Source organism: Petaurus breviceps, unplaced genomic scaffold, assembly GCF_028583685.1.
Source record: "Petaurus breviceps papuanus isolate PSGF00001 unplaced genomic scaffold, PetGlider_PUasm1.0 90825, whole genome shotgun sequence".
Lineage (NCBI taxonomy): Eukaryota > Metazoa > Chordata > Mammalia > Diprotodontia > Petauridae > Petaurus > Petaurus breviceps.
In genome coordinates, this window is record NW_027187353.1 from 15,897,472 (window position 1) to 15,966,964 (window position 69,493).

The window sequence follows — 69,493 nt, forward strand, 5'->3', positions numbered from 1 at the left end:
TTCCTTCCTTCCTTCCTTCCTTCCTTCCTTCCTTCCTTCCTTCCTTCTTTCCTTCCTTCTTTCCTTCCTCCTGTCCTTTCCTTTCTCTTTCCTTTTATTTACTATAATCATCATGGATATTATTTTCCTCATCTGTTTGTTTATTCTTCATCAGGTTCTTGGACAAGTATTCACAGAATTTTCCTTCTAACCTCCCAGTTTTCTTGGGCTGTGAAAAATCTCACCCCCACTTTTTGGTGACTTTGCCACTCCAGAATTCAATTTGGTATGTTATTTTAAAATTGTTTGGAGGGGAAAGTAGAAGTGTTCATCTAGAATGGCCCCTTTAACCTTTTATTTTTCTTTTTGGAGGGCTGTTGGAGTTAAGTGACTTGCCCAAGGTCACAGGCTAGTTTTTGTGTTAAGTGTCTGAGGCTGGATTTGAATTCAGGTCCTCCTGATTCCAGGGCTGGTGCTCTATTCACTGCACCACCTAGCTGCCCCTCTGACCCCTTCACTCTTCCTCACCTTTGTAACATACCTCATATTCACTGTCTTCTCTCCTCTGACACTGCCAACATTCTAAAGCAGGTCTTCAGCACTTCATACATGGAAAATGTTATCCAGGTTGCTGTTGGGTCTGCTTTCTCTTTCTCCCCACTCCAACCTTTCCTCCACTCAGTCACTAAAGTGATTTCCTATAATGCTGGTGTGATCAAGTCACATACACACACACACACACACACACCATTCAGTAAAATCCAATGGTTTCCTGCAGCCTCTAGGATCAAATATAGAATCCTCTGGTGTTCAAAGTCCATCATAACCTAGGTCCCTCCTGACTTTCTAGTCTTCTTATACCTTACTCCCTAATATCTATTCTTTGATCCAGTGACACTGGGCTCCTGACTGTTCCACAAATATAACTCTCCATCACTTAACTCCAGGCATTTTCCCTGGCTGTCCCTTAGTGCTGGAATGCTCTCCTTCCTCATCTCCACCAATTGGATTGGGTTTTGGTTTCTTGCTTCCTTCAGGCCCTAACTCAAATTCCATCTTTTACAGGAAGCTATCTCAAACTTCTCTTAATTCTAATGCCTTTCCTCTGATAATTTCTCCTATTCACCTTATATATAGATCGTGTGTGTGTATAGGTGTGTGTATATGTATGTGTGTGCATGTGTGAATGTGTGCATATACATGTGTTCGTGAGTGTGTGTGTATGTGCATGCATGGGTGTGTGTGTGTGTGTGCAAGCACATAGTCTTTTCCAGTGAAGGCAGGCATTGCCTTTTAACTCTCTTATATCTTCAGCATTTAGTACAGTGCCTGGAACATAGTAGGTGCTTAAGACATATTTATTGACTTATTAACTATGTATATAGAGGAGAGTGAAAAGTGAGAAAACTGGCAATGTAGTAAGGGGTTAGGTAGTGATGGACCTGAAAAGTCAGAGCATTTTATGTTTGATCCTGGGAGTAATAGGAAATAACTGGGCTTTCTTTTATCTCAGTCAGATTTATGATTAGGGAAATCTATTTGGCAGCAGAGTTTGTTAACATGGATTGAAGTGGGGAGAAAGGTAAGTCAGGAAGACCAATGACAAGGCTACTACATGAGGTCAGACATGAGCTGAGGAAGGCCTGAATGAGAGTTGTAGCTGTGAGTGGAGAAAAAGAGACATATATAATTGAGGTCATGAAGGTAGAAACAATATGACTCAGCAAGAGATTGGCAGTTGGGGATAGGGGAGAGAAGTTGAGGATGACACTGAGATTGTAAGCCTGGGTAACTAGGAGGATGGGTGGTCCCTAAATATTAATAGGGAAGTTCAGAAGAAGGGGAAGTTGAGGAGAAAAATATTTCTGATTTGAAGATGTTGAGTTTGAGATGTCTATGGAACATCCAGGTTGAAATATGTGTGATAGGTAGTTGGTAGTGTGAAATTGTCCACAAACAAATCCACAGACACACTGAAATCAATCCCTAGACCTTTCTCATTTGTTCTTAGACCTCAGGTTAAGAAACCATAGTATGAAAAGAGAATATAAGAGGGTTTGAAACAGTTTAGAGGGCACCCATGGTTGATAGGGATGTTCTGGATGAAGATCCAACAAAGTAAATTGAGGAGTCAGGCAGATGGGAGAAGAAGGGGGACCTAGTAGAGTGGACACAGCTGGCCTTGGAGTCATCAGGTTGCAGGATTTATGATCCAACTATGTGACCCTGAGCAAGTCACTTAACCTCTAAGCATCTTAAGCAACATTGTCTAAAACTATAAGATAAAGAGAAGATGTAAATGTTTAGGAAAATTTTGGTAGCTTTTCATTGGTCTCCACATATTTTTTAGCCTTTTGGAGGGCAATTGGGGTTAAGTAACTTGTCCAAGGTTACACGGCTAGTGTGTGTGTGTGTGTGTGTGTTAAGTGTCTGATGCCAGAACCGAACTCAGGTCCTCCTGACTCTGGGGCCAGTGCTTTATTCACTGTGCCACCTAACCTCCCCTTCCACACTTTTTAAAGAGCTAAAATTTCACTCTCATCTTCTTTTCTTATGTGATTTTGAATATTTAGATAATTGATCTTTGATATTTGTACTGACTGGTGTAACATTCTAAGTTATTTACATTGGGGAGGGGAGACATATTTCTATTAAGTTTGCTCAGCTATTTTGTGCATATTGCACTTTGCTGAACAAAATGGGGTCTTTGCAAGGGGATTGGATTGGTGAATTGTACATTAAGGAAGGTAGATCTTGAAAAAAAATTTTCAGTTACCAAAGCATTAGTAATCTTCTGGCCATCACGTGAAGATGGTCACAGCTGTAGAGAGAGATTGCTTATTAGGAAGTGCCAATACCAGGGTCCTCTGAGTGACTTGGCACAGGCAGGGAATCTAGTCAACTCCAGTGAAGAAAGTTACCATATGTGCTGGTGGGCAGGCATCTTCCACCATCCAAACCCCTCTGTGCTTCAGCACAATTCTGGGAGGACCAGCTCCAGGCAGGCAGGCATCCTCCAGATGCAAAACCTTCCAGTGCTTCAAATGCCACCCCCATGAAGAGCTTCAGTGTTGCTGACCCCAGCTCATCGACAGGTAAGATGCCAGACCCCTACAGCCTCCAGCTGCCAGGACCTGAGGCCTCAGCACACAAAGCCAGTGACCATGTCCCTAGTCCCCAGCACAAGAATCTTGGCCCAGTGATCCCTGTGCTTCAGGAGGAGAACTCAATTTTAAAAGACAAGAAATAGGGAAAAAAACCATGAGCAAAAAGCAAAAACAGATAATGACTATAGATGTTTACTGTGGGTACATGGAAGATCAAAACACAAATTCAGAAAAAGGCAAAATTTTCAATATACCCACATCTGAAACCCCAAAGGTTAATATGAAATTATCTTAAACCCAAAAATTCTTCTTGGAAGAGCTAGAGAAGGATTGTTATAATTAAATAGGAGAGGTAGAAGAAAAATTGGGAAAAGAAATGAGAGGTGTGCAAACCACATCTGGAAAAAAAAGGATAAAAATTAGATGGTAGAAAACAAGTCCTTAAAAATACAGCTGGACAAATGGAAAAAAGAATACTGAAGAGAACAGCTCCCTAAAAAGTAAAACTGGCCAAATGAAAAGGAGGCACAAAAATTCACCAAAGAGAAGACCTCTTTAAAAAGTAAAATGGGTCAAATGGAAAAAGAGGTAGAAAATCTAATTGAATAAAACAATTCATTAAAAATTAGAACTGAGGTGGAAGAAACAAGATGGCAGCATAAAAGCAGCAAAAGTCCATGAGCTCTCCCCATAATCACCTCATATACCTCTAAAATGATCCTACACAAACTTTAGAGCTTCAGAACCCACAAAGTGACAAAGAGAAGCAAACCTCCTAGTGAAAGTAGCCTGGCAGGCCTACAAGAAGGGTCCATCGCAGCATGCTGGCATCTGGACCCAGCCCCACATGACCCTGCAGTTTTAGCCTCAGTACAGCCCCAAGCAAAAGCATCTGGAGCAGACTTTGGGAGAGTGGATCGCCAGGAGCTGTGGTGGTTTCCAGAATTATAAACCCATAAATGCCAAAGACAAAGTAAAAGGTTATTGTGCAATTCTTTTGGAACTGGGTGGGGGGGTGGGGGAAATGGAGCGTGGTCAAGCCCCTGCCTCCTGGGACAGTTTTAAAATCAAATTTTTTTAAAAATTATTATTATTATTTACATGCAAGTGGGAAATAAGATATACAGGTACTGGGGAATGGAGATCCATCTTGCCCTACTGTAGAGTCAGAGGAGGTATGGGGGAAGATGTTGGAGAGAGCAGATTGGGGGATGGGGTATTCATTGGGATCACTCTTTTGGGGTGGTGGGTAGGGGAAAGATGCGGAGAAAATATGTAACTCAAAATCTTGTGGAAATGAATGTTGTAACCTAAAAATAAATATTTTTTTAAAAATGTATTAACATATAATTGGGGAAAATAAAATATATCAAATTGGAAAACATTAAAAAAATTAGAACTGGGCAACTGGAAGTTAATGACTCCATGACACATCAAGAATAACTAAAAAAAATCAAGAGAACTAAAAGACAGAAAAAATATAAAATACCTCATTGTAAAAATTACCAACCTGGGAAATAGATCCAGGATTGTTAATTTAAAAAATATTGATCTACCTGAAAGGTATGAAAAAAAAACCAACCTGGCCAATATCTTTCAAGAAATCATCAAAGAAAACTATCCTGGGCACCTAGACCCAGAGGGTAAAATGGTCATTGAAAGAATCTATGAATCACCTCCTGAAAGAGATCCCAAATTGAAAATGCCATGGAATATTGCAGCCATATTCCAGAATTATCAGGTCAAGGAAAAAATACTACAAACAGCCAGAAAGAAATAATGTAAATATAATGGAACTAAATTAAGGATTATGCAGGACCCTGAAATTTCTACATTAAAGTAATGTAGGGCTTGGAATATGATATGCCATAAGCAAAGGAACCTGGTTTACAACCAAGGATCAACTACCCAGTGAAACTGAGCATAATCTTTCAAGGTAGGAGGTGGGTATTCAATAAAATATGGAACTTTTAAACCTTCCTAATGAAAAGACCAGAACTCAACAGAAATTTTGATATCCAAATATGACTCAAGAGATCCATAATAAAATGTAAACAAGAAAAATGGTATGCAATATGGACAAATTGTTTACATCACTACAAGGAAAAATGACGTAACTCTTGAGAACTGTATCTTTATTATGACATGTAGAAGGTGTATACATAGAGAACATAGGCATAAGTTGGCTTTGATGTGATGATAAAAAAAACTAGTTAAGTGGTGAAAGGGAATTGTTCTAGGAGAAGATGAAAGGAGGAGGTAGAAAATAATAAATTACATAACATGAAGGACAAAGACCTATTACATTGGAATGAAGAAATGGAGGGAGATGATTATTGTTCAAACCTTACTCTTATCAGATTGAGCCCAAAGAGTGAAGAACATAGTTATGTATAAAATTCTAGCTTACTCTATAGGAAGTAGGAAGGGAAAAGGAAAGAATAGGGGGAGATGGATAGAAAGGAGGGCAGATTGGTGAATGTGGTGGTAAAAAGCAAAAGTCCAGTGAAGAGAGAAAGGAGAAAGAAAAACACAAATGGTGGCGGGAAATGATGGAGAGATATAAACAGAAAATAGTCATAACTGTGAATGTGAATGGGATGAAATCTCCCGTAAAACTGAAATGGATAGCAGAGTAGATGAAAAACCATAATCCTATAATCTGCTGTCTATAAGAAAGACATTTGAAGTAGAATGATATGCACAGTGTAAATGTAAAAGATTGGAGCAGAATATATTATGATTCAGCTGAAGAAAAAAAAAGCAGAGGTAGAAATCCTGATCTCAGAGAGAGCAAAGGAAAAACAAAATAGATCTAATTAAAAGAGATAAGGAAGAAAGCTACATTTTGCTAAAAGGTACCAATGACAATGAAGTAATATGCCTACTAAACATATATGCACGAAGTGGTATAGCATCGAAATTCTTAGAGGAGAAGTTGAGGGTGTTACAGGAAAAAAGAAAACAAAACTATAGTGGTGGGGGACAACAACCTCTCCCTCTCAGGACTAGATAAATCTTTTTTTTGAGATTCTTGTCTTTTAAAAATTTTTTTAATTTATTTATTTGCTTTTAGTTTGCACCATTCATTTCCACAATCCCTTGAGATCCCAATGTTCTGCACCTCCATCACCTCTCCCTCGCCCCCAATGGTGGCATGCAATTCAATATAGGCTCTACAAATACCTTCACATTAATATTAGTCAAGTTGTTAAGAATTATAACCACTGAAGTGAACAATGAGACAGAATAAACAAAACAAAGCAAAAGAGAAAAAGAGAGCAAGTAGTTTACTTCCATCTGCATTCAGAGTCTGCAATTCTTTCTTTTCCAAATGCTTCATTAACTTCTGATTTGCATCATCCATTTATGCCAGATTTTGAGTTACAAATTTTATCCCCGTTTTCCCCCTACTCACTGCCCCAAAATAGTGGTCCCACAGGATATGCCCTCCTCCAATCTGCTCTCTCCCATAACTTCTCCCATACCCCCTATGACTTTTCCAGTAGGGCATGGAGGATCTCTATGCCCCAGCACCTGTATATCTTATTTCCCAATTACATGTAAAGTAGTATTAATAATAGTATATATATTTTAAACATTTGATTTTGAAATTTTGAATTCCAGATTCATTCTCTTCCTCCCTTATCACCCACCCTTACTGGGAAGATAAGCAATTCAGTATCAGTTGTACATGTGAAGCTATGCAAAACATTACTATAGTAGATATATTGCAAAAGACTGACTATATTTCCCTCCCTCCTATCCCACCTCCCACTTGATCTATTCTCTACTTTGATCCTGTCCCTTTTCAAAAGTGGGTGCTTCCAAATTCCCTTCCCCCAAGTCTTCCCTCCTTTCAATCATTCCTCCTCTGATCCCCTTCCCCCTAATCTCCTGTGGGATGAGATACCCTATTTACTGTGTATGTCATTCCCTCCCTGAGCCAAATTCAAGGAGAATGACGTTGACCCATTCCCTTTTGCCTTCTTGTTCTTCCCCTCCATAGTAACTATTTATCCTCGCCTCTTCTATATGAGAGAGTTTACCTCCTTCTGTCTCTCCCCATCTCCTCCCATTATATTCCTCTCTCATCTCTTAATTTCACCTTTAAAGTATCATCTTTTCCCATTAAATTGGTCCTGTGCCCTTTATCTATGTATACCTGTAAACATATATACATACATTCACATATGTATTCATACACTTATATACACTCCTATATAGACAAACACAAATCTATATCTATATCCATATCCATATCTATATCTATATATTCCCTTCAAATCTTTTCATAGTGAGAAAAGTTTCATCAGTTACAATTATCATTTTTTTTCATATAGGAATACAAACAGTTCAACTTTTACAAGTTTCTTTTGACTTCTTTTCCCTGTTTACCTTCTCATGCTTCTCTTGCTTCTTGTTTCTGATGTCAAATTTTCTATTTAACTCTGGTTTTTTTCATCAAGAATGCTTGAAAGTCTTCTATTCCACTGAATGACCATATCTTCTCCTGAAAAATGATACTCATTTTTGCTGGGTAGGTGATTTTTAAAATTTAATCCCAGCTCCTTTGACCTCCAGAACATCATATACCAAACCCTTTGATCCCTAAGTGTAGAAGCTGCCAGATCCTGTGTTATCCTGATTTTGTTTCTACAATATTCAAATTATTTCTTCCTGGCTGCTTGTATTATTCTCTCCTTGATCTGGGAATTTCACAACCTGGCTATAATATCTCTAGGAATTTTCTATTGGGGATCTTTTCCAGGAGGTTTTAGGTGGATTCTTTCAACCTCTATTTTGCCCTCTGCTTCTAAAACTTCAGGGCAGTTTTACTTGAGAATTTCTTGGAGGATGATTTCTAAGTTCTTTCTTTGATCATGGCTTTCAGGTAGTTCAATAATTTTTTAAATTATCTGTCCTGGATCTATTTTCCAGGTCAGTGGTTTTTCCAGTGAGATATTTCACATTGCCTTCTATTCTTTCATTTGTTTGGATCTGTTTAACTGCAACTTGATTTCTCATAATGTCACTAGCTTCCATTTGCTCCAATCTAATTCTTAAGGAATCATTCTCCTCAGTGAGTATGATAGGAATGGAATATAAAGATCCCCCTGTATTGGCTTGGTTTTTAAATTGATTGTGTTAAAACCCAGAGCTTGTTAATCCCACCTGTGGGATGGACTTGTTGACATGAAAAGAGAGTCCTGAACTGGGAAGAGCTGGTGATGTAGATTTGGAGAGACAGAGGAGAGAGGCAGAAGAACTTTTTGGAAGCAGCACTTGTGGAGGCAGAGAGAGACTGAGAGTATTGCTGAGGGCCACTTTGAATTGCCCTGGACTTTTGAGACATGCCCCCGGAGCTGCCAAGGACTCAGGAGACATTGCTGTTTTGCTGGTACTTTGTCTGCTTTGATGTTGTTTTGCCAGATTTGTCCACTGGTGAAAGACAGACCTATTGTTGAAGAAGTCCTGGAACCTGGCTGTTGGTTAAGTGCTACTGAGGCTGTCCTGCAGACAGAGAGTGAATACTGTCCACTGGTGAAGGACAGTGCTGTTGTTGCAGGGGTCTGGGAACCTTTCTATTGTTTCAGAGCTACTGAGACTCTTTTTCAATACAGGGGGATCTTTATATTCCATTACTATCACAGAGCTTTTGAGATTCTTTTTCCATCTGGCAAATTTGGCTTTTTAAGGCATTCTTCTCCTCATTACCTTTTTGAGCCTCTTTTGCCATTTGACTTAATCTATTTTTAAGGTGTTATTTTCTTCAGTCATGATGTTGACTCTCATTTCACAATTTTCTTGCATAGTTCTCATTTTTCTTCCCAATTTTTCCTCCACTTCTCTTATTTGCTTCTTAAGGCCCTCTATGGCCTGTAACCAGCTCACATTTTTCTTGGAACTTTGGGTGCAGGCGTTTGGGATCCACTTTCTTCCTCCTGTTCTATGCTTTGATCCTTTTTGTCACCAAAGTTTGAGTATAAAGTTAGGTTGCTCTGTTTATTTTACTTTCTTTGCCTGCTCATGTCGCCACTCAATCACTTGACACCTGGGCTTTTTGCCACAGTAGGTCTCTGCCACCAGACAGGGGAGCTTCATCCCAAATGCTGGGATTTTCTCAGCTGCCAAAGATATTAGTTGGGTGCCCTCTCTGAGTCCTCCATATGCTCTGGAAAGCTGGACGCACACCTCAGAACCTCCACCCTAGACTGCAATCCAGTTCCAAACAGGTTAAAGCAAGAGTTATTACCCCTCATACTGGTTGCTTGTTCCTCCTACACTCTTCAGGGCAGGGGCTGAAGCTGCCATGTGGCACTGGCTGCAGGGCCATGGTGCCTCAGTGGCTTCTTGTCCCAGGGCAAAGACCAACCATACTCCCTACTACTGGATCTCAAAAGCCATACTGATCTGACCTCTCACTTTGTCCTCAGCATCTATGTGTTGATAATTCTGAAAACTTCCACAGCTGCTGGTGATCTAGAGTCTCTCTAGGTGGTGGTTGGTCAGATATGCCCTGTGGCTAAAACTGCTGCCTCCCACAGGGCTCGGGTCAGCTGCCAGAGTGCTGTGCTGTCAGCTCCCTAATGGCCTGCTGGTCTGTCCTGAGTGGGAGGTTAGATTCTCTGTGTCATTTTGTGGGTTCTGTAGATCCAAAGTTTGTTCAGAATCTCCTTTTACATGTACTGGGGGAGGTGAAAGCTTGAGCCCTGCAGAAGTCCTTTTTGTACTCCACAATTTTGACTCTTCACAACAGGACTAGATAAACCAAACCAGAAAATAAACAAGAAAGAAGTAAAGGTGATAAATAGAATTTTAGAAAAGTTAGATATGGTTGAACTCTGGAGAAAATTGAAGGGGGATATAAAGGAATATACTTTTTCTTGGTGGTCCAGGGAACCTATACAAAAATTGACCTTGTACTGAATCATAAAACCTTGAATATTCACTGCAGAAAGACAGAAATATTCAGTGCAACCTTTTCACATCATGATGCAATAAAATTATACGTAATAAAGTACCATGGAAAGATGGACTAAAATTAATTATAACTAAATAATCTAATCCTAAAGAATGAGTGAGCCAAACAACAAATCATAGAAACAATCCATAACTTCATTCAAGAGAATGACAAAATTGAAACAACATACCAAAGCTTATGGGATGCAGGAAAAGGTGTTCTTAGTGGAAGGTTTATATCTCTTAATGGTTTTGTGAATAAAATAGAGGAAGAAGAGATCAACGATTTGGGTATGCAACTGAAAAAGTTTGAAAAAAAGAACAAATTGAAAATCCCCAATTAAATACAAAATTAGAAATACTGAAAACCAAAAGAGATATTAATAAGATTGAAATTAAGAAAGCTATTGATCCAAAAAAATAAAACTAAGAGTTGGTTTTATGAAAGAAAAACACAATAAAACTGGTAAAACTTTGGTCACTTGCATTTAAAAAAAGGAAAGAAGAAAACCAAAATACCAGTATCAAAAACTGAAAAGGGTGAATTCAATTCCAATGAAGAGTAAATTAAAAAAAATAATAATGAATTATTTTGCTGAATTGTATGCCCACAAATTTGATACTTTTTTTTTTTGCTTTTTGGAGGGCAATTGGGGTCAATTGACTTGCCCAAGGTCACATGGCTAGTTGTTTTTTGTATGTTAAGTGTCTGAGTTCAGATTTTAAGTCAGGTCCTCCTGGCTCCAGGGCTGGTACTCTATTCACTGCACCACCTAGCCACCCCAACATTTGAAAATCTTAGGGAAGAGGATGAATATTTACAAAAATATAATTTGCCCAGATTAACAGAAGAGGAAGTAAAATACTTAAATAATCCCGTATCAGAAAAAGAACCTGAACAAGTCATCAATGAATTCCCTAGGAACAATTTTCCATGGCCAGATAGATTTACAACCAAATTCTTTTAAAAATACAAATATGGTATGGATACCTAAGCCAGGAAGAGTTAAAACAGAGAAAGAAATCTATAGACCAATCTCCCTAATGAATATAGATGCAAAAATTTTAAATAAAATGTTTGGAAAGGGATTACAGGAACTTATCATAAGGATAATACACTATGACCTAGTAGGATTTATACCACGAAGTCAGGCCTAGATCAGTATTCAGAAAACCATCAGCATAACTGACCATATCAACAACAAAATAACAGAAAACATGCGATCATCTCAATAGATGCAGAGAAAGTTTTTGTCAAAATACATCTTATTAAAAATACTAGAGAAGATAAGAATAAATGGAGTCTTCCTTAAAATAATAGATAGCAACTCTCTAATACCATCAGTAAACATTTGATGTAATGAGGATAAGCTAGAAGCATTTCCTATTAGATCAGGGGTGAAATAAGGATGTCCATTATCACCACTCCTATTCGATATTGTAGTAGAAATGTTAGCTTTTGAAACAAGAATAGAAAAAGAAATTGAAGGAATTAGAATAGGCAAAGAAACAAAGCTATCACTCTTTGTGGATGATACGATGGTATACATAGAGGTTCTAGAGAATCAAGTAAACAGACACTTGGTGCAATAAACAAATTTAGCAAAGTTTCAGGACATAAGATAAACCCAAATAAGTCATGGGCATTTCTATATATTACTAAGTCCAAGAAGAGATAGAAAGAGAAATTCCATTTAAATTATAAATTGCTAAATATTTGGGTTTTCCTGCCAAGATAAACCCAGGAACTATATGAACAAAACTACAAAACACTTTTCATACAAATTAATTAAGATCTAAATAAATGGAAAAATATCAACTGCTCATGGGAAGGTCCAGCTAAAATAATAACAATCAAAATTCTACCTGAATGTATTTACCTATTCAGGGCCATAGAAACCAACTAACAAAAAATTATTTTAGAAAGCTAGAAAAAACAAAATTTAACTGGCAAAACAAAAAGTTTAGATTATCAAGGGAATTAATGAAAAAAAGTGCAAAGGAAGGTAGTCTAGCTGTACCAGATCTTAAATTTAATATAAAGTAGCAATCATTAAAACTACTTGGTACTGACTAAGAAATAGATTGGTCGATCAGTGTAATAGGTTAGGTACATAAGAAACAATAATAAATGACTATAGTAATCTAAAATTTGATTAACCCAAAGATCCCATCTTCTGGGATTAGAAATCCGTATGTGACAAAAAGCTTATGGGACAACTGAAAAATAGTGCAGCAGAAACTAGGCATACACCAACATATTACACCATATTCCAAGATAAAGTCAAAATGAGTACATGATTTAGACATGAAGGCTGATACTATAAAGAAACTAGGAGAATGAGGAATAGTTTATCTGTCAGATTTATGGAGAACAAAGGTATTTATGACCTAACAAGAGACAGAGAACATTACGAAATGCAAAATGCATAATTTTGATTACATTAAATTAAAAAGTTTTTGCACAAAATGAATGAAACCAAGATTAGAAAGGAAGCAGAAAAGTGGGAAAGAATTCTTACAACTAGTGTCTCTGATGAAGGCCTCACTTGTAAAATATATAGAGGACTGAGTCAATTTATAAGAATACAAGTCTTGGGCAGCTAGATGGAGCAGTTAGCAAAAAGTCAGCCCAGAGTCAGGAGGACCTGAGTTTGGTTCCAGCCTCAGACACTTAACACCCACAAAAAATAACTACCTGTGTAACCTTGGGCAAGTTACTTAACCCCAATTTCTCTGCAAAAAGCAAAAAAAAAGAATACAAGTCATTCCCCAGTTGATAAATTGTCAAAGTATATAAACAGGCCATTTTCAGAGGAAGAAATTAAAGCTATAGATAGCCATATGAAAAACTGCTCTAAAAGACTATTGATTAGAGAAATGAAAATTGAAACCACTCTAAGGTACCACATCACACCTATCAGATTGGTAACACACCAAAATAGTAAATTAATAAATGTTGGAGAAGATATGGGGAAATGGGAACATTAATGCATTGTTGGTGGAGTTGTGAACTGATTCAAATCTTCTGGAGGGAAATATGGAATTATACCCAAAGGAGTATAAAACTGTGCATGCCCTTTGACGCAGCAATTCCACTCATAGGTCTGTATACCAAAAGGATTATAAATATGGGAAACAGACTCACAGGTATAAAAATATTTGTAGCAGCTCTTTTTGTGGTTGCTAAGAATTGGAAATTGAGGGGATGTCCATCAATTGGGGAATGACTGAACATGTTGTGGTATTTGAATGAAATGGAATAATATTCTGCTATAAGAAATGATGATCAGATAGACTTCAGAAAAACCTGGAAAGACTTATATGAACTGATTCTGAGTGAAGCAAAGAGAAACAAGAGAACATTGTACACAGCAGCAGTCAAATTGTGTGATTACTCTCTTTCATATACTTGGGTCTTCTCAGTAAAGCAAGGATCTAAAACAACTCCAAAAAACTCATGATGCAAAATATTGTCCACATCCAGAGAAAGAACTCTGGAGGCTTCACACAGGGTTCTAGGATACTATTTGTTTTCTTTTTGTTGTTGAGTATTACTTTCTCATTGTTCTTTCAATTGATTTTAATTCTTCTTTACAACATGATTGAGGTGAAAATATTTTAATAAGAATGTATACACATAACCTATATCACCTTGCATGCCATTTTGGGGAGGGAGAGGAAATTTAAAACTCAAAAATTCATGGAAGTGAATGATGAAAATTAAAAACAAATGAATAATTTTAAAAATAAGTTTAGTCAACTTGTTCAGATTTAGCTCCTGAGCTCTAGATGAATTCTGATCTATTGTGCGACATTACCAACAAAATCACAGATCCTTGACAGATTAAGGTATTGTGTTGTGTTATAGCGTGGAGATGATCTTGGGTGGTTAGGGTCTAAACTCTAGAAAATTCTACAACACTAGAAAGTTGTAGGTTCATCAATGGGCAAGGATTTTGTCACCTGGTGACCATCCTAGCCAATAGCAGAGAAGTCCATCATTAGCGTGGCTGTCATGAGGAGATTGTGCTCCTTTGAATATAAACTCTGAAAATGGTCCACTAAAGCTAGAATGAGAGAATTGACTATATCCACTTACCTAAATTTCATAAATGGTGAATCAGTAAGGAATGCTGAGATCATATAGTCCAATCTATTCGATGTAGAGATGAACAATCTGACGTGAGAATAAACAGTGAAGTTTTTTGTCAAAAGCTACACGAGTTGTCAGCATTAGAAGCACAACTGATCCTAAGCCCTCTGCTCACAAAGCTAAGAATACTTCAGTATTAACATGCTGCTTCTGAAGTCATGAATCTACAATGTATGGAAGTGAAGGCACACATTTGCACATGAGGTGTTCTTAGTAACAGAGCCTTGTTTATTGTATCCCAAATTCACAAATGAGAACTATACAATTCAAAATAAGATCCTCCTTCTTCCTTCAGGATATTTGAAAAGTACAAACTAATATGGTTTGGGGGATATTATACATATCTTCCTCCATACCCTAAAACTATAATTGAGGATGTGGTTGGAGATATAGATGAGGGGGCTACAGATGGATATATATAATTCACCCTTTTTATCAAATGATGTACAAGGCACACTGCTAGCCTATCTTGTATCTGAACATTAAATGCCATTTTAATCAATTGGTGGCAATTTTTCTTTCCCTCAAGGGGATTCCATTAAAAATCATTTAAGTATTGAGTCTAGAAGGTGAAATAAGCTGGTTATTTTGCTAACTCAACTTTGTCGTCTTAACTTAGCGAGGAATAAAGCATAGTTGATAGTGTGGGGGAACATTGGAAAACGAAACCTGGGTGTTCTTCACGCTAATTTTATCTGGGTCTCCAACTGGCTTCAGGGTGAAATTCTGTAGAATGGTGGTAAAGAACAAAAACAACTCCATCCTTGCCAGGCCCTCTCCAAGGCAAGAACGTTTTCCTGTGAAGAAAAAAAAATCATGCCTAGAAATCTTCACAAAATGTCACAATGTCAGCCAAAGTGTAACAGCCTCATTGGATAAGGACAACAGTGAGGAAAAGAGAAAAGGACAAGTATGCAGATGGGTTAAAATTGTGAGAAATATTCTTGAGAGTTATAGCAGCCAGGATTGGTCACTAGGGGCAGGAAGGAATTCCGTCGTCATATCATTCTTCCCACAAGAAGCCCTTGTGCCGTGGATTTCGCAATGCAGACATAATTCCACTAAAATATGGGGCCTGGTAAGTCAGCCAAGAAGCACAGATCTTATCTTCAGTAGCTTGATAAGAAGACAGGCTATGGGATTACTAGAAAAGAAAATGTGTTGGAGCCCAGAGAGGGGCAGTGTGTCCTCAGAAGAACTACCAAGAGGAAGCACAGCTAGAGGAGGGTGGGAGGGACAAGAGGATTCTCCTTTCAGAGTGAGAGGTAGAGATGGGAAGGGTTTCATTTTACCAATGGAAAAAGGCATGAAGTGATCACTTTTCTTGAATTTCCCATCCTTATCCAGGAAGTGCTGTGGGTCAAACTGGTCAGAGTTGCGAAATTCTTTGCTGTCATATAAGACTGAGGAGAGTATGGGGTAGATTGTTGTGCCCTAGAGGAAAGAAATTCCAGGGGAAAGTCAGTTATCATCATGAATGTCCTTGGTATCCCAGGCCAAAGAATCTTCAGTGGCTCCCTATCATTTGTACTACAAAATGCATGTTCCTTTGGGTATAGTAAAGAATGGCATGTCAAGCCATTGAGAATCTATGCAGGTTCCAGTCTAGTTTTCTTGGCTGATACCCTTATTGCTGTCCCCATCTTGTTTGTCCTCCTCAGGATTCCAGCTAAACTGATACAACTGCTCTTCCCCATCCACAAGGCTCCCTCTCTGCTGTTTGTGCCTTTATAATGGTCATGCCTTATCCCTGGAAGGCACTTTTTCTTTGCCTACTTCAGTCTTTTAGAATCCTTAGTTTTCTTCAAGGCTTGGTGTGAGTAATCTCTCCTGTAGGGAGCTATGGATAAGGAACTGAGCTCTTTGTGCTCTCCCCCCTCATTCTTAGGTCTATGCTTCATGTCTATACTTGCTGCCCATGTGACTCTGGACAGGACTTGTGAAGTGTCAGTGCCCCAGGAAATGCTTATAGCCTTTAGGGGAAGACCAGATTTCCTTCTGAGGGAAATGATTGAGCAGGAAGCCACTTTGCCATTCAAATCTCAACTTGGGTCTCAAGGAAAGAAAAAATTTTGGGTGGACTTTTCTGGTTTCATATTGTGCTCTCTTCAGAAGGTGAAGTACTCAATGGTGAAATACCCTTCTATATTTTGACTTTTGTCAGCAGCACTTGGCCCAGAAAGTTCCCATGTGGTAGATTCTTGCTCAAGACTTGATGATTTGAATTAATCAATGTGCTCAATAAGGGAATATCTAATGTGAAATTAGTTGAATACTCCCTTTTTCTTTCTTTCTGGGAGAATAGTTTTGCTCGACCATTGCAAGGGAACTTTAGTCTGTTTCAATTTAATTCAATCAGTATGTATTTAGTACCCCCTGTCAAGCAATACTTTAAGGACTAAAGACCCAGGTTTCAAGAACATTCATTTTAAAGCAATCTGGGTTAAGTAACTTGCTCAAAGTTACATGGCCAGGTATTTCTGGGTGGGTGCTAAGTGTCTGAGCCTGGATTCGATCCCCAGGTCATTCTGACACTGGAGTCGGTGCTCTTACTCGCTGTGCTACCTGGCAGCTCCTGTAAATGACCTTGGGCAAATCATTTGACCAGAGACTCAGTATCTCCATTTGCATAATGGAACAGATAATAGTATTTAAACAAACCACTTCACTGTCTAGTAAAAGAAAAGGAAATAAAAAAATATTTCTGGAGCAATCTCCTTTTTTATTTTCATTGCATATTTTCTTTCTAAAATGTTATCATGGTGAATGAAAAACAGGAATAGTCAAGGTAAATATACAGTTTCCTATCATTCTTCATTCAAACCACATCCAAGTTAGCTCTATGTAACAAAATACTTACTTCTTAAGGAGAACTTCATGTGAGAAAATGAAAATGGAACTCAATTTTCTCATGTCTAAAATTTGTTCATTGGAAGAGATGATATTTAAGATTTTTTGGAACATTAGATCCCATGGTCCCATGACTACTGACCTTGGGGAGGACATATTGTTGGAAGTGGATGTCCGAGTTCACTGCATGGGGTAGGTTCAAAGGAAGGAGATCAATGAATCTTTGTACTTCATGCACCACAGCATCCATATAGGGCATATCTTGTCTGTCCTTTATGGAAGGAACTCGATTATGTCCAATCACACGATCAATTTCCTCATGAATTTTTGCTGCAGGGACAAAAAACAGAAATAACCACTGACCTTCCTAGTGTCTTGGGATAGTCCAACTGAGTCTGTGTAGAATATCTGCCTGATCATATGACCTAAGATATTCTCAAATAAGCTCAGTGTCCTCCTCTTCCTCTGTCAAGGATTCAAAAAAATGGGATAATTTTTAGTGGCTTAGTGGATAGGAGTCAGGAAGAATTATGTTTGCATTCCCCTCCAAACACTGTCTGTTTAGGAAAGGTATTAAACCTATCTGAGCCTCATTTGGCTTATTTGAAAAAATGGGGATCATAAATTATATCTCTTCTAAAGTTCGCTGCACCTCTAAACCTATTATCCTATTATTTGTAAAATGGAGATAATAACTGCTCTTCCCTTTAGTGCATATAAAATGAAATCATATATGTCAAGTGAGTTGCAGACCTTAAATCCTTTATTTTGATGCCCCCATTATTATCAAAGGAAGTAGATACCTTCATTTGAACTTGATTGTGCTGGTGATGTAATTGTCATTTTGAACTAAACTATTTGCCTGGTATGTATCTCTGCTCCTCTCTCAATATCCTAAATTACTGTGACACAGATTTTTGGCATTAGAATAGACCTATTTTCACCTAGGGCCATCCATATTTGAATTGGATTGCTGTTGTTAGTGGAATGAGCAAATGGTTAACTAGTCCTTGCTTCAGAACCTTCAGTAAGTAAGAACTCATGACCTCCAGGGGAACTGAATGGTCTTTGGGAGACTTTTAATACTTGGTAAGTCTTTTCCTTATATGAAGTCTTCATTTGTCAAATTTCAATTTTTTTCCCACAATTCCTAGTTCTCCCTCTTTGTGTCCAGCAGAACCAGTCCTGGCAGAATATGTCATTTGAGGAAAGGGTGTGTTTGACTTGAATATTTAAATTCTAATGACATAACTGAGAGGGTTCAGTTGCATATTTGTTAAAGTGAATTGAATTTCCCCTGATAGACCCTCACATAATTAAATAACTATCAGGTCTTACCAAAGTGTTTTATTTTCTAAAATAGGCCAGTTGGAGTCATACAAATCCTAAAGGTAGAAAGGTTGAGCCAGTTACTTAGCAAGTTTCAGTGGTTGGAAAGCAAGCCTGGTCTGTAAGCAAGGTGTTTCGTATGCTTTACCTTGGACCTCAGGATGTTTCAGAATGAGCAGCAGGCCATGTTTTAGAGTGCTGCTGGTTGTCTCTGTTCCTGCACCAAATAAGTCTCTTGCAGTTGCAATTAGATTCTCTAAGTCAAATTCAGAGTGGGGATTATCTTTTTCCTAAAGGAGAGGTACAAAAATGAAGTATAGAGACAGCAGGAAAAGTCATACGTAACCATCAGAAGTACACCATTTGTCCTGGGTGTTCTCCCCCACCTTCCTTTCCCTATCTCAAGAGAGTAGAAGCTTCTTAATGCCCCTAGGTTTCCATTGCTTAACCATAGCCTTGTCCTTCCTAGGCAACCTTCTTTCCCTCCAAACACTGTGTAGAGCACTTGATTTTGAACCAGGAAGACCTCAATTTATACTAACCTCAGCTAAGACATATGTATTTGTCCATAGGAGAATCAATTCCTTAGGGCCCCAGTTTCATTATATGTAATAGGAGAAAGCTGGATACCTTTCAGCTTTCTCTTTATTATCAAGGATGTGTATAGTATGGAGAAGACCTAATCAAGGATTTCACTTAAAACTTTAATGGCCTGGTAAGTCACCCCCTATACTATTTTTTCACCAGAGGAAAATGAGAGAAGGGGAAAGAGGAGAAGGGGGAGGGAAAAAAGGGGGAGGAAAAGGAGAATGAGAAGGTGGAGGAGGAAGAGGAAGAGGAGAGCAGGGAAAAAAGGAGAAAGGGGAAGAAGAGGAGGAGGAGGAGGAATTTCAGATTTTCAGAATGGACAATTGAGAAAATGTTCTGTTGTGGAGAATTTAAAATTTAACATTTTGTAGGGATGATGAACTTCATCCAGGCAAAGTGTGACTGATCAGAAATTGCCTTTGAAATATCTCTCTTAAGTGGTCATCCAGCCTGAGCTTTAAAGCTTCCAAGGATGGGGAATTTATTATTTAATGAGGAATTTCATTCCAGTCTTGGACATCATCCTCCTCATGTGGAAATGAAATATGCCTCTATGATTTCAAACTACTGTTATGAGTTCTGTCTTTTGGGAGCAGATACTCTTCCATTGGAGAGTAAGAAATTTGATGACTACTGAGGTCTTTTACAGCTCACAAAATCTGTGAAAATCTGCAGAATATGCAGGCTTGTAGGATTGAGAGCTTTGAAGAATGTTGGAGATTACATAACCCAAAACACACTTTTTATAGAAGAGAAAATTATGCCTAGAGAGATGAAGTGATTTTTTTAAGGTCATGGAGGGGATAGTGGAAAAGTGTGGATGGTTGAATGACACAAATGGGAAAAGGCCTAATACCTTGATACATGAAAGAGAAATTGAGCTGTTTGTGTTTTATTTTTTAAAAGATTGGGTAGAAGCTGATTTTCTACTCAGTTCAGCTGGCAGTGAAACTCATGGAGAGGGAAAAAGAGTAAATAATCTAGACCATCACATAAAACAATGAATATAGACTATATTATTAAGAAGTGATATTCTAAAATCTCTGATCAATGATAAAACTGTATAGCAAGTATTATAGGGCTCTCAGAAATAAAGACACAATACCCAAGAGGCAGCTAGGTAGCAAAGAGGATGGTGTGCTGGACTTAAAGTCAGGATTTGGACTAAGAGTCCATTTCCTCATCTCCAAAATGGACACAATAAAAGTACCTGTCGCTTGGGATTGTTATGAGGCACAAGTGAGATAATATTTGCAAAGTGATATGAAGTGGTTGAAGTATGATATAAACGCTTTAGATATGTTTATTAAAATGTTTCATTAATAGAAAAGAATTAAAAGAAGAGAAAGATGAAGAGTGGGCTGAAATAACAGGTCTCAAAAATTAAACAGTGAATTGACAATTTAGAACATAAGATGAATGACATGTCTAAAGGTGTATAGATATTTTAAAGGTGAAACTAACTGATTTATTACTAAAATAGAGATATTTTGACATGAAATTCAGAAACAAAAATATTGAAAACCTGGCTCTCTACAAGCCAAAGTGATCTGGAAATAGTATGTGAAATAATTTAGGGACCTTCTGTATCTTAAAATATAGAATTAATTTTAAATCCTGAAAATAACTTCAATAACAAAAGCGTGCAATTAAAAAAAACTAAAAACAAAATATATATGGATAGAATTCAAAGGCTGTCCAAAAGACAGAAGCATCACATTTAACACAACATAGTGATTAAACACTAGACAGTTAACACTAAACAAGTATTGTGGGCATTGAAAACAAAGCCTTTCACCTATTGAGTAAAAGATATTTGTATAGGTCAAGATGACTCCTACTCTCTGAGAAATCAAAGGAGATATTGAAAATCAATAGTAATAAAATCAAAGGAGGTTGGATTATAGACCTAAATAAGTAATTTTGCAAATACAAGCATAATCTTGCATAAAATAAAACTGACTTTCATCCCCAACATTGAAAGTTAACAATTTTGAAAGATTAATGAACACAGATCAATTCAATTCTCAATGATGAGTACAGAGGGCCAGTGATGAAGAAAGCTACTTACAGTCTCAGAGACATATGTTGCATTTGTATGTAAAATCAGATATTTTTCGATGTGATCATTATGGAATGTTATTTTTTGTTATTATGTTTATTTGTTGATAAGAAGTTGATCTTTTCTTCACTGGGTGCAAGGATACAAATTTTTGATAAAAAAAGATAACTTTATGGAAATAAAAGTGGATTTGAGACATTTGCTAAAAACAGTCTCAAATATCTGAGTCAGGTATTTGATATGAAAAAGTCCAAATCAGACAAGCATAAGGTAAATTAATGAGAAAAGTTTAAGCAATGCAATCAATACTATTATGCGGCTAGGTCAATTCAACGTTATTAAAAGAAATCTATTCCTTGAGGGCTACTGAAATAAAGGTCAAAAATATAGAAGCAAAAGTAACAAAGTGGCAATATATCTACGTAGGGAAGGGGTTAAAGAAGTCTTGGTATCAACCTGGAAGGAAGTTTCTAGTGAACATTTCAGTGATCTAGGTTTAGTTCTTTGCTGCTTAATATTTTTGTCAGTATTTAAAACATTCAATCAACAGATACATAAGATAGATCTGCATGTGCAAGACAGAGTGCTAATTAGTGGTGACATAAAAGCAAAGGATAAAGATAAGATAGTCTCCACTCTCTAGCATTATATTGAAAGAATGCAACTTACTTAAAGGTAAGTCCACTTGGGATCTGTGGAAAATACATAAACAAAGATTTTTGGATATGACATTAACAAAAAAAGAGGAATAAGGGAAAGTTACTTGAAGGTGGAAACTAAGTGTAAAAGGATATCAGGGCTGCAAAGAGTTGAGGGAAGTGAGTGAGAGCATTCCAAGAATGGGGACAATGCTATGTAAACTAAAAGAGGTAAAAGATGGGATCTTATGTACAACATCATAGGAGACCAGTTTGCCTGGGGTCATAGAAAGTATGATGGAGGAAATGCATAACCAGCCTACAAAGAGAGGCTAAAACCAGATTGTGAAGGATATTAAAAGCCTAACAGATGAATCTATGTTGTTGTGATTGATCCAGAAGGTCTTGCATATTGTGTATGTTAACTTTGCAAATTTGTAAAGAAGGATTGATAGTTTGGATGCTGGAAGATGTTAGGACGAATTTTCATTGTCCTGATGAATGATGATGTTAAACTGAATTAGGTTGGTTGTGGTGTGAATAGAGGAAAAAAGACATAAGGGGTACTGCTATGATAGGATTCTTAGGTGGAGAAGGCAGAGGGAGTGAAAGAAGACATTTACTTTCTACTCTTCCCCACTATACCCACTCTCCACATTGACATATGTTATTTGAGCATTTCAGAGCCAATGGGAAGAGGATTGCCTGTTCATTTCTCCCCAAATGATTGCTCCTTCTAGGGGAAGCTTTATCCATTGCATTAGACTGTGAGGGAATGAAGGAAATAAGCATTTAATAAATATCTACTATGTGCCAGGTCCTGTACTGAGTACCTTAAAAATATCATCTCATTTTGTCTTTACAATGTTCCTAGGAGGTAGATGCTATGATTATCTCTGTTTTATAATTGAAAATATAGAGGCAGACAGTTGTTAAGTGATTTGTCCCAGGGTAGACTGTCATTAAGTGTCTGAGGCCAGATTTGAACACAATTCTTTCTGATTCATTCACAGTACTCTATCCATACCACCACCAACCTTCTTCTATCAGTCTGAGTGCAACTGTGTGTAACTAGAAAAGAGTTAAGGACTAATTGGCATGTTGGAAGGATGTACTAATGGCAACTCTTTCACCATTAAAGTATCAGATACTATAAGTGCTTTATTTGTTTTCTAAATGGTTTTGTGGGTTTCTGGGAGACTTTTGTACCTTTTTCATTTTTCTGTGGAGCAAAATAAAGATCGTGATCTTCCTGTCACTAATTAATTTTGAGGGGTTTTATGGAAGCTAATTTTAACTGGCATTTAAATAACACTTTGAGGATTTTTTTTTCTCTTCAGTAATGTCTAATTACTCATGAACTCATTGTGTTTGTTAAGCAGTGGTAGTGGGGTGGGTGAGTTTTCCTTATACACTAGAAAGATTGTCAGGCAATCAAAGCATAACTGACTTGGCCATGGTCACATAACTAGGAAATATCTGAGGCTTGATATGAACTCAGGTCTTCCTGACTAAGTCCTATGTTCAATCCACCGAATCATTTGCTGCTTCTGCTTCAAAGCAAATAGCATGCATTACAAACATATAATTTTATCCTTGCTATCACTCAGGGACATAATTGATATTATCCCCATCTCACAGGTGAGGAAGCAGAGGCAGAGACTGGGGATATGATATGTACAGGATTTCGCAGCTAAGAAGTGTCAAAACTTGGCTTTGAACTGAGGTTTTCCTAACGGAGTCCAGCTCTACATCCCATTTGTCTTATTTTGAGTTTACTTTGTATGTATTTCTTATCCTATTATCTCCTCTATTTTATAATAAGCTCCTTGATAGCAGGAGGTTCTCTTTTGCCTCTTTTGTGTCTTCAGCACTTAATAAGGTACCTGGCACTAAGTAAGCACTTAGTATATATTTATTAATGGATTCCTATTATCATTCTCCAATGCAATATCCTCCTCCAAACAGGAAAGCCCACAGCAGCAGCTCATCACCCAGCCAAGGGGAACTCTTCCAATCTCATTACCCATAAAGAGTTCAGAGAAAAGACAGGGTTAGAGGAAAGCAGGACCCATTATGAGAAAGCCAATGTTATTCTTGGCGAAGTGTACACCTTGAGACTTTCTGATATTCCTTCCTGTGCTATGAAGAGAATCGGCTATAAGAATCCTTGGAATATCAGCCTTGCTGAATGAGCCAGGTGCTTCCCCCATGCATCCTACCTGCTGCATTTTGGAGAGGTAGCAGTCAATGTAGTCTTGAGGGTTGTTGGGATCCAGTAGCTTTTGATGCTCTTTCACTCTTTCCAAAATAAAAAGTTTTGCTTTCTCCTGATTTCTATAAAATGTCTTATGCGTTCCAGGGAGGTATACTCTGAATGCTGGTAAAAAGTTGTATATCTACACCCCCCCCACACAAATACATAGACATGTGAGTTTACTGTCAAAAAGAGACAACTTTATATCTCTACTTATAAACTATTATGCTCTATTCAAAGGCATTGCATTTCGTTTAAAGTTTAATTAATTATTTATTAACAGAGAGTGTTTTCCATTACATCTTTAGTATATATTGGGAAAAATGTGAAAAACAAAAATCTTGAACCACATATGCATAGTCACGCAAAAATAATCACCACTTTAGAAATACTAAGAAAAGTTTGTCACATTCTACATCTTGAGTTCACTTCCTCTCTGGTGAGGGGAGGGCAGCATGTTTCCTTGTGGTTACTCGGGAGTCATGGTGCGTCTTTACCTTGATCAGAGTACTTGATCCTTGCATGGTATTTTTCTTTTCATTGTTTTTGTTATTGTTCAAATGGATGCCATTGGCTTTACTTGGCATCCATTCATAAAGTCTTTCCAGGTCTTTTGGAAAGCTGTCCCTTTCATCTTTTCTCAAAACATAGTGGAATTCTACTGTATTCATATACCATTATTCAGCTATCCTGCAATTGATTAGCTGCCATTTAGTTTTCTGTACTTTGTAGTGCCCCAAACAAACCTCATTTCAGTTTTTTATATATAAGATTGAATTTTGTGCATTTTCTACTTTTTAATTTTTTTCCTTTTAAATTTTATTTTTAGTTTACAAGATTCAGTTCCACAAGTTTTTGAAATCCAAATTATCTCCACCCTCTCTCTCTTCCCTCCTCCCCACACCAAGATGGCATGTAATCTGACATAAATCTACATACACCATCACATTAAATATTTTTTCACAATAATCAAGTTATGAAAGAAAATTATGACCAATGGAATGAACCACAAGAAAGAAAAAGAATACAAAGCAAAACGAGAGAGAGAGCACAAATAGTTTGCTTCAGTCTGCATTCAAATTCCATAATTCTTTCTCTGAATGTGAATAACCTTTTCCATCATGAGTCCTTTGGAGTTGTCTTAGAACCTTGCATTGCTGAGAAGAACCATGTATATCAAAGTTAGCCATCACAGATAAAATTTGTCTATAATTGTGTACCATATAATCTGGGTTGTGCTGCCCTCATTCAGCATCAGTTCATATAAGTGTTTTGAAGTTTTTCTGAAGTCTGTCTGATCTTCATTTCTTATAGTCCACTATTTTCATATGCCACAACTTATTTAGTCATTCCCCAGTTGAAGGACATCCCCTTGATTTCAAGTTCTTTGCCACCACAAAAGAGCAACTACAAATATCTTTTGTACATACAGTTACTTTACCCATATGATCTCTTTGGTATACAACCCTAGAAGTGGTATTGTTGGGTCATATAGTATGCATATTTTTATAGCCCTTTGGACATAGCTCCAAAGTGCTCTCCAGAATGGTTGGGTCAGTTCGCAACTCCACCAACAATGCATTAGGGTTCCAATTTTCCTACATCTGGGATGGAGTCAAGATGGTGGAGTAGAAACAGGACTTCAATGGGACTCTGAATTCTACCTACCCCCAATTCATATAAAAGGGGCTCTGAACAAACTTTGGAGCTACAAAACCCACAAAATGACAAAAAGAAGCTAACCTCCTGCTGAGGACAGTACAGTGTTCTGGGAGCAGAGGTTGTAGCCCCAGTGCGGGCCTGACCAACCACCAGTTTGAGGGTCTCCAGATCACCAGCATCTGTGGTGGTTTCCAGAATTATCAACACATAGACACTAAAGATAAAGTGAGAGGTTTGTGCAGTGTAGATTTGGGGATACAGTAGTTGGGAGTGTGTTGGCCTCTTCCCCAAGGGCGAGAAGACAGTGAGGACCTGCGGCCATGTGGGTGTCCCCATGTGGCAGCTTCAGCTCCTGGTCTCCAGAGTGTAGGGCGACCAAGTGACCAGTCTGAGGGGTATTCACTCTTGCTTTAACCTGCTTGTATCTGGATTGTGGTCTAGGATGGAGGTCCTGGTGTGTGTGACATGCCAGAGCATGTGGAGGCTTCAGAGAGGGCACCACCTTTGGCTGCTGAGAAAAACCCATCATTTGGTACGAAGCTCCCCTGTCTGGTAGCAGAGTCCTACTGTGGCAAAATTAGTTGGCAAAGGAAGCAAACCAAGCAAAGCAATCCAAAATTAGACTCCATTTTGGGGACAAAAAGTATCAAAGCATGGAAGAGGAGGAAGACAGTGAAGTCAGAATTCCTGCAACAAAAGCTTCAAAGAAAAATATGAGCCAGTTAAAGGCCATAGAGGACCTTAAGAAGCAAATAAAAGAAGTGGAAGAAAAATCAGGAAGAGAAATGAGAATAAAGCAAAAAAAATTATGAAATGAGAGTCAACAGCTTGACTGAGGAAAATAACACCTTAAAAAATAGAGTAACTCAAATGGCAAAAGAGGTTCAAAAAGTCAATGAGGAGAAGAATGCCTTAAAAAGTCAAATTTGCCAGATGGAAAAAGAATCTCAAAAACTCACTGAAGAGAATCATTCCTTCAGAATTAGATTGGAGAAAATGGAAGCTAGTGACTTTATGAGAAATCAAGATGATGTTAAACAGATCCAGACAAATGAAAGAATAGAAGGCAATGTGAAATATCTTGTTAGAAAACACCACTGACCTGGAAAATAGATCCAGGAGAAATAATTTAAAAATTATTGGATTACCTGGAAGCCATGATCAAAGAAAGAACCTAGGAATCATCCTAAAAGAAATTCTCAAGGAAAACTGCTCTGATGTTTTAGAACTAGAGGGCAAAATAGAGGTTGAAAGAAGCCACCGATCACCTCCTGGAAAAGATTCCAATTTTCCTACATCTTCTCCAGCAGTATAATTTTCCTGTTTACTCATATAACTCAATCTAACAGGTGAGATGCAGCACGTAAGTGTTGTTTTGATAAGCCTTTCTCTAATCAATAGTGATTTATAGCATTTTTCATATGATTATTGATAACTTTAATTATTTCTCTGAAAACTTTCTGTTCCTGTCTTTTGATCATATATCAATTGGGGAATAAGTTGTTTTCTTATAAATCTGAGTCAGTTCTGTATATTTTAGAAATGATGTCTTTATCAGAGACACTGCTTATAAAAAAAAAAAACTTTCCCAGTTTTCTGCTTCCCTCATAATCTTGGGTACATTGGTTTTGTTTGCATAAAACCTTTTCAATGAATGTAACCAAATTTATCCATTTTGCATTTCATAATCCTCTCTATCTCCTGTTCTGTTGTAAATTCTTCCCTTCTCCAAAAATCTGAAAGATGAGCTATTCCTTGCTCTCCTAGACTGCTTATAGTATTAGCCTTTATATCTAAATCATGAACTCATTTAGCACAGTTTCTGCTATACTATTTTTCAGTTTTTCCAGCAGTTTTGTCAAGTATTGAGTTATTATCCCAGAAACTGGAATCTTTGGGTTTATCAAATAGTAGATTACTGTAGTCATTGACTACTGTATCTTGTGAACCTAACATTCCACTGATCCACCACTATATTTCTCAACCTTTACCAAGTAGTTTTGATAACTGCTACTTTAGAACACAGTTTAAAATCTGGTATGGGTAGGCCACCTTCTGTAGCATTTTTTTTTTAAATTAATTCCCTTGGTGCTTTGGAGCTTTGCTTCTTCCAGATGAATTTTGTTATTGTTTTTTTCTAACTCTATAAACCAAATTTTTAGTAATTTAATTGGTATGACACAAAAAAGGTAAGTCAATTTATGTAAAATTGCAATTTTTATATTTTCTTGGCCTAACCACAGGCAACTGGCATTTTCCCAATTATTTAGATCTGACTTTATTTGTGTGAAAAAATGTTTATATTTATGCTCATAAAGTTCCTGGTTTTGTTTTGGCAAGTAGTCTCCCAAATATTTTATAATGTGTACAGTAGCTTTAAATTAAATTTTTCTTTCTATTTGTAGCTGTTAGGCTTTGTTAGAAATATGTAGGAATGCCCATAACTTATGAGGGCTTGTTTTATATCCTGCAATTTCCTAAAGTTATCTATTATTTCAAATAGTTTTTTACTTGATTTTCTAGAATTCTCTAAGTATATCATCCTATCATCTGCAATAAGTGACAACTTATTCTTTTCTTTGACTATTCTAATTCCTTCAATTTCTTTTTCTTCTCTTCTTGCTAAAGCTAGCACTTATAGTATAAAACTGAATAGTGGGGTGACAGTGGAAATTCTTGTTTCACCCCCAATCTTTTTGGAAGTGCTTCTAGTTTATCTCCATGTCATATAATGCTTGTTGAAGATTTTAGATAGATGCATAGTTTCATTTTAAGGAAGACTTTGCTTATTCCTATGCTTTCTAATATTTTAATAAGAATGGATGTTGTATTTTTTCAAAAGCTTTTTCTGCATCTATTGAGATAATTACATGGTTTCTACTAGTTTTGTTGTTAATATGATCAATAATGCTGATATTTTTGCTAATACTGAACCACCCTTGCATTCGTGAAATAAATCCTACCTGATCAAAGTGTATTATTTTCATGATAAGTTGCTATGTTCATTGGAGAGATTGGTCTATAACTTTCTCTTTTTTGGCTCTTCCCAGCTTAGGTATCAGCACCATATTTGTACCTTAAAAAGAATTTGGCTATAAACCTATCTAACCCTGGAGATTTTTTCATATGGAGTGCATTGATGGCTTGTTCAATTTCTTTTTCTGAGATGGGGTTATTTAAGTATTTTATTCCTCTATTATTAATCTATGCAATTTATATCTTTGTAAATATTCATCCATTTCCCTGATTGTCAAAATTATGGTCATACAATTGGGCAAAATAGTTCCTAACTATTGTTTTAATTTCCTCTTTCTTGAAGGTTAATTCAGCCTTTTTATTTTTGAAACTGGTAATACATTTTTCCTCTTTCTTTTTTTCTTTTGATTAATTGACCAAAAGTTTATCAATTTCATTGTTTTTCTTCATAAAATCAGTTTTTATTTTTATTTATTACTTCAATAGTTTTCTTAATTTCAATTTTATTAACGTCTCATTTGCTTTACAATAATTCTAAATAGGTATTTAACTGAGGATTTTCAATTTGTTTTTTTTTCTGGGTTTTGCACGCCCAATTTATTAATCTCCTCTTTCTATATTTTATTCATATAAGCATTCATATATATTAAATTACCATTAGACCCACTTTCACTGACTATTAGTTTTGGCACATGTCTCATTATTGTCATTCTCTTGAATGAAGTTATTGTTTCTATGATTTGTTGATTGACCAACTCATTCTTTACTATTAGATTATTTAGTTTCAATTAATTTTATTCTATCCTTCCATGTCCTTTTATTGCATATAATTTTTAATATATCATGATTGGAAAATTATGCATTTACTATTTCTGCCTTTTTTCACTGAATTGTAAGGTTTTTATGCCATAGTATAAGGTCAATTCTTGTGTGCATGCCATGTACCACTGGGAAGAAGGTCTATATTCCTTTTTTCCCCATTCAGTTTTCTCTAGAAGTCTACCATATCTACTTTCTATAAAATTCTATTCAGCTCCTTAATGTCTCTCTTGTTTATTTTAAAGTCAGATTTATCAGGTTCAGAGAGGGGGAGATTGAGACCCATCACTAGAATAGTTTTGCTGTCTATTTCTCCCTGTAACTCACTTAACTTCACCTTTAAGAATTTGTATGCTATATCACTTGGTGCATATATGTTTTGTAATGATATTACTACATTGTCAATGGTGCTTTTTTTCAAGATATAATTTCCTTCCTTATCTCTTTTAATTAGATTTATTTTTGCTTTTACTTTGTCTGAGATTAGGATAGCTACCCCTGCTGTTTTTTACTTTTGCTGAAGCAGAATATATTCTACTCCAGCCTTTTACCTTTACCCTGAGTATCCCCAGGTTTCAAATGTATTTCTTGTAAACGACTTATAGTAGTATTTCGGTTTTTAATCTATTCTGCTCTCTGTCTCCATTTTATAAGAGTGGTCATCCCATTCACATTCACAGTTATGATTACTATCTGTATCTTTCTCTCCTTTCCATTCTCCTGTTTATGCTTCTCCCTTCCCCTCCTCAATAGAGTTTTGCTTTTGACCACTACCTCCCTCAATATTCATTCCCTATTACACCACCCCCTATTTCTTACCCTTTATGCTTACTACTGCTTCACTCCTTTCTAGCACCCCCCCCAACTTTTTAAGTTAGATTTCTATGCTTAATGGACTATGTTATTCCTTCCTTGAACCAAATTTGAGAAGAGTAAATCTCAAACAATGCTCTTTTCCCTCCTTTCTTTCCCTCTATCATAATAAGCTTTTGTGTCTCTTCATATTTAAATGAGTATGTTATTCCTTCCTTAAACCAAAACTGATGTGAGTAAAGCTCTTTTTCCCTTTACTATATATTTTTGTGTTTCTTCATGTGATGTTATTTACCCTTTTCTGCTTCCTCCTTTCCTATTCTCCCATTACAGTGTCTTTGCACCCTTTAAATAGTTTCTTTTTAATCATCACATCAGTTAATTTATACCAACACCAACTATCTATGCATATCTCTTTTAAATGCCATAATAAATGTACACTTCTCAAGATTAACAGGCATCATCCTCCCATATAGGGGTGTTAACAGTTTGCTCTTATTGAATAATATTTTTCCTGTATATCTTTTTATTTCTCTCTCAAATCTCTTATTTGAAGATCAAATTTTCCATTGAGCTTTGGCCTTTTCATCAGAAAGGTATGGAAGTCCTTTGTTTCATTGAATATCCATCTCTTTGCCTGAAAGATTTGGCTAAATTTTGCTGGATGGTAGATCCTTGATTGTAGTTCAAATTCCTTTCCTTACAATATATCATATTCCAATCCCTCTGATATTTTAACATAGAAGCTGCAAGGTCCTGACTATAGTTCCATGATATTTGAATTATTTATTCTTGGCTGCTTGGAATATTTTCTCCTTGACCTTATAATTATTTAATTTATTTCCTTGGCTCTCTTTCTAGGAGCTAGGAGCAATTTTCCTTGATGATTTCTTGGAAGATATTGTCCAAGCTCTTTTTTCATCATGGTTTTCTGGTAGAGCAATAATTCTTAGGTTATCTTTCTTTGATTTCTTTTCCAGGTCAGTTGTTTTTCCAATGATGTATTTTAAATTATCTTGTCTTTTTTTTCATTCCTTAGATTTTGACTGGTTCTTGATACCTCATAGAGTCATTAGTTTCACTTTGTCTAATTCTAATTTTTAATGCACTGTTCTCTTCAGTTAAGTTTTGTACCTCCTTTTCCATTTGACCAAACATACTTTTTAAGGAGTTGTTCTCTTCAGTAGATTTTTTCCCATTTTTCCAATTGTATTTTTAAAATAATTGGTCAGTTTTTCTCCTACATCTCTAATTTGGCTTTTAAAATACTTCTTGAACTCTTGCAAGAATTCTTGATACCAGTTCATATTCCCTTTTAAGGTTTCAGATGAGGTATACTGTCAATGCTGTCCTCTTCTGAATATGTATTTTGTTCTTCTTGGCCTCCATAGTAGGATTCTATGGTCTTTATTTTACCTATTTGCTTTTTTGCCCATTTTGATTGCTTATTTCCTGGCTTTTCGAGTTTATCTCTGCTTCTGAAGCACAGGGGGCTCTGACCCACATTTCTTGTGCCACAAGCTGGGGCCTGATTACTGACTTTGAGTGTTGGGGCCTCTGGTTCTATCAGTTAAAGGGTATTTAATGCTATAGATCACCTGGTGCTGATTTGGAATTGTTTGGTATTTTCTGAGGCCAAGGCCATGTCTTTCTATATTTTCCTGGTGTTACACTGAAGCACACAATGTGAGTTGGGGGGGAGAGAGGTGGTCTAGTCACTTCAGCTCTCCACCTCCACAGCCCTGGACTAGATCTCATATAGGTTCAGCCACTGGTGGACAACACTATGCTGGTGCCTGTTGTTTCCCTGGTATGCCTGGGGTCCTGGGGTTGGTGCTTGCTGGCTCCACCCCTTTGGCTTCAGGATCTCTCACTAGTTGGCTGAGGTGGGGCTTGTTGAGACACCTCTCATCTGTCACTGGTCCCTTTCAGTCACAGAAAGAGGCCTCCTTCCTATTAAACTCCACAACCTTCTGCCAGTTCCAATACTTCAGGATTCTTCCTGGGGCAATATTATCTTCATTTTTCAAGGTCAACAAGGGGTAGGGGACTAGAGCACTTATGGCTAACTCTGCCATCTTGGCTTATTGAAGTTCAAGTGGTGACTTTCAAACATCTAGTCTGTGAAGTAGTTGCTGGCACTGCCACTGGCCCTGCACTTGTCTATCTCCTAGCCTCAATAGATCTTTGGACTGCACTGAGATGTATGGGAATCACCACTGCATGGGGGTGATTCAGTTCTCCAGGATTTGTGGCCACCCTGCTATGGTACATTCTATGGTGGTGCTGGCATTTATGGTTATCAGGAAAAATGGAAGGGGTGGTTAGTGAAGAGCAAGATTCTCTCTGGCTGCTACAAAACTGAAGATAGAAACTATGGCCATCATTTCATGAATTCATCACCACTCCTTCTCCTTCCCAAGAGTGAGAAGGCTTGGGCTCACCAAAATTAGGAATAGTACTTAGAGATGTTAAAGATTCATGTTTCTTGCTAAATTAGTTCAGATCTATTTTGTGAATAAGAGGTTGGCTATTCTTCAGCAGAGAATGATCAAGTGGAAAAATGATTAAATTCAGAGTACATAGAGCTGGGTCTGTATGCATGCCTTGTGACCTCAGGTAAATCATGTCACTTCTCTGTACCTCAGTTTACTCCTCTCTGCAGTTATAATAAAAATAATAGGAATAATACATAGCATTCATGCAAAATTGTAAATGTGCCCAAAGTGCTTTAAATATATTAGTTCATTTGAGTCACACAACAACTTTGGTAGGTAGGTCCCTTTATTATCCCCATTTTACAGAAAAGGTAGCTGAGGATGAGAGAAGTTAAATGACTCTCCAAGCAACATACAACTGTTAAGTGTCTGAGGGAGGATTCAGATTCATTTTTCCTCCCTCCACGTCTAGCCCTCTATTCATTAAATTCCTTTGTTTCCATAAATTCTAGGATTTTGTGACGTCTCAGAAAAGAAGTCAAAACTCCTGGGCACTTAGGAGTACTGAGCTCCTCTGAACAATACCCAGGAGTTTCAAAAGTCCTCAACAATCAAAGTCTAAATTGGTAAATATCTCAAAACTAATTTATCAAAATAATACTACCCACTAAAGGGAACAAAATGCAGGATGTTATGTTCTTGTGCAAAAGAAACTGCTCTTTGAGCTAAGGGAAATCTACTTACCTTGGAAAAGGCAAGATATTGAAAAAAAACCAAGATAAAGACACATCAAGGCATCCAATCAATTAATTCATTTAACATTAAGTCAATAGAATCCATCTAGCATTTATTCAGTATTCACTAGGAATCAAGTTTTGTGCTAGGCTGTGGTGATATAGACAACAATGAAGTAGTCTTCATCCTCAAAAGTCTTTCATTTTATGAGAGTAGTGTTTAGTTAGAGTATATATCCTTTACTGTAAGTGGAACAGAATATGGTAAAGGAAAAGAAAACTTTTTTTGGCTATATGAGGATGCTTAGTTAAACTATCACTGAATGAAGGCTTTTATACGCTACGTCCATCCATTGTAGATGTTACACCATGGAAGTCCCAGAATCAGTGTAGTGTGTTGGCTTAAGTGTCTTGCTGACTGAGCTTTGGCCAACTTTCCTCCCTAATCACTTCAGAATGGTCTAGTGTACTCTTTATTGATAACTATTGCACTTGGCCACATTTATGAACACTATGCTACTGGAGATATCCCAGGAACCAGTCAGACATTTCTTCCAATAACTCAAATATTTGCATGATCTAGAACTAGTTTAGAGGCCTAGTGGGAGCAGAATATCTACCTGTATCTTATTTGACAACCCAATATATTCCATTATGTTATTGTCCTTGAATGCATGGTATGTAAATATATGTTTGTACTCATCTGTGTTGGAGAACTTGCTAACAGATGAGTACATTGATCCTGTTGCTAAAACTCAGCAAACAAGAACAGAATAAGAAAATAGATGTGGCTTTACCTGTAGCCATGGTGAATTAAGCAGCTTAAAGTTTTCATTTAACAAGTTCATCAGATGTAGAAATTGCTCATCCTTGTACTTGAATCGTTCACGGAAAAGAATAGAGCAGATCACATTGCATGGAGCACAGCCAAGGATAAAAGTGGGATCAGTGGGCTGACCTAATGTAGAGAAAAGTTGCCAAAAAGGAAACAATTTAAAAAGAAATATTTTCAATCATGTAGGAACACGGCATCTACCTGCCAATACCTGAATATGGTGGTGTTTAATTCCTTTAAGGATAGTTGCTGTTGTTCTCTTGTACAATTTTCTTTCACCTTTATATGGAAACTAGATAAGTTTATAATACTTGGATATAAAAAGAAAGAAGAGACTTCTCTGGCTAAGTGGAGGGAGTATCCTGGTCAGTGCACCAAAGTAGAGACTTTTAGAATGACACCAAAATCAAATAGTATTTAGGATAGGGGATGGGTGAGCAACTGGACCTCACATACCCAGGAAGAAAGAATTGAAACCAACCCTTTGTTTTCCTGAGCTCCTCCACCAGGTATTTGGCTTCCTCTTGAACTCTCTCTTCAATGCTTCTCTTCCCCATCCCAAAATTCCTTAGGGTCATGAGGGAAAACCTACGGATTTGTTTCCATCTCTCTCCACGACTGAAAACAACTCCTAGACAAAAGAGAACAATAGCACATTGGTTATTCTAACACTGGAGATGGTGGAGGGTACAGTGAGCATGGTGGCCATTGTTTTTTTAATTTCCTTTTATTTTTAATCATTTAGTTTATTTTAAGTTTTCAACATTCACTTCCATAAGATTTTGAGTTCAAAATTTTCTCCTACCCTGCGGAGGCCAGGTGGCTCAGTAAGAGTGCCAGCCCCAGAGTTGGGAGACCTGGGATTGGTTATGGCCTCAGATACTTTACACCCACACAAAATAATTGGCCATGTAACCTTCAGCAAGTTAACCCCAATTGCTTAAAATTTTTTTTCCCACTCCATGCCTCCCCTTCTTCAAGACAGTGTGCTATCTGCAATAAGCTCTACAAATACATGCTCATGAAACCTATTTTCACATTAGTCATGCTGTAAAGAAGAATTAGAACCAATGGGAGGAATCATGGGAAAGAAGAAACAGCAACAACAAGAAAAACAGAACAAATTTTACACTTCAATCTGTATTAAGACTCCATAGTTCTTTTTCTAGAGGTAGATAGTATCTTCCATCATGAGTTTTTTATAACTGTCTTGATTCACTGTATGGCTGAGAAGAACCATATCTTTTAAAATTGATCACCACACAATGTTTCTATTGCTGTGTACAATGTTCTCCTGATTCTGCTTTCCTCACCCAGTATCATTTCGTGTAAGTCTTTTCTGATTTTTCTGAAGTCTATCTGCTCATAATTTCTTATAGCACAATAGATTCCATTTCATTCATATACAGCAGCTTGTTCAGTCATTCCCCAATTGATGGACATCCCCTCAATTTCCAATTCTTGGCCACCACAAAAAAAGTATTGCTGCAAATATTTTTGTACCTGTGAGTCCTTTTCCCATTTTTTATGATCTCTTTGGGATACAGACCTAGAAGTGGTATTGCTGAGTCAAAGAGTATACACAGTTTTATAGCTCTTTCTGTATTGTTCCAAATTACTCTCCAGAATGACTGGATCCTTTTGTAACTCCACCAACAATATATTAATGTTCCAATTTGCCCACATGTTCTCCAAGGTCTATCAGTTTCCTGTATTGTCAGTGAATCTGGTAGCTTTGATGTGGTACCTCAGAGTTGCTTTGATTTACATTTAGCTAATCAATAGTGATTTACAGCAGTTTTCATATGACTAGGAACAATTTTAATTCTTCGTCTGAAAACTACCTCTTCATATGATTTGACCATTTATCAATTGGGGAATGGGTTATTTTCTTTTAAATTTGACTCATTTCTCTAAACATTTTAGAAATGAGGCCTTTATTAGAGACACTGGCTATAAAAATTGTTGCCCAGCTTTCTGCTTTTCTTCTAATCTTGGTTGCATTGCCTTTGTTTGGGCAAAATCTTTTCAAATGAATATAATCAAAATCATCCTCTTTGTATTTCATAATGTTCTTTATATCTTGTTTGGACATAAATTCTTTTGTTCTCCATAAATCTGAAAGGAAAATTATTCCTTGTTCTCCTAGTTATCGGATAATATCAACCTTCATGTTTAAAGCACGTACCCATTTTGACTTTATTTTGGTATACAGTGTAAGATGTTAGTCTCTGCCTAGTTTCTGTTACACTATTTTCCAGTTTTCCAATATTTTTTGTCAAAAAGTATTTATTCCAGAATCTGGAGTTTTGATATTTATCAAACAGTAAATTACTACAGTCATTGACTATGATGTTTTGAGTACCTACATATTTCAGTGATCCACCACTGTCTTTCTTAGCCAGAACCAAGCAGTTTTGATGATTTTTGCTTTATAATACAATGAAAGATCTGGTAAACTAGGCCACCTTCCCTTGCATTTCTTTTCATTAATTTCCTTTATAGTTTGAACAATTCTTCTTCCGGATAAATTGGTAGTAATTTTTCAAGCTCTATAAAATAATTTTTTTGGTTATTTGATTGGTATGGCAATGAATAAGTAAATTAATTTAGGTAGAATTAGTTTTGTTACTATGTTAGCTTAGCCTACCAATAAGCAACTGATGTTTTTTTCCAATTATATAGATCTGACATCATTTCTGTGAAAACTGTTTTGCAATTGTGTTCATATAGTTCCCAGGTTTGTCTTTACAGGGAGTCTCCCTAACATTTTATGATGTCTACATTAACTTTTAATGGAATTTCTCTTTCTACCCCTTTCTGTTAGGTTTTGTTAGTAATGTATAGAAATGCCCATAAATTGTGTGGGTTAATTTTATACCCTCCAACTTTGCTAAATTTGTTTATTTCAAGTAGTTCATTGCTTGATTTTCTATAATTCTCTAAGTATACCATCATATCATTTGCAAAGAGTGTTTCTCTTTGTTTTTTCTTTGCCTATTCTAATTCCTCCAATTTTTTTCTTGTTTTATTGCTGAAGCTAAGATTTCTAGTAGAATTGAAGAAGAGTGGTGATAATGCACAATTTGTTTCTCCCTAGATCTTATTGGAAATGCTCTTGCTTGTCCCCATTACGTATAATGCTTGCTGATGGTATTAGATAGATGCTGTCTATCATTTTAAGGAAGACTTCATTTATTGTTATGCTCTCTAGTGTTTTTAATAGGAATGAGTGTTGCATTTTTTTAAAAGCTTTTTCTGAAACTATTGAGATATTCATATGATTTCTGCTAGTTTTGTTGTTGATATGATCAATTGTGCTGACAGTTTTCCTAATACTAAACCAGACCTGCCTTTCTGGTATAAATCTTTTTTTTAAAAGCAATCGGGGTTAAGTAACTTGCTCAGGGTTACATGGCCAGTTATTACTTCTGGGTGTGGTGCTGAGTATCTGAGCCCAGATTTGATCCAGGTCATCCCGACACTGGAGCCAGTGCTCTTACTCGCTGAGCCACCTGGCCGCCCCTAAGCAATTGGGGTTAAGTAACTTGCTCAAGGTTATACAGCCAGGTGTTTCTGGGTGGGTGCTAAGTGTCTGAGCCCGGAATTCGATCTCCAGGTCTTCTCAACACTGGAGCTGGTGCTCTTACTCGCTGTGCTATCTGGCCGCCCCTCTGTTATAAATGTTACCAGGTCATAGTATACTATCCTTGTGAGAAGTTGGTATAATCTTTTTCCTGCTGTTTTATTTAAAATGTCTTTATCTATATTCATTAGAGAGATTGGTCTATACTTTTCTTTCTCTGCTTTTACTCTTACCAGTTTAGTCATCAACTCCATATTTGTTTTGTTAAAAGAATTTGGAATTAATTCTTCTTTGCCTTTTTTTTTCCAAATAGTTTATATAGTCTTGAAATTAATAGTTATTTAAATGTTTGATAGAATTCACTTGTAAATACATCTGGCCCTGGAGAATTTTCCTCACGGAGTTCATTGGTGGCTTGTTCAATTACTTCTTCTGAAATGGGGTTATTTAAATATTTTATTTTCTCTTCTATTAACCTGGGCAATTTATATTTTACAAAAATATTTATCAATTTCACTGAAATTGTGAAATTTGTCAGTGTGCAGATGGGCAAAATAGCTCCTAGTTATTATATTATATTCTTTTTCCTTGGTAGTGACTCTATCCTTTTCATTTTTGATACTAGCAATTTGGTTTTCTTCTTTCTTTTATTAAATCAAATTAACCAAAGGCTTTCTATTTTGCTTATAAAATCTATTCTTATTTTTATATGTTAGTTTAATAGTTTTCTTGATTTCAATTTTTTAATCTCTCTTTTTTCAGAATTTTTTAATTTGGTAATTAATTAAAGATTTTTAATTTGTTCTTTTTCTAACTTTTTTATTTGCATGCCCAATTCTTTGATCTCTTTTTCCTCTATTTCATTTATGAAAGCATAGAGAATATGAAACTTCCCTTAAGAACAACTTTTACTGAATCCCATAAGTTTTGGTGTGCTGTCTCATTATTGTGATTCTCTTGGATGATGTTATTCACTTCTTTGTTTCATTGTATGACCTACTCATTCTTTCGGATTAGATTATTCAGTTTTCAATTAATTTTTAGTCTACTTTCTCTTTTTCTTTGCTTTATGGAGGGCAGTTGTGGTTAAGTGACTCATCCAAGGTCACACAGCTAGTTTTGCGTTAAGTGTATGAGGTCAGATTTGAACTCAGGTCCTCTTGACCCCAGGGTCATTGCTCTATTCACTGCGTGACCTAGCCACCCCTTAGTCTACCTTTCTATGGCCCTTTATGACATATAATTTTTATTGCATCGTGATTTAAAAATGTTGAAATTAATATTTTTGCTTTTCTAAATTGTATTTTGAGACTTTTATGAAAAAATAAATGGTCAATTTTTGTGCCGTTCCCATTTCTTATTGAGAAAAAGATATATTCCTTTATGTCCCCATTTAATTTTCTCCATAGGTCTACCATATCTAATTTTGAAAAAATTCTCTTCACCTCTTGAATTTCTTTCTTATTTATTTTGTAACTAGATTCATCTAGTTCTGAGAAGGGGAATTTGAGGTCCTCCGCTAGTATAATTTTACTCTCTATTTCTCTGTGTAACTCTCTTAATTTCTCCTCTAAGAATTTTGATACTATACCACTTGGTGCACCTATACTTAGCACTGACTTACTCCACTGTCTATGGTACCTTTTAGTAGGATGCTGTTTCATTCTTTTTTTTTTCAAATGCTTAATTAACTTCTGGTTTACATCATTTATTTCCAACCAATTTTGAGTAACAAAATTTTTGCGCATTTTCCCCTCTCCACTGTCCCTCCTATGCCACATCCCACTTGTTCCATTCCCTACTTTGATCCCTCCTCCAGCCTGACTTCCCTTCAATCATCCCCCCTCATCCCCTTCCCCCCTACTCTCTTGTAGGGAGAGATACCCTATTTAATGTGTATGTCATTCCACCCGTGAGCCAAATTCAATGAGAATAAGGTTTTGCCTTTTTGCCTTCCTGTTCTTCCCCTCCATTGTAACCATTTTCCCTTGCCTCTTTTATATAAGATAGTTTACCCCATTCTGTCACTCCCCATCTGCTTTTGTTATACTCCTCTCTCACCTCTTAATTTCGCCCTTAAAGTATCATCTCTTCCTATTAAATTGGTCCTGTGCACTCTATCTATGTATACCTGTAAACATATATACACACATTCACATAAGTATTCATATGACTATGAACCCTCCTATATAGACATATATATTTCTATTCCCTTCAACTATTTTCATACTGAGAAAAAGTTTCATCAGTTAAAATTATCATTTTTTCATATAGGAATGTAAATAGTTCAACTTTGATAAATTCATTATGATTTCTTTTTCCTGTTTACTTTCTCAAGCTTCTCTTGCTCCTTGTATCTGAATGTCGAATTGTCTATTCAACAGTGGTTTTTTCATCAAGAATGCTTGAAAGTCCTTTATTCCACTGAATGACCATATGATACTCAGTTTTCCTCAGTAGGTGATTCTTAGTTTTAATCCCAGCTCCTTTGCCCTCCAGAATATCATATTACAAACCCTTCAACCCCTTAATGTAGAACCTGCCAGATCTTGGGTTATCCTGATTGTGTTTCCACAATATTCAAATTGTTTCTTCCTGGCTGCTTGTAATATTCTCTCTTTAATCTGGGAATTCCAGAAACTGGCTAAAATATTCCTAGGAGTTTTCTTTTTGGGATCATTTTCAGGAGGTGATCGGTGGATTCTTTCAACTTCTATTTTGTCCTGTGGTTCTAAAACGTTAGGGCAGTTTTACTTGCGAATTTCTTGGAGGATGATTTCTAGGCTCTTTTTACATCATTTATTTATGCCACATTTTGAGTTGCAAATTTTCTCCCACCGCCCCAAAATAGCACTCCCACAGGATATCCCCTCCTCCAACCTGCTCTCTACCATAATTTCTTCCATACACCTTTTGACTTTTCCAGTGGATCTCTATGCCTCAGTGCCTGTACATATTATTTCCCAATGACATATAAGATAGTATTAATAATAGTATATATACTTATATATGTATATATATACACACACACATATACATATACATATATATTTGAATATTTGATTTTAAAACTTTCAATTCCAGATTCATTCCCTTCCTTGTCACCCACCCTTACTGGGAAGATAAGCAGTTCAGTATAGGTTGTACATGTGTGGCTAATGCAAAACAATAACAGAGTAGATATATTGTAAAAGACTGACTACATTTCACTTCCTCCTATCCCACCTCCCACTTGTTCTATTCTCTACTTTTATCCCATCCCTTTTCAAAAGTGGGTGCTTCCAACTTCCCTCCCCGCCAGCCTGCTCTCCCTTCCATCATCCCACCTCTCATCCCTTCCCCCGCCCACTATCCTGGAGGGTGAGATACCCTATTTCGTGTGTATTTCACTCCCTCCTCAAGCCAAATTCAATGGGAATAAGGTTGAACCATTCCCTTTTGCCTTCCTATTCGTCCCCTCTATTGTAACAAATTCCCTTTCCTCTTCTGTATGAGATAGTTTACCCCAGTCTGTCTCTCCCCATCTCCTCTCATTATATTCCTCTCACATGTTAATTTCACCTTATAGTATCATCCCTTCCTATTAAATTGGTCCTGTGCCCTCTGTCTATGTACACCTGTGAACATATACACACATATTCACATATGTATTCATATGCCCATATGCCTCATATATAGACATATTATATAAATATATATATTTCTAATCCCTTCAACTACTGAGAAAAGTTTCATAAGTTACAATTATTGTTTTTCCATGTAGGAATGTAAATAGTTCAACTTTGATAAGTTCCTTATGATTTCTTTTCCCTGTTTACCTTCTCATGCTTCTCTTGCTTCTTGTATCTGAATGTCAAATTTTCTATTCAATTCTGTTTTTTCCAGCAAGAATGCTTGAAAGTCCTCTATTCCACTGAATGACCATATTTTCCCCTGAAACATGATACTCAGTTTTTCTGGGTAGGTGATTCTTGGTTTTAATCCCAACTCCTTTGACCTCTGGAATATCATATTCCAAGCCCTTCGATTCCTCAGTGTATTAGCTGCCAGATCCTGGGTTATTCTGATTGTGTTTCCACAATATACAAATGGTTTCGTCCTGGCTGCTTGTAATATTCTCTCCTTAATCTGGGAATTCCAGAACCTGGCTATAATATTCCTAGGAATTTTCTTTTTGGGATCTTTTTCAGGAGGTGATCGGTGGATTCTTTCAACCTCTATTTTGCCCTCTGGTACTAAAACATCAGGACAGTTTTTTTTGAGAACTTCCTCGAAGATGATTTCTAGGTTCTTACTTTGGTCATGGCTTTCAGGTGGTCCAATTTTTAAATTATCTCTCCTGGATCTATTTTCCAGTTCAGTGGTTTTTCCCATAAGATATTTCAGATTGCCTTCTATTCTTTCATTTGTTTGGATCAGTTTAACAGCATCTTGATTTCTCATAAAGTCATTAGCTTCCATTTGCTCCAATCTAATTCTGAAGGAATGATTCTCCTCATTGAGCTTTTGAGATTCTTTTTCCATCTGGGAAATTCAACTTTTTAAGGCATTCTTCTCCTCATTGACTTTTTGAGCCTCTTTTGCCATTTGAGTCAGTCTGTTTTTTAAGGTATTATTTTCCTCAGTCAGGCTGTTGACTCTCATTTCATAATTTTCTTCCATGGTATTCATTTTTCTTCCCAATTTTTCCTCCACTTCTCTTATCTTCTTCTTAAGGTCCTCTATGGCCTGTAACCAGCTTGTATTTTCCTTTGAAGCTTTTGGGGCAGGAGTTCTGACTTCACTGTTTCCTCCTGTTCCATGCTTTGCTCCTTTTTGTCCCCAAAATAGGAGTGTAATGTAGGAATCTTCTGTCTGCTATGTTTCCTTTGCCTGCTCATTTTGCCACTCAATTACTTGACTTTTGGGCTTTTTGCCATAGTAGGACTCTGCCACCAGACAGGGGAGGTTTTCTCCCAAATGCTGGGGTTTTCTCTGCTGCCAGAGGTATTAGATGGGTGCCCTCTCTGAGGTCTCCACATGTTCTGGCAAGCTGGACACACACCCCAGGACCTCCACCCTAGATTGCAATCCAGATCCAAGCAGGGTAAAGCAAGAGCGATTACCCGTCAGACTGGTGCTTTGGTGCTACACTCTGCAGGCCAGGAACTGAAGCTGCTACGTGGCACTGGCTGGCTGTGCCTGCATCTCAGGAGCTTTTTGCCCTGAGGGTAAGAGCCATGTACTCCCACTTACTGGTCCTAAAGTACAGACTGCACAGACCTCTCACTTTGTCCTTCGCATCTATGTGTTCATAAATGTGGAAACTGCCACCGCTGCTGCTGATCTGGAGTCCCTCTGGCTGGTGGCTGGTCAGGCCCGCCCTGGGGCTAAAGCCTCTGCGTGGGGCTTGGTTCTCAGCTCCCAGAGTGCTGCACTGGCCGATTCCTGTTGGCCTGACGAGCTGTCTTCAGCGGGAGGTTAGCTTCTCTCTGTCATTTTGTGGGTTCTGCAGCTCCAAAGTTTGTACAGAGTCCCCTCTTTACATGGATTGGGGAAGGTGGAAGCTGGAGCCACGAGAAGGTCATACTTCTACTTTGCCATCTTGGCTGCACCCTCCCCCCCCCCCCATTCTAATTTTTAATGATTTTTTTTCCTCAGTTAGTTTTTCTACCTACTTTTCCATTTGGCCAATTTTACTTTTTAATAGGTTGTTTTCTTCAGTGTACTTTTTTTTTTCCCATATGGCCAATTGTAATTTTTAAGGACTTTTTTCTCTATAATCACTTTTTGCCTTTCCTTTTCCAAGTTGTTGACTCTCTCTTCCATACCTTTCATTTGTTTTCCAAATTTTTCTTCCAGCTCTCTTATTTCTCTTTTAAAATACTTCTTTAAGGGCAGAGCCAAGATGGCAGAGTAGAAGCACTAACTTGACATGGGCTACTGCTCCAATTACTTCAAATACATGTAAAATATGACTCTAAGCAAACTTTAGAGCTACAGAAACCACAAATTGACAGAGATAATCAAATATCCCACTGAAGTAAGCCTGGCAGGAGGACAGGAAATGATCATTCAGAGCGTACGTGCTCTATCACACCAAGCTAGGAGTTGAGCACGTTTCAGTGTCAGTGCCCCAACCAGTGACCACCAGAAGAGTCTTCAGGAGGGTGAATCTTCAGTAGCTGTGGTCGTTTCCAGATTTCTCAACCCATAATGATTGAAGAGCATGGTCTTGTCTCCTAGGCTAGAGGCAGCCTGAGGTGCAGTGGCCCAACAGCCAACACTGTGTAGTTGTTTCCAGAGCTCCTGGCCTGCAGATTGTAGGGGGCCCAAGCAATCATGCAGAGGGTAATTGCTCTTGCTTTAACCTGTTTGGATCTGGATTGCTGTCTAGTGTGGAGGTGCTGCGGTGAATGACCAGCTTGCCAGTGCCCGTGGAGTCCTCAGAGAGGGCACCCATTTCATAACTCTGGTAGCAGAGAAAACCCCAGTGTTTGGAATGAAAGCTCCCCAGTATGGTGGCAGAGTCCTACTGTGGCAAAAAGCCCAGGGGTCAAGTGACTGAGAGGTGACATGACCAGGCAAAGGAAACAAAGACGACAGAATATTCTAACATTAGACTTCTATTCTGGGGACAAAAAGGAGCAAAGCATGGAACTGTAGGAAAACAGTGAAGTCAGAACTCCTGCACCAAAAGCTTCAAAGGAAAATATGAGCTGGTTACAGGCCATAGAGGTCCTTAAGAAGCAGATAAGAGAAGTGGAGGAAAAATTGAGAAGAGATGAGAATGATGCAAGAAAATTATGAAATGAGAGTCAACAGCTTGACTGAGGAAAATAGCACCTTAAAAAACAGACTAACTCAAATGGCAAAAGAGGCTCAAAAAGGCAATGAGGAGAAGAGTGCCTTAAAAAGTCAAATTTGCCAGAAGGAAAAAGAATCTCAAAAGCTCACTGAGGAGAATCATTCCTTCAGAATTAGATTGGAGCAAATGGAAGCTAATGACTTTATGAGAAATCAAGATGCTTTTAAACAGATCAAAAGTAATGAAAGAATTTTGAGGCAATGTGAAACATCTCATGGGAAAAACCAGTGACCTGGAAAATAGATCCAGGAGAGATAATTTAAAAATTATTGGACAACCTGAAAGCCATGACCAAAGTAAGAACCTAGAAATCGTCCTCCAGGAAGTTCTCAAAGAAACCTGCCCTGTTGTTTTAGTACCAGAGGGCAAAATAGAGGTTGAAAGAATCCACCGATCACCTCCTGAAAATGATCCCAAAAAGAAAACTCCTAGGAATATTTTAGCCTTGTTCCAGAATTCCCAGATTAAGGGGATAATATTACGAGCAGCAAGGAAGAAAATTTGAAGATTGTGGAAACACTATTAGGATAACCCAGGATCTGGCAGCTTCTACACTGAGGGATCGAAGGTCTTGGAATATGATATTCTGGAGTTCAAAGGAACTGAGATGAAAACCAGGAATCACCTACCCAGAAAAACTGAGTATCATCTTTCAGGGGAAAATATCCTCTTTCAGTGGAATAGAGGAATTTCAAACATTCTTGATGAAAAAACTAGAGTTGAATAGAAAATTTGACATTCAGATACAAGAAGCATGAGAAGGTAAACAAGGAAAAGAAATCATAAGGAGCTTATCAAAGTTGAACTATTAACATTCCTACATGGAAAAACAATAAGTGTAACTGATGAAACTTTTCTCAGTATGATAATAGTTGAAAGAAATAGAAATATCTATATATATACATATATATGTCTATATATGAGTATATATGGACATATGAATACATATGTGAATATGTGTATCTATGGTATAGGTATACGTAGATAGAGTGCACAGGACCCATTTAACAGGAAGGAATGATACTTAAAAGGTGAAGTTAAGAGGTGAGAGAGGAATATAACAAGAGGAGATGGGCAGAGACAGAATGGGGTAAACTATCTCATATAGAAGAGGCAAGGGAAAATGGTTACAATGGAGGGGAAGAATAGGAAGGCAAAGGGGAATGGGTAAACCCTATTCCCATTGAATTTGTCTTAGGGAGGGAATGAAATACACTCTAAATAGGGTATCTAACCTTACAGGAGAGTAGGGGGGAAGGGGATGAGAGAGGGGATGATGGAAGGGAGGGCAGGCTTGGGGGGAGGTGTAATGGGAATGTAAATTTAAAGATCTTCCCTACCCCTAGGCTAAAGTGCACCTGGAGCCTGGGGTGGGAGGCTTGTTTTGCAGTAGATACTTTTTGATTGGCCAATGGGTCCAAAAGGTTGTTACATTCTCTGAGCCAGGAGAAGGCTATGTAAGCCCTGATGTGAGGCTTTGTTTTGGGCTCACTTTGAGAAGTGTTCTGTGATTTGATCTGGATTCTGGGAAGCCGTTGTCCAGAGCACCCCGGGTTTGAAAAACCCAGATGTTGAAACCCAGATGTTGATTGGGTATGAATATAATGGTTGGACAGTTTGTAAAGTTGTCTACTTGTTCTGTTTCTGTCTTGATAATTCTGCCTGTATACTTTGAAGTTCAGGGTGCTGACATTTTTACCCTGAACAAGGTAAAGGATACATATTTGACTGATTAAAATAAGCTTGTTAACCCATTTTGAGTTGCTTTCCTTTAACAAAGCAGATCTAAGAACCTGTGGTGGCAGACACCCTGGGGACGCTGGGGTGCTTGCCGCTACAGCAACTTAAAATGGGTTAACAAGCTTACTTTAATCAGTCAAATATGTATCATTTACCTAGTTGAGGGAGAAAAGGTCAGCAACCCGAACTTCAGAGTATACAGACATTATTATCAATCAATCAAGTAGACAGAGAAACAGATCAAGCAGATAGTTTTCCAAATTGTCCAACAATTACATCCATACCAAATCAACATCTGGGTTTTTCAAATCCAGGGGGCTCTCAACAACAGCTTCCCAGAGTCTCATCTGATCAAATCACAGAACACTTCTCAAAATGAGCCCCAAAACAATGCTACACATCAGCGCTTGTATAGCATTGTCCTGGCTCAGACAATGTAACAACCTTATTGACCCACTGGTCAATCAAAAAGTATCTACTGAAAAACAAGCCTCCCACCCCAGGCTGCAGGTGAATTTTAGCCTAGGGGCAGGGAAGATCTTAAAAATTTACATTCCCATTACAGCATATGTATGCTCATGTATACATAGACAGAGGGCACAGCATGAGTTGAATATGAAAGGATGATATCTAAAAAATAAAAATTAAGATGTGGAAGGGGAATTTATTGGGAGAAGGAGATAGGGAGAGATACATTAGGGTGAATTATCTCATATAAAAGAGGCAAGAGAAAACTGTTATATTAGAGGGGAAGAACAGGAAGGTGAAAGGGAATGGGACAACCTGATTCTCAATGAATTTGGCTTAAATAGGAAATAACATACACACTTAATTGGGTATGTTACTCAACAGGAAAATAAGGGGGTTGGGATAAGAAGGTGGATGATAGAAGGGAGGGCAGAATTGGGGAGAGGGTAGTTACAAGCTAACATTTTTTTTAAAAGGGATAGGGTCAAAGGAGAAAATAGAATAAGTGGAAGGGTGGGATAGGATGGAGAGAAACTTAGTCTTTTACAATATAACTACCAGGGAAATGATTTGGGTAACTATACATGTACAACTTATATTGAATTGCTTACATTACCAGTGGGGGTGGGTAAAGAAGAGAAAAAGAAAAATATCTGGAAGTCAAAGTTTTAAAAACAAATGTTTAAAAAAAGTTTGTTTTCTTTTTTACATGCAACTGAGAAATAAGGTATACAGGCACAGGGTATAAAAATTGATCTTGCCCTACTAGAAAGTTAGAAGGGGTATGGAGGAGGATATAAGAGAGAACAGATTGGGGGAAGGGCTTTTCAGTAGGCTAGCTATTTTGGGGTGGGGTAGGGGAAAGAAATGGAAAAATATATCTCAAAATCTTGTGGAAATGAATGATGAAAACTAAAATAAGTAAATAAATACATAAATAAAATCCTTCTTTAGTTCTTCCAAGAGGGCTTTTGGGGCATGAGACCAATTCACATTACCCTTTGAGGTTTCAGAGCTGTGTCTGTTGACAATGTTGTCCTCTTTTGAATATGTATTATAATCTTCCTAGTCACCACAATAATTCTCTAAGATCATTGCTTTTTTTTTTGTGAGAGTGATTTTCTTCTTGTTGTCGTTGTGAATTTTTGCTCATTTCATTTTCCTTTTTCCTGATTTTTAAAGTTGATCTTTGTTTCTGGGGCACAGGGCCATTGCCCCAAGATTCTTGTTTTGTAGTCTATGGGCCTGGTCACTGACTTTGTGTTCTGGGGCTTCAAGTGATGGCATCTAGAGAATGTACGGTCTGGTAGTTTGACTCTTGCTGAGCTGAAGCTGTGGTGATGGCTGGTGTGTGCAGAAGCAAGGTGGGCTTTTTTTTCTGAATTCACCTGTGTCTACACTGAAGGTCCTGTGGTGGAGTTGGATATCTGGCCAGTAGCAGATGACTGCTCACCCAGAACTATACAGAAGCACTGAGAATTTCAGCTGCTAGACAATGCCAGCCCACTTGAAGTTGTGCTAAAGGATGGGGAGGAATGGCTGCTTGAGGATGCCTGCATGCCTCCCAGCACATGTGGTGGTTCTCTAAGGTGGAGTCTGCAAGCTCACCTTACTATACCAAGGAATGGGGATATAGATGTCTTGGTGTTGGCTCTTGTCTACTCCCCCAACCTGGGGCTTAGCATATCCCCCTGGTTTTCTGAAGTGGGGCTTACTGCTGGCTTGCTGGGATGCCTTCCATTCTGTATTGCTCCCCTTCCACCAGAGGAAAAGGAAACTTTCCTCTTAAACTTCCAAATATCCTGTTCTAAAAGACTGCTGCATCCCATCTTTCTGCCGACTTAGTTGTTCCAGGATTTTTCCTGGGGTGACATTTTCTGTGTTTTCAAGGTCAATAAGAGACTGAGAGAGACTTATTGCTTACTTCAACATCTTGACTCCTAGGTGATCTGTTGGTGACAAAGTTTTTGGCTTAATTCATTGATCAAGTTGAATTTTATTCAATTCAAACCAAAATGCAATGTAGCGTGGTAGGTATCAGCAACCTAACACGTGGAGATCTTGTTTTAGGTGCTGAGAGTAGAATTAAAATGAAGCCTGTAACTATGCTCTGGGGGAAAGGGTGGGCTACATTCTACTGGATATATTCTGACATACCTTTTTGCCTGTCAGTGACTCTTTTAAATAATGTAAACTTACCTTGTCCTTTGAGTACATCTTCAAAAATTGGTACAAATCCTCTGTCTGCAAAGCCATCTCCTTGATCAATTAGCGCTTCCTTTATAATGTCATATCCATGTAGCACTACAACAGGCTGGGTTCCAAAATAAAGAGTATAAATAGGACCATATTTTTCAGCCAGCTGTGAAAAGAATGCCAAGAAATAGGAAGACATTCAGTGTGAAACTTCAGAAAGTTGGAATTTGCCCCCACAACTACCTGATCACATGATATATGGATGTGTATATATGTGAACTATATATGCATGGGAACATATGTTGCTAATGAATACTGAGGATACAAAAGCATAAGCTGTGGGACAACAAAAACAAATTCTTATTCCTTCAGTTTGCTCCTTGGAAATCCATGTCATTGTGTGGCACACTATTTTTCTCAGGTAGTTTCCTTTTGGCCCACTGATACTATCTAGTTTAAGAAGTTTATAGAAAAGGGCCTGGGGTCAATGTTGGATAGATGAACCATGGAATATTTCTAGGAGGATGTGGAAAAAAGTCACACAGGATCCAGAGGGAATTGCCATCTCCTCACAAAAATTATCTACTCTCTTTGCCTCTCTTCTCATTTCTGGAATTCTTGCATTATTTTTTCAGTCATTTAAAGTCAACTCCAGGGGCTGCTAGGTGGCGCTATGAGTAAAGCTCGGGCCCCAGAGTCAGGAGGACCTGAGTTCCGTTGTGGCCTCAGGCACTTAACATACCCCCACCCCCCAAAAAATAAACTAGCCCTGTAACCTTGGGCAAGTTACTTAACCCAAATTGTCCTCCAAAAGGCAAAAAACAAACAAACAAAAACATAAAATAAATGATACTTGACTCCTTAAACTGATCTAGTGAGTAATAAAATCTTATACAAAAAACATAAAGTCAACTACAGCTGATCATTTCAAAGTTACTAAAGGTCTCTGAATAGCCAGATTTGATGGCCTTATCTCAATTCATATTTTCATATGTCTTTACAGCATTTGTCATTGTTTCTTACCCTCTTCTTTCATATATTCTCTTCTCTCTGGGTTTTTCTAATTCTAACTCTCTCTCTCTCTCTCTCTCTCTCTCTCTCTCTCTCTCTCTCTCTCATTATGTCCCTTCCTTGGTATTCAGTTAAATATCTTTTTTTAATCTATTATCAAAATTTCCCACAGCTTGACATAAAGCTCAGAGACTTGGATTTTGCAGAATGTTTTATTTCTCTTTTTGAAATTTGTCTGTTGAAATATTTGAGGCTAATGGTTCCATAAAACATCAATAAATAGTAAAACAAAGTCAAAATTCCCCAAAAAAGGGGAGAGGAGGTAGTAGGAGCTTGGACATTCAATACATCTCTGGAGACCTTTCTGTTATTGATTTCCACGATACTGATCTATTCTGCTTCTCCTGCTATAGGTCTGGCTGCTTTTACTCTATCCCCATCTCAGGATCATCATAAACTTCCTGCCCACTAAGTCTCTTTTCTGAGCCCTTCTTTCTTTCTATTCCCTTGGAGATCTCATGACCTGCCATTGCCCTCTCTAAGTAGGTGATCTCAGCATCCATGTTTTTAATAATCATTTCTAAGCAGAAGACTCCCACAGCTACATGACTAGCATTTATCATATTTGAAGGCCAAGTTCACATGGTCAACTATTTATAAATGATTTCTCAACCTGGATATCCTGTTGGAATTTGCATTTAACCTGTCCATAATGCAACTAATTTGTTTTTCTCTAAAGCTACCATTTCCTCCAAACTAGGAGGCACTTCCATCCACCCTGACAGGCACTTATTTGTATTTGACTTTTCATTTTTACTTACAACACATATCCAATTGATTATGGTCAGGTCTTGTAGATTCTATGTCTCCCACATCTATTCTGTCTTGCTTCCTCAACTGTCCACTAACCTCACCCTCTCTTTCTTAGAATATTCTTTTTAAAAATTCTAATATTTATTTGCTTATTTATTTTTGGTTTTCAACATTCACTTACATAATATTTTGAGTTCTAAATCTTCCCGCTTCTCTCTTTCTCATTTCCCTAGAAGGCATGAAATCTTATATAGGCTATTCATGCACAATTACATGCACAATGACATAAATCATCATTAGTCATGTTGTGAAAGAAGATCATTGCATTGTTGAGAAGCATTAAGTCTTTCAAAGTTCTTTATCACAGTGTTGGTGTTACTGTGTACACTGTTCTACTGGAACCAGTCACTTCACCCAGTACCATTCATGTGAGGGTTTCCAGGTTTTTCTGAAATCTACCTACTCTTAATTTCTTAAAGCAAATATTATTCCATTCATTTACCACAAGTTGTTTAGCCATTCCCCAATTAATGGACATCCCCTTGATTTCCAAATCTTTGCCACCACAGAAGGACCACAAGGCTTTTCCAACTGTTCATGCAGCTGAAATCTTTTACTCTGTGTTATCTCCACAATATTGAGCACATAGTAGGTACTTAATAAATTATATTTTATCCATTTTTTCCCCAATAGAATCTTAGTTAAATCCCCTAATTCTAATAATTGTCCTTGGCAATTAAGGATCTCCACAACTAACAATTTAACATTGCTATGGCACAGTTTTGACCATGCCATTCCTCTGCTCAAAAGTCTACAGGGGTTCCCTACTGCCTCCATAATGTGATGCTTTAAGGACGGCACAGCTGATTCCAACCTAATTGTCCAGATTTGTTTTTTATTACCTCTCATCCCAAACATTATGTTCTTGTCAAACTTCCCTGTTAACTAAATTATTTAACAACTCCTAACTGTTGACCACACTGTCTCCCATGCCAGGAATTCATTCCCACCCTCTCTTGGAATAGGAATCTGTTATGTTCAAGGTCCAGTCCAGGGGTTCTCTCCTACTTGAAAATTCTTTCAGTTTCAATTATGAGTGCTGTGTCCCCTACTAATTCTACTTACTTATCTATGAATTTGTTGTATCTTCCTAGTAGAATGCAAGCTCCTTGAGGACAAGAATATTTCCTTTTTAGGAGAGATGATTCCATTCACCATATGTTTCTTTCCTGTGTCTGACATGGTACTTGGCACATAGTAGGTACAGAAGAAGTTGTCTTTAAATGAATGGTTTATTTTTGTCTTTGTCTCCCCAAAACCTAGTATGATGTATTACACATAGAAAATATTTGGTACTGTTGTTGCATTTCTTCTTCTGCTACCAAAATGCTCACCAAACAACCAATGTGTACCTGACGTCATTGCTAAAGGAGGTATCACTCATAGAGCTCTGAACTCACCTTCCATGACCTAGGTCTCTAAAACAGTAGGAGTCCAGATTCAATTATTTTTTTGAAACCTTTGTGTCTCCCCCCACAACCCAAGTAGGTAGGACCTAAAATCCCCAAACAGCCCCTGTACCTGGAAGAGAGAAGCAGTGAAGTTCTTTGTATTCAATTGCAGGATGTTGCCAATAAAGGGAAGAGGAGTGGGACCTGGTGGGAGCTTCCCCCTTTTGAATCCTTGGCTCCATAGAAACAATAAGGTAAGGAAAAGGATAAAAGTCAGGAGGATAGTCGTGCTGAGTCCCCAAGGATCCATTGCCCTGACATATGGTCCTGCAGCTCTCAGAGAAACTGAAACAGTTGCCATACTTTTATAATCATTGGTAGATAGCAAGGGGTGGGAGTGCCCAACCAGTAAACAGATAGTTCTTGTAGACAAATGAGGTTAGTTTTCCATTAACTTTGATTAGTTTGTCAATCAAGAGATAAGTAAGAAAATGTCTACAGTGAACCTTTGTGATCCTGTAATTCCACCACCACCACAATCCCTCCCCTCAGATCAAAGAAGCAGGCAGGCTAGTGATCTCCTGCCCCTAAGTCTAACCTTAATGTGTGGAATGACTTGCAGTGAAGTTTCCTCATTCTGAATATCATATATACATTCTTATTACTTCCTTATATTTTATCATTAAGTTCAGTCTTGTTTCCCCATATATATGAAAGTCGTTGTGTGTTTCAAGGTAATGTAAGAGCTATTGAGTATTAATACAATTAATTGGATTAACTATTGAGACCAAATTAGAGGTGTTTTTAGTTTGGGGAAAGGAATGTTAGTGTGAGAGGTAACAAAGGTGTAAGTTTCTACAGAACTGCAAGAACTGCCCAGCCTGGAATTATAATGAAAGCTAGAAAAAGAAACAAACAAAATATCTTTGCAAATTCTAAGAATTAATCATTAAGAAGTTGAAAATAGGATATTGGGATTGCTTAAAAAAATAACAACAGAAGTTTTTTTACTATCTCTGCTTGACCTGTTCCCTGAACTTGTAAAGGTAAAATTAATAGAGTTTGTGAAACACGTGATCAAAATGTTTTAATGAAAACCCCTAGGAATATTAAAGCCAGGTTCCAGAATTCCCAGATTAAGGAGAGAATATTACAAGCATCCAGGAAGAAACAATTTGAATATTGTGGAAACACAATGAGGATAACCCAGGATCTGGCAGCTAATACACTGAGGGATCAAAGGGCTTGGAATATGATATTCTGGAGGTCAAAGGAGCTGGTATTGAAACCAACAGTCACCTACCCAGCAAAACTGAGTATCATGTTTCAGAGGAAAATATGGTCATTCAGTGGAACAGAGGACTTTCAAGCATTCTTGCTGAAAAAACCAGAGTTGAATAGAAAATTTTACATTCAGATACAAAAAGCAAGAGAAGCATGAGAAGGTAAACAGGAAAAACAAATCATAAGAAACTTAGTAAAGTTGAACTATTAACATTCCTACATGGAAAAACAATAATTGTAACTTATGAAACCTTTCTCAGTAGCTGAAAGGAATAGAAATAGAAATAGAAATAGAAATATATATATATATGTGTGTATATATATATTTTTACATATATATGTATAAATGTCTATATATCAGGGTTTATGGGCATATGTTTACAGGTATACATAGATAGAGGGCATAGGACCAATTTAACAGGAAGGAATGATACTTAAAAGGTGAAATTAAGAGGTGAGAGGGGAATATAATGAGAGGAGATGGGGATAGACAGAATGGGGGTAAACCATCTCATATAGAAGAGGCAAGGGAAAATGGTCACGATAGAGGGGAAGAAGAGGAAGGCAAAAGGGAATGGGTCAAACTTATTCCCATTTAATTTGGCTCAGGGAGGGAATGAAATACACACTAAATAGGGTATCTCACCATACAATAGAGTAGGGGGAATGGGGATGAGAGAGGGGATGATGGAAGTGAGGGTAGGCTGGCAGGGGATGGAAGTTGGAAGTACCCACTTTTGAAAAGGGATGGGAACAAATTAGAGAATAGAACAAGTGGGAGGTAGGATAGGAAGGAAGGAAATATAGTCAGTCTTTTACAATATATCTACTATGTTATTGTTTTGCATTAGCCACACATGTACAACCTATACTGAACTGCTTATCTTACCAGTAAGGGTGGGTAACAAGGGAGGAAGGGAATGAATATTGAATTCTAAGTTTTATAATCAAATGTTAATGTATATATATATATATATATATATATATATATATGTGTGTGTGTGTGTGTGTGTGTGTGTGTGTGTACTATTATTAATACTATTTTACATGTAATTGGGAAATAAGATATACAGGAACTTAGGCATAGGGCATAGAGATCCACTGGAAAAGACGAAAGGGGTATGGGAAAAAAATGGGAGAGAGCATATTGGAGGAGGGGATATCCTGTGGGACTGCTATTTTGGGGCGGTGGGTAGGGGAAAAATGGGGAGAAAATTTGTAACTCAAAATCTTGCTGAAATGAATGATGTAAATTAGAAGTTAATAAAGAATTTGAAAAAAAAGAAACATTAAGCTCTTAATTTTCAAAATCTTTCTTGAGCTCCTCCATGGATTATAACAAGTTTATATTTTTCTTTGAAGCTTTTGGCACAGGAGTTCTGACTTTGTTGTCTTCCTCCCATTCCATGCTTTGATCCTTTTTGTCCCCAAAATAGGAATCTAAAGTCAGATGTTTTGCTTCCTTTGCTTGCTCATGTTGCCAATCAATTATTTAACTCTTGAGCTTTTTGCGACAGTAGAACTCTGCTTCCAGAGAGGAGAGCTTTGTCTCAAATTCCTGGGGTTTTTGCAGCTGCCAGAGCTATTATTTGGCTGCCCTCTCTGAAGCCTCCACCAGCTCTGGCACCTGGTCACACACCCCAGGACCTCTACCCTAGGCTGCAATGCAGAACCAAGCAGGTTAAAGCAAGAGCAATTACTCCTTGGAATTGTTGCTTGCTCCCCCTGTAATCTGCAGGCCAAGAGCTCTGAAGCAGCCATGTAGTGGTGGCCGCTGTGCCTCAGCTGCTTCTCCCTCCAGAGGCAGAGGCCAGACCACACTCCCAGACCCCCTCTTCCCAAAGTCCACAGTGACCTCTCACTTTTTTTTTTTTGGCATTTTTAGGTTGATAATTATGGAAACCACCACAGCTGCTCATGATCCACTCTCCCGAAGTTTCACCAGCTTGGCTCATCAGGGGTGCCTGGGGCTAAAACCACAGGCTCCTGCAGGGCTGGGCTCTGCTCCCACAGTGCTGAGATGAACAGATCCTGTCCACCTGCTGTGCTGCCTTCAGAGGGAAATTTGTTTCTCTCTGTCACTTTGTGGGTTCTGTAGCCCTAAAGTTTTTTTAGATTCATTTTTTATAGGTATTTGAGGTTATGTGGGGAGCTCACAGAGTTTTTCTGCTTCTATGCCACCATCTTGCTCTTCCCCCAGAAGCAAACACTTTTGAAAACAGACAGGGTCAAAATAGAAAATGAACAAGTAGGGGGAAGAATAGGATGGAGGAAAATATAGTCATTTTTTCACAATGTATCTGGTATGGAAATATTTTTCATAACTACACATTTAAACTTATATTGAATTGCTTTTCTTTCCAGTAAGGGTAGGTTACAAGGGAAGAAGGGAAAAAATCTGTAATTTTAAGTTTTAAAATCAAATATTAAAAAGTTATTATTATTATTTTTATTTTTACATGCACTGGGAAATAAGATATACAGGAACTGGAGTATGGAGATTCATCTTGCCCTACTGAAAAGTCAGAAAGTGAATTGGGGGGGGATATAGGACAGAGCAGATTGGGGGAAGGGGTATTAAGTAGGATAGCTGTTCTGGGGTGGCAGGGAGGGGAAAGACAGGGAGAAAATTTGTAACTCAAAATCTTGTGGAAATAAATGTTGTAAACTAAAAATAACCATAAAATTTTAAAAAAGAGTAACAAAAATCCACCTTACACACAACAAAATCCATGTTATATACCCTAAAATACACCTTATATACAGGTCATTTAGACCTTGAACATATGACAAATACAAAAATAAAATCAAGGCTTGATTTATTGTTCCATTTCTATACTAAAAAAAGAGGAAAAATGATAATAGGGCAGATTCAACTTAAAAGTGTGATAGCTATTTTTTTTTCCTGGGAAGCCAGATGTTAAACATTTACCAGCATATCCCTGCATCTTGACCCTATGGAGGATTTTTAAAAGCATTTGCTCCAAAGTTGCAAATTCTGCAAAGGTATAACTGACTTACCTTTTCCATTGTAAGGGCTTCCTTCATCGATACAAACATAGATCTCTTATACTTATGTGATACTCTCTATGTCTCAGGCTGTATGCTAAAAATTGATAACTATTGTCTCATTTAATCCTCACAACAATCTGAATAAGTAGATGTTCTAGTTGTCCTATTTTACAGATGAGGACACTGAGGCAAAGGGTGATTAATTGCCTACAGAATAATAGCAGAAATATCATACTGCCTCTACCTCCTGTCAACATTTGACCTTGTTCAAATCCCTTCCTATCCTTAGACTTCAGTTTCCTTCCTGTACTCAAACAGTGAACCTTTCTGACCCTGCAATTCCCCCACCATCAGATCTGCTAATCACGTCTTCCCCTCCTGGATTAGATATTAGTAAATTTGAGCTCAGAGATATGAAGGGATTTACACAAAGCCATAAAACCAGTGAGTGGCAAGCAGAACTTGGGTCCTGCCTGAACTATGGACTCACACAATCTAAAATGAACTTCTTTCTTGGTTTATAGGAGCCATGAACCCTGGGGGCCACACATGGAGTCTTCTGAACTTGGCATGAACTTCTGATTAGGTTTAAATTTACTTAAAACTTGTCTATTTACCGAGTCCAGCAAAGCTATTTAATTCCTGCTAATTTGTTTTACAGGAATGGAAGTTCAAGGACAATAAAAAATGGTGTTGATTCTAGAGGGAGCTCACTTGGAGTCCACCTTCTGATCATTCTTATCAGGGAGACACATGCTCATGAACAGTTTTTAGCACCGTCACGGCGGAGAGTCAGAAGGATTCCATTTAGATAATGAGGTCCTCCAGGTACTCCCACTTGGGGGACACAAAAGCACTAGGTGCATCAAAACCCTGAATCTTGTAGAGTATTCTGCATGGATGGAATTCTGCTTCATGCTGATTTATGGGCTGAGGTTCAGTTTGGAGGTAATAATGAGAAGAGCTGTATCATTATCAGGCTTTTATATACTTTTTCAAGTTATTGACAGTCATAATTAGAGCACTTTGCAGTGTAAAATCCAATTTGGGTGCACCATCTCCTTTCGCCTCACAATTTTCCTGTGAGGCCAGAGGTGCACATAGGGAGGTGACTTCAGATCTTAGGAAGGGATCTTGACTTAAAATGGGAGTATTTGGTTTCAAATCCAAGCTCCTGTGATGACTCCCTACGTGATCTTGGTCAAATCACTTACCCCAACCAGAACTTCAGTTTCTGATCTGTCAAAAGCCATTGAATTCAATGAGGGGAAGAATAGAAAATCAAAAGGTAATGGGTCAACCTTACTCTCATTGTATTGGGCCTAGGGAGGTAGTGCGCATACACAGTATATAGGGTATCTTGCCCTAAATGAGAGTAGGAGGAAAGGGGATGGGAGGGCGAATGATAGAGGAAGCAAGTAGCTTGGGAGTGGAGGATAGTTGCAAGCACACACTTTTGAAAAGGGACATGGTTAAAGAAGAGAATAGAACAAGTGGAAGGCAGTATGGGATGGAGGAAAGTATAGTCAGTCTTTCACAATATATCCATTTCAGTAGAAATGTTTTGAGTAGCTACACATGTACAATCTATTTTGAAGTGTTTATCTTCCCAGTAAGGGTGAGTGACAAGGGAGAAAGGGAAAGAATCTGGAATTCAATGTTTTAAAATAAAATGTTTAAAATATATAATAATAATAATAATAATAATAATTATTATTATTATTACATGGAACTGGGGAATAAGATATACAGGCACTGTGGGATGCTGATCCATCTTACCCTACCATAAAGTTGGAGGAGGAATGGGGGAGATTATAGGAAAGAGCAGATTGGGGGAGGGGGTATACATTGGGATCACTGTTTTGGGGTGGTGGGTAGGAAAAAGAGAGGGAGAAAATTTATAACTTAAAATATTTATGAATGATGTAAACTAAAAATAAACATAAAATTTAATTTAAAAAATAAAAATTAAAGAATATATAAATAAAAAATAAAATTTGGCATGTTAATTAAGTAGCAATATAATAACAGAACTTTCCCCCTTCCTCATAAACATAGAGTTCACTATCTGACGATATAAAACACACTTAATGAGAAAAGTAGACATGCCGAGGAATAATTTGTGGGATGTGCAAATGTATGGCAAGCACAACTATATGAAGGAATACATACTCAAAGAACACATACAAAGTTGTAGCAGTTAGGTGACATCATGATGCGTAGAGTCTGGGTCTGCAGTCACAAGTGCTGAGGTCCCATCTGGCCTCAGACATTTAGAAGTTGTGGGACCATGGGAAAGGAACTTAATTTCTATTTCCCTCAATTTCCTCAATTTTAAAATGAGGACAATAATACAATTGAGGGTTTTTGCAAGGATCCAATGACATAATGCTAATAAAACTATTTATTCTCTTCCCTAAAATACTTTGTAAAACTGAAAGAATTATATAAATTCCAGCTTTCCTTATCATTATCTTCATCAACCCACTGTTAGCCTAGCACTCTGTTCAAAATTCACCAGAAATGATGCAGTTAGTAACTGTCCCCTCTACAGGTAATGTCATTCAGCTCTTTTAGAAGCTGTTTTAGCCATATTTACAGTCTAACAAGGAGTACTATGATTAATAAGGCTCTCCCCTACACATGAAATCTATAACTCTTTCAGCCCACTTTAACCTCTTATTCTACCTCAGATGTAATGATGGTGCTATCTTCAGAGTCATTGCTCTGTCCTCCAGTTTCTAGAGACATTGTAATTAGAAAGCTACTCTCCTTCATTTAGGGCTTTGATCCTCAATCAACATTCTTATCCAATAGAATTTATACTTCATCAGTTCTTAGACAATCTTTTTACTGAATGACAAAGAAAATTTCTACCTTTTTCCAGTCATGCCTCTCAACCATTACTAAGAAGCCCTTCCTGTCAAGCAGGTTATACAAAAACAGAAAGAGACCTACCCTGAGAAGAGTCCTGCCCTTTGAATATTTGTTTTTACTCTTCTGTTAACTGTTTTCCTCCTTCTAAACTCTTCTGTCAATTATCAGGCTCTTCTCCTTTAAACCCCACTTTTTCTGTCACCTACCTAATGATCAGAAACCTTTTATAATTTTTAAAGCTTATCTGCAGATAAATATGGCCACTACTTAACTTCTGAAGTTATTTTTGTCATGCTCAAATCTAACCCTGTCACCTCCCTACTCAGTAAGTCCCACTGTAGAGGATAATTCAGCTTTTATCCTGTTGTCTTTAGGATAAGACATCAGCTCTTCTGCTTGGCTTTTAAAGTCCTTTACAACTCAGCCCCAACTGATTTTTCCAGGCTAATTATACATTACTCCCCTTCCAAGAGTGTGTGACATAGACAATTTGTCTTTCTCTGAACCTCACACATGACATTCCATCTCCATTTTCATGCCTTCGCATGGCCCGTTCCCCATGCCATAAAACCATTCCCTGTTTACCTCTGCCTTAATGGAATCCCTTACTTCATGATGCAGCTTAAGCATCATCTTCTACATGAAAATGTTTCTGATTGCCCAATTCCTAGCGCCCTCAATCCCAAACTACCTAATATTCATTTTGTTGTTCTTCTTCATATGTATGTATATCCATACATATATACCTACATGTTGTCTCCCTCAATAGAATGTAAACTCCTTGAGAATAGGGATAAATGTTTCATCTTTGTGTACCCAGAACTGTGTGGGGCACAGAGTGGGTATATAATCAGAGTTTTTGATTCATTGAGTCCTCAGACAGAAAAGGAGTTGAGTGACTGTGGTGAAGAAATTATTTTAACCTCACCTAATCAGCCCTCCTATTCTCTGTAAGCAGCAATATACATGTGGCTAGAAAAAGGTGCATGATTTCCTCTACCAACCTATCACTACCTGGTCTCTCCTAGGTAGGCAATGCAGAGCTGCTGGTGGTAGTTAAGTAAAAAAAAATAATAACTAACATCACAGCAGCACATTAGGAAGATTCCTGAAAATGCATAGGAACAGAGATTGTGTATAATAGAAATTGGAGTCAGGGAGATCAGTTATAAAGCAATAGCAACAGCCCAAATAAGAGATTGTGAGAGCTTCTTCTAAGGTTATTAGAAGAGGGAATCTATTGACAGATGGTGAAAGGTAGAATCAAAGTCCACAAACCTTGGTGACATGTTGTATTTGGGGAATGAGAGGCAGGGAGGAGTCAGAGAGGTTTCACTTCTGTGTGGCTGCGAGAATGGTGGTGCCAGTAACAGAAATGCAAAGCAAAACTACACAAATTTAGAGATTTATATGATTTATTTGAAAAATGAACCTAGTTTGTCATGCAGTTTGTGCTAGTAGCAAATACATCTTATATTTGCTTCAAAGAATCCAAGACCTAATCAATGTGACTACAGATTCCATCAGTGCAGACTACAACCCATCCAACCTATAGTTGGGTAAGGATTTCTACTAGAGTGTCATCATGCTCATTCAAGGGTCTTAATTCTTTTGTATATGTTCCATTAAATGCTTTAATGATTTATGGGCCAGAGGAAACCTTAGCTTGGGACGTCTGGGAGCCAAGATGGCCTAGTAAGAAGTAAGTCACTATCACTCTCCCTTATTTACCTCTGAAAGGCCATAGAATATTATTCCAGGAAAAAACCCTGGAACAGCTGAGCCAGCAGAAGATGGGCTTCAGCAGTCTTATAATCCAGCAAGTTTGGGGGGTTAATGGACAAGTTCCCTTTCTCCTTCTCTGGAGAAGGGGGAGCAGTTCAGGATGGAAGCATCCCAGCATGCCACACCTCAGCAAAGCAAGATGAGATGCTGAGTGCCAGGTGGTGGAGCAGGCAAGCGCCAAGACCAGGACCCTACCAAGCGCATTGGAACAGGCAGGGTCACTGGTAGTCTTCAGTTCAGAAAAGTACTATGTGCACTGGTGGGCAGACTTCCTCCAGCAGCCAATCCTCCCCATGCTTCAGCACAACTCCAAGAGGCACAACACTAGGCAGGCAGGTAGGCAGGCATCCTCTAGCAGCCAAACTTCATGGTGTTTCAACAGAATTCCAAGTTAGGTACACCAGACACAGTAGTGAATAGCTTTAGCAATCTACTGTGTCATAAATCTAAAGGCTCCAGCTTCTCAGATAAGAACTCACTATGTAACAAAAACTGCTAGGAAAACTGAAAACTAGGCATAGAACATCTTATGCCATATACCAACATAAAGTCAAAATGGGTGCATGATTTTGATAATATAAAGCCTGATACTTTAAGAGCAAGTAATAGATTACATGTCAGATATATGGAGAAGGGAAGAACTTATAACTAAACAAGAGACAGAATATTATGAAATCTAAAATGGATGTTTTTAATTACATTGAATTGAAAAAGTTTTGCATCAAGTCAATGCAACCAAGATTAGAAAGGAAACAGAAAACTGGGAAAGTTTTTACAGCCAATGTCTCTGATAAAGGCCTCATTCCTAACCTATACAGAGAACTGAGTCAAATTTTGAAGAATACAAGTCATTAACCCGTTGATAAATGGTCAAACCTTATGAATAGGCAGTTTTCAGATGAAATTAAAGTTGTCCATAGTCATACGAAAAACATCGTCTAAATCAGTGTTAATTAGACAAATGCAAGTCAAAGGAACTCTGAGGTATTATCTCACACCTATCACATTGGCTAACAAGCCAAAGCAGGAAAATGATAATTGTTGGAGAAGATGTGGGGAAATGGGAACATTAATGCATTATTGGTGGAGATTTGAACTGATTCAACCATTCTGGAGAGCAATTTGGAACTATGCCCAAAGGTCTATAAAACTATGCATAGTCTTTGACAATGCAATTCTACTTCTGGGACTCAATCCCAAAGAGATTATAAAAAAAAGGAAAAGTATCCACATGTATAAAAACATTTGTAAAAGCTTTTTTTTGTCATGGGCAAGAATAGGTAACTGAGGGAATGCCCATTAATTGGGGAATGGCTAAACAAGGTGTGGCATATAAATATAATGGAATACTATTGAGCTATAAGAAATGATAATATACAGAAATCAGAAAACCTAGAAAGACTTACATGAACTGATACTAAGTGAAGCAAGCAGAACCAGGAGAACATTATACAGAATAAGAGCAACACTGTACAATGACTAACTTTCATAAACTAGGTTCTTCCTAGGAAGCACAGATCTTAGAGAACTCAAAAGGCTCATGATGGAAAATGCTATCTGTATCCAGAGAAAGCACTATGGAGTCTGAATGAGGATTGAAACAAAATATTGTTGTTACTGTTTATTTTGGTTTGTTCTTTGACATGGTTCCTCCCATTGGTCATAATTCTTCTTTACAACATAACTAATTTGAAAATATGACTAATATGAATGTATATGTAAAGCCTAAATCAGATTGCATGCTGTCTTGGGGAGGAGGGAGGAGAGAAAGAGGGAGAAATTTTAAAACTTATGGAAGTGAATGTTGAAAATTAAAAAAAGTAATTATTTAGTTAAAACAATCTTAGCCCCTCAGCCTTGCAACATTTTCTGATGAATAGCAGATATTTCACTTATAGTCTTGGCCAATATATAGTGTGTGCATGGGCATGTGTGTTTGTGTGCATGTGTGTATGTATGTGTGTGTGTGCACATATGTAATCTCTTCCAGGGAAGTCAGGAACATTTATTTCCTTCTGTATTTTCAGCAACTTAGCCCAGTGCCTAGCACACAGGAGGTCCTTAAGACATGTCTATTCACAGATTGACTAAGTGTATAGAGGAGAGTGAAAACTGAGAAGATTGGAATCTAGAAAAATTTTAAGTAGCGATGGACCTTAAATTCAAAGAGAATATATTTATTTGATCCTGGGAGTAATAGAAAATGACTGGGGTTTCTCATAGACATGATCAGACGTATGATTTAGGAAGTTTATTTGACTGTTGAGTTTGGTGACCTGGACTGAAGTGGGGAGAAAGGTAAGTCAGGGAGTCTAATGAGAAAGCTACTGCATGGTGTCAGACATGAGTTGAGGAATGCCTAAACCATAGTGGTAGCTCTCTGAGTGGAGAGAAGTAGATGTATGCAATGTATGTCAAAGCAGAAACAATATGGGAGGGGGTGGGCTAGGAACTAAGACAGCAGACTAAAAGCAGGAACTTGCTTGAGCTCCCACTGCCACCACCTCCAATACCTGTAAAATATGACTTTAAACAAATTTTAGAGCTACAGAACCCAAAAAGTGACAGAGAGAAACAAATCTTCCACTGAACGTAGCCTGACCAGCTGATAGGAAGGGACTATCACACCAATATGGGAAATGAACACAGTCCAGTCTTGCATGAGCTGCATGGGCCCAGACCTGAGGTGGCCCTAACCAGCAGCACTGACCACTTGTAGCAAACTTCAGGAGAGTGAATCACTGGCAGTTGTGGTGGTTTCCAGACTTCTCAACCCATAAACACCAAAGAGAAAGTCAAAGGCCAGTGGGGAACCCTATTTATTCAGGGTGAGAGAAAAGGGCAGTTCAGTCCCTGCCCCCAAGTCAGCAGAGGTGATGGCAGCTGCAAATGTTGTTGCTGCTGCTGCTGATTCTGACTCTTGGCCTACAGATCAGAGAGGGACCAAGTGACTCTCTAGAAGGCATTTGCAGGTATCTCTCTGCTGGCACTTAGGCAGGATTCTCCTGCATTGCACTGCTTGGACCTGGGTCACAGTCCTGGGTGGTGGTCCTGGGGTGAAGAACGCTGTTGTGGAAGTGTTTCTTGAGGCTGTGAAGACAAAGCCCACCTCACAGTTCTGAGACAGGTGCCTGGGAAAAAAAATAATAAAACTCTCACAAGCGCTGCACAAATCCCCAGCAATTTGGGACACAGCACTCTCCACCCTGGATGTAGCATTCTACCATGGCAAAGAGCTCAAAAGTCAAGTAATTGGGGGGCGGACAGGTGACTCAGCAAGTAAGAGCACCGGCTCCAGTGTTGGGATGATCTGGAGATCGAATGCTGGGCTCAGACACTCAGCACCACACCCAGAAATAACTGGCCTTGTAACCTTGAGCAAGTTACTTAACCCCGATTGCTCTAAAAAAAAGTCAAGTAATTGGCTGGCAAGATGAGCAATCAGAGGAAGCACAATCAGATCATGGAATCTTTTTTGGGGACAAACAGGATCAATACATAGAACCAGATGAAGACATTAAAGTCAAAACTTCTGGATCAAAAAAAGAGCTTAGATATCATCTTTCAAGAAATTCTTAAGGAAAACTGCCCTGATAGTCTAGAACCAGAGGACAAAATAGGGATTGAAAAAATTTACTGATCACCTCTTCAAAAAGATCCCCAAAAGAAAGCTCCTTGGAATATTATAGCCAGGTTCTGGAGTTCTCAGATCAAAGAAAAAATATTACAAACAATCAGGAAGAAAAAAAAAACTGAATATCGTGGAAACATAATCAGGAAAATACAAGATCTAGCAGCTTCTGCATTAAAGGATTGAAAGGCTTGGAAAATGGTATACTTGAGGTGAAAGGAGCTAGGATTAAAACCAAGAATCACCTATCTAGCAAAACTGAGTATAATACTTCAGGAGAATATATGGACATGCAATGAAATACTGTACTGTCAAATATTCTTGAAGAAAAGACAAGAGCTGTATAAAAAATTCAACTTTCAAATACAAGAGGCAAGAGAAGCATAAGAAGGTAAATAGGAGGGGGGTGGAGCCAAGATGGCAGAGTAGAAGCATGACCTTCCTGCCCCAAATCCATGTAAAAAGGGGACTCTAAACAAACTTTGGAGCTGCAGAACCCACAAAATAACACAGGGAAACTAACCTCCCACTGAGGACACCCAGAAGGAATCGGCAAGCTCAGTGTTCTGGGAGCCGAGCCCAGCCCCATGCTGAGGATTTAGCCCCAGGGCGGGCCTGACCAGCCACCAGCCAGAGGGACTCCAGACCAGCAGCAGCTGTGGCAGTTTCCAGATTTATCGACACATAGATGCAAAAGATAAAGTGAGAGGCCAGTGCAGTCTGGACTTTGGGAACCAGTAAGTGGGAGTGCGTGGGTTTTATCCCCGGAGCAAGAAGCCACTGAGACCCTGGCACAGTCAGCCAGTGCCACAAAGCACCTTCAGCTCCTGGCCTGCAAAGTGTAGGGAGACCAAGCTACAGTCTGAGGGGTAATCACTCTTGCTTTAAACTGCTTGGACCTGGACTGCAGTCTAGGGTGGAGGTCCTGGGGTGTGTGTCCAGCTTGCCAGAGCGTGTAGAGACTTCAGAGAGGGCACCAATCTAATTGCTCTGGCAGCTGAGAAAACCCCAGCATTTGGGAGGAAAGCTCCCCTGTCTGGTGGCAGAGTCCCACTGTGGCAAAAAACCCAAAAGTCAAGTAATTGAGTGGCAAAATGAGCAGGCAAAGGAAACATAGCAGACAGAAGATTCCTACATTACACTCCTATATTGGGGACAAAAAGGAGCAAAGCATGGAACAGGAGGAAAACAGTGAAGTCAGAACTCCTGCCCCAAAAGCTTCAAAGGAAAATACAAGCTGGTTACAGGCCATAGAGGACCTTAAGAAGAAGATAAGAGAAGTGGAGGAAAAATTGGGAAGAAAAATGAGTACCATGGAAGAAAATTATGAAATGAGAGTCAACAGCCTGACTGAGGAAAATAATACCTTAAAAAAACAGATTGACTCAAATGGCAGAGGAGGCTCAAAAAGGCAATGAGGAGAAGAATGCCTGAAAAAGCCAAACTTGCCAGATGGAAAAAGAATCTCAAAAGCTCACTGAGGAGAATCTTTGCTTCAGAATTAGTTTGGAGGAAATGGAAAGTAATGACTTTATGAGAAATCAAGATGCTGTTAAACAGATCCAAACAAATGAAAGAATAGAAGGCAATGTGAAATATCTCATGGGAAAAACCACTGACCTGGAAAATAGATCCAGTAGAGATAATTTAAAACTTATCGGACTACCTGAATGCCATGACCAAAGGAAGAACCTAGAAATCATCCTTCAGGAAGTTCTCAAAGAAAACTTCCCTGAAGTTTTAGTACCTGTAATGAGAATGTAAATTTTAAAGATCTTCCCTGCCCCTAGGCTAAAGTGCACCTGGAGCCTGGGGTGGGAGGCTTGTTTTTCAGTAGATACTTTTTGATTGGCCAGTGGGTCCAAAAGGTTGTTACATTCTCTGAGCCAGGAGAAGGCTATATAAGCCCTGATGTGAGGCTTTGTTTTGGGGGCTCACTTTGAGAAGTGTTCTGTGATTTGATCTGTATTCTGGGAAGCCGTTGTCCAGAGCCCCCCCGGCTTTGAAAAACCCAGATGTTGACTGGGTATGGATGTAGTGGTTGGACAGTTTGGGAATCTGTCTACTTAATCTGTTTCTGTCTTGATAATTCTGCCTGTATGCTTTGAGGTTCGGAGTGCTGACCTTTTTCCCCTGAACAAGGTAAATGATATATGGTCTGACTGATTAAAGTAAGCTTGTTAACCCATTTTGAGTTGCTTTCCTTTAACAAAGCAGATCCAAGAACCTGTGGTGGCGGCAAACCCTGGGGGTGCCGGGGTGCTTGCTGCTACAGTACCAGAGGACAAAATAGAGGTCGGAAGAATCCACTGATCACCTCATGAAAAAGATCCCGAAAAGAAAACTCCTAGTAATATTATAGCCAGGTTATGGAATTCCCAGATTAAGGAGAGAATATTACAAGCAGCCAGGAAGAAACCATTTGAATAGTGTGGAAACACAATGAGGATAACCAGGATCTGGCAGCTTCTACACTAAGGGATTGAAGAGTTTAGAATATGGTATTTTGAAGGTTAAGGGAGCTGGGATTAAAACCAAGAGTCACTTACCCAGAAAAACTGAGTATCATGTTTCAGGGGAAAATATGGTCATTCAGTGGAATAGAGGACTTTCAAGCATTCTTGCTGGAAAAACCAGAGTTGAATAGAAATTTTGACATTCAGATACAAGAAGCAAGAGAAGCATGAGAAGGTAAACAGGAAAAAGAAATCATAAGGAACTTATCAAAGTTGAACTATTAACATTCCTTCATGGAAAATCAATAATTGTAGCTTATGAAACTTTTCTCAGTAATTTAAGGGATTAGAAATATATATGTCTATATATGAGGGTATATGGGCATATGAATACATATGTAATTGTGTGTATATTTGTTTACAGGTATACATAGATAGAGGGCACGGGACCAATTTAACAGGAAGGGATGATACTTAAAAGGTGAAATTAAGAGGTGAGAGGAATATAGTGAGAGGAGATGGGGAGAGACAGATTGGTGTAAACTATCTCATACAGAAGAGGCAAGGGAAAATGGTTATGATAGAGGGGAAGAATAGGAAGGCAAAAGGGAATGCGTCAACCTTATTCCCATTGAATCTCGATTGAGGAGGGAGTGAAATAAACATTAAATAGGGTATCTCACTCTCCAGGAGAATAGGGGGGGAAGGGGATGAGAGATGGGATGATGGAAGGGAGGGCAGGCTGGGGGGGGAGGGAAGTTGGAAGGACCCACTTTTGAAAAGGGACGGGATAAAAGTAGAGAGTAGAACATGTGGGAGGTGGGATAGGAGGGAGGGAAATATAGTCAGCCTTTTACAATATATCTACTATGTTGCTGTTTTGCATTAGCCACACATGTATAACCTATACTGAACTGCTTATCTTCCCAGTAAGAGTGGTGACAAGGAAGGAAGGGAATGAATCTGGAATTGAAAGTTTCAAAATCAAAAATTCAAATATATATATGTATATATATGTGTGTGTGTGTACATATATATGTATATATATATATATACTATTATTAATACCATCTTACATGTAATTGGGACATAAGATCTATGGGCACTGAGGCTTAGAGATCCACTGGAAAAGTAGAAAGGAATATGGGATAAAATATGGGAGAGATCAGATTGAAGAAGGGGGTATCCTGTGGGACCGCTATTTTAGGGCGGTGGGTAGGGGAAAAAGGGGGAGAAAATTTGTAATTTAAAAAAATAATAAAAATAAAAAAAGAAGGCAAACAGGAAAAAGAAATCAAAAGAAAACTAGTGAAGACAAACTACTTATATCCATACATGGAAAAATAATAATTATAACTTATGAAACTTTTCTCAGTATGAGGATAGATGAAGGGAATACAATCATACATATGTGTGTATATACATGCATAGAAGGTTATATCTGTGTGCATATGTGTGTATGTGTGTACATGTATAAAAAGATAGAGGGTACATGATGAATTGAATAAGAAGGGATCAAATGTAAAAAACAGAATTAAAAGGTGAGAGAGGAATATATTGGGAGAAGGAGAAAGGAAGAGATAAAATAGGCCAAATTATCTCACTTAAAAGAGGCAAGAGAAAACTCTTACAATGGAGGGGAAGAGCAGGCAGGTGAAAGGGAATGGGTCAACATTACCCTCACTGAATTTGGTTTAAGGAGGGAATAATGTATCCATTTAATTGGGAATTTTGCCCTACAGGAAAGTAGGGGGGAAGGGGACAAGAGGGGGGATGAGAGAAGGGAGGGCAGATTTTGGGAGATGGTAGGTAGAATCAAACTCTTTCAAAAAGAGACAGGGTCAAAAGAGGAAATAGAATAACGGGGATGGAATAAGATGGAGGGAAACATAGTCTTTCACAGTAGAACCACTAAGGAAATGTTTTGCATTACAACACATGTACAACCTATATTGAATTGCTTGTCTTCCCAGTGGGGGTCTGTGAGGAGGGAAAAAGGAAAAAATCTGGTAAACAAAGTTTTTTTTTAAGTTGCTTATATTCCTTCTTTTTCATTTTTCCAATGCTTTATTAACTTCTGATTTACATCATTCATTTCTGCCAAATTTTGAGTAACAAATTTTCTCCCCA

The 69,493-nt window shown here is 37.9% G+C and overlaps 1 protein-coding gene across 1 annotated transcript; it reads right to left on the minus strand.

The window, feature by feature from the left end:
* Nucleotides 1-14,820: 14,820 nt before the first annotated feature.
* On the minus strand, nucleotides 14,821-52,679 carry LOC138148601 (cytochrome P450 2C23-like). Its single transcript, XM_069071378.1, has 9 exons — nucleotides 52,449-52,679; nucleotides 49,047-49,209; nucleotides 34,688-34,837; nucleotides 34,169-34,329; nucleotides 23,895-24,071; nucleotides 18,533-18,674; nucleotides 17,198-17,385; nucleotides 15,498-15,639; nucleotides 14,821-15,002 (listed from the first exon to the last, which is right to left on the minus strand). The coding sequence occupies exons 1-9, from the start codon at nucleotides 52,677-52,679 to the stop codon at nucleotides 14,821-14,823; spliced, it is 1,536 nt and encodes a 511-aa protein (XP_068927479.1).
* Between the last annotated feature and the right edge of the window lie 16,814 nt (nucleotides 52,680-69,493).

Bases quoted from the DNA above. Each gene is read 5' to 3' on its own strand.
- LOC138148601 (XM_069071378.1), bottom strand. From the start codon at position 52,679: ATGGCAACTGTTTCAGTTTCTCTGAGAGCTGCAGGACCATATGTCAGG. The intron at 49,210-52,448 runs GTACAGGGGCTG...TTCTTTTCACAG, and splicing joins TCACTGCTTCTCTCTTCCAG to CTGGCTGAAAAATATGGTCC. The intron at 24,072-34,168 runs GTAAAGCCACAT...GGGGGGGTGTAG, and splicing joins TTAATTCACCATGGCTACAG to ATATACAACTTTTTACCAGC.